The sequence below is a fragment of the Schistocerca nitens genome, chromosome 2 (genome assembly GCF_023898315.1).
Source record: "Schistocerca nitens isolate TAMUIC-IGC-003100 chromosome 2, iqSchNite1.1, whole genome shotgun sequence".
NCBI lineage: Eukaryota > Metazoa > Arthropoda > Insecta > Orthoptera > Acrididae > Schistocerca > Schistocerca nitens.
The window spans coordinates 1,111,723,158-1,111,795,246 of record NC_064615.1 but is presented as its reverse complement, the minus strand read 5'-3'; the positions used below and the strand labels follow the sequence as shown (position 1 = coordinate 1,111,795,246).

At 42.3% G+C, this 72,089-nt stretch overlaps 1 protein-coding gene across 1 annotated transcript; it reads left to right on the top strand.

Annotated features, from left to right (window-relative positions):
- Nucleotides 1–30,333: 30,333 nt before the first annotated feature.
- Nucleotides 30,334–67,532, top strand: LOC126235583 (dehydrogenase/reductase SDR family member 11-like). Its single transcript, XM_049944299.1, has 5 exons — nucleotides 30,334–30,465; nucleotides 54,741–54,903; nucleotides 59,164–59,293; nucleotides 65,804–65,933; nucleotides 67,452–67,532. Exons 1-5 carry the CDS (start codon nucleotides 30,334–30,336, stop codon nucleotides 67,530–67,532), a joined length of 636 nt encoding a protein of 211 aa, XP_049800256.1.
- Nucleotides 67,533–72,089: the final 4,557 nt, after the last annotated feature.

The following is a 72,089-nucleotide window of genomic DNA, read 5'->3' as shown; positions in this document are numbered from 1 at the left end:
TTAAACCTAACCAACTTAAGGACATTATACACATCCATGCCCGAGGCAGGATTCGAACCTGCGACCATCGCAGTCCCGCGGTTCCAGACTGAAGCGCCTAGAACCGCTCGGGCACACCGGCCGGTTGCACACAGATGTGTGTTCCTTAAATGATATTTTATGTAGCAGGCTTATTCTCCAACCTAGAGAGGCTTCCAGTCTTTATGTTCTTAACGAATTTTCAAATTCGTCTCATTCGTCAGTAGTATAGAGATCACAGTGGGACGATGGCAGCAGACTGAATTTACCTTCTGCGGGCACGCGCTCCATCGACTATACTAACCAAGAACGACACACGACCTGTCCTCACAACTGTACTTCCACCAGTGCCTCATTTCCCAACTTCCAAACTTCACAGAAAGGCAAAGGTCTCGTACTCGAGTTCCAGTCCGGCGTATCCCGGCCTTCATATTTCACCACGTGTTTATTGTATATATCTATTCACATTTGCTTCACATATTCTAAACCTTCATTGTACGTACAATTTTTCTCCTTTCAAGCGCCAGGATGCCTTAGCAGTAGCCGTATTACCGTGCCACAGTTTTGTCTAGTGTTTTCCATTAAAATCTTACCTCACGTTTTCATTCTTGTAGCTCTTAGTTCTCTGCCTTATTTGATGTCTTAATTTATAAGAGCCATCTGTAGCACCATACTGCACATCTCTTAAACGATACAGTTATGGACTGCATATGTTGTATAAAATCTGTTTCAGTATTGTAAGTCAAGTGTTTAGAAAGTTCGAATCTGGTAGAAAAATATGCAACCCACTCTTCCAGATTTATGGCCGCTTGAAAAAGAGGAGGGTGTCACAAGTGCCTTCTGTCTTTGAGATATTTCCCTGCCAGTGGACCCCAGAATCAGCCAGTCACATCAGTAATGGAGATAATAGTGTGGACTGTACGCTGAAGGACGGCCATGCAGAGGTAAGTCAATATCAGTACAGCCGTGTGAAGTAAACTCGAAGAAAGGGTAAGAAAGAACGAGAGCGAAGAATGACCAAATAAAGTAGCAAATTGTATGGTTTGCAGCATCTGTTACTCTGCCGGATAACTCTATCATTTGTACATGAAGGACTAAATAAGAATTGCATTTGATTACAATCCAATATTAGTATCGTGCACTGGTTACAAGAACCTAAGGTAATTCTAAGGTGCAAAGGAGCAATAGTACTTGTGCACTAAGCTTCGTCTGTAAAACTGTCAGGGTTTCGGAATATATCACTCGTCTCATACGCAATAGTGTTCTTCCGCACTCCACCAAATGAAAAACGAAGGTTAACAGTGACTCAGTGCACCAAAATCTGGCAAGAGCATTCGACGTGCTGCCTCAGTCTCCAGTAGGCAAGATATGGACATAGGGAGTGTTAGTTTGGATACCTGTGCATAAAACTAAGCACTTCTGTACATAGGTAAAAGCGCATACCATCAGTTTAAAAAGAAGACGAAAGATGACTATAATGTGCGTGCAGAAATTTCAGGAAGTAGTACGTATCCACTGTAGAAAAATGTACACAAGGGCACAACGATATAACGTATGTTACAGTTCCAGTGCCTGTGAGGCTTACCAAGAGCTCATGCAGGAGAAAGTTTAGAAACTTGAAGAATAGTTGATAAGAAAATAAATAACCGGAACAGAGAACACAGACGTGTTAGAGAAGGTATTAGAGCGTGGGGATTCTTAAACAAAAGATAACAGTGCTGTCGTAGAGACCCCCTGTAATGTTCCAGAATCGAAATTCGAGGTTGATTAGGCGGTGTGAAGGAACACAAAACGTAAATTCAAATGACGATGGTAAGAATAAGCACTCTCACTTGCAATTCCCTGCGTATTTAATTGTGTACTGGCACTTCAAATTTATTTGATGTTGTGTCATACGTTAACTGTTTGTTGATGCCTTAGCACTAGTAGCAACAAACTACACATAATTTACTAAGTGTGCTCCATAACCATCTTCCTTTGTCTTTTCCTCTTGTATCTCTTAGTTCTCTACCTTATTCGATATCTTAACTTTCAGCACACATCAATAGCACCGTACCAAAATTGTTTTAAAACTACAATTACGGGCTACTTATTGAATATATAGTCTGTTTAATTATTACAATTAAGATATCTAAACCTTTATATCTGCTGTATACATGACGTCTTGTCTAAATTAGTGATGGTAAAAATAAAACTCCCCCAGGTTCGTCTATTTGGGCGCTTCAAGGTGATAAATGTGGACGAAGAAATTCCTTCGTCTGTTTCCCACGATTTCAAGCTTCCTGTAGAACCTCGCAACCGCCGGAAGAGACGAGAGAAGAAACAGGAGAATCCAATTGATGTAAGTCAATATTATTACTACCATGATAAATAACCAGGAGGGAACGGCCAGACAGCGTGAGAGGGAAGAATTCACAGATAGTATTTCATATGGTATGCACTGCGGAATCCGCCACTCTGCCAGGTAATACACTGAAAAGCCAAAGAAATTGCTACACCTGCCTGATATCATGTAGGGCCCCTGCAAAGCACCCAGAGTACCGCAACACGACGTGGCACGGACTCGAGTAACGACTGACGTAGTGTTGGAGGGAACTGACAGCATGAATCCTGCAGGCCTGTATATAAATCAGTAAGAGTTCGAGGGGATGTACAAGACATTGTAAGTCTCAATAATGATCATGTCTGTCTCCAGCTGCACACGCCTCACACCATTACTGAGCCTCCACCAATCCCCTGCTGACATGCAGGGTCCATGGATTCATGAGGTTGTCACCATACCCGTACACGTCCATCCGCCCGATACAGTTTAAACATAGAGACTCGTCCTTCCAGGAAATATGTTTCCACTCGTCAACAGTCCAATGTCGGTGTTGACGCAGCCAGGCGAGGCTTAAAGCTTTCTGTAGTGCACTCACCAAGGATATCCTCTTTTGCATGGTCTAATCGTTTTACGTTATGACACTATCCCACTGTATACGCGATGGTCTGATTCTTTTTTTCTAACGTGCCCATATTTTCGCAATTTTAACATACATTAAAAACACCGTATTTCACGTTTATTACAACCTACAGTTAAGCCTTAGTTACTTAATATGTAATCCATTTATGAATGCTGAGACAGACGTCTAAAGATTTCTGTCCTTTAGACACATGCTATTCTAGCTCAGTCACTAATGAATAATAAACTCGAACCTCCCACAGGTCAATTTTTCTTGGGACTTCGGTGAGGAAGAGATGGCTGAAGAGAATCCACGTTTTGAGGACGACACTTCCGAACTGAGTGCTCAACCTGAAATTTTACCGCAGAAACCAGAGGCAGAGTTGTTCGATGCGCCGCAGGAGGGCCGTACTGAGGTAAGTCAGTAGCATTACTACCATGAATACTTAGTAGGGAGAAATGGCCTGACAGGGTTACAGCGGAGAAAAGCCAATTACACTTCTGTCTGCATGCATTGCAGAATCACCCTCTCTGCGAAATTTGTTTATTTATTTCGAATGACTCATGCTCCTGACATTCCTACATGACAGCAAAATGCAGTGGAAAATCAAGTTTACATGAAGGACTGTACAAGGGATTCATTTTATTACAATTAAGTAATACTATGGTCCATTGGTTACAAGCTGTTAAGGTAAACTTCAGATCGAACTCAATACTACTGTTGAGATACAGTAAGCTTCAGTTCTAAAATTGCCATGAGTTCGGAATGCCACTAGCGTGACACATGTCGGTCTAAAAGGACTTGGGATGCACCGATTATAGACGACAGCTTTGGAGAGTCGCAGCTGGTCGAGCTCTACTGCTGGCCAGACACTCATCTGTCCATCGGTGTCGTAAGCTCGAGGCAAACGTGTAGGATTAGAAGCTGGCTTTCAGTTTGCGACGATGGCGTTACACACGCAGTGCAATTTGGAATTGTGGGCCGAGCGAGATTGAAACCGGTTGGCTCATTATTAACCCAACTACGACGAGGATAGTGTCGAGCGATTTATGGAAACGTGGAGCACATAAATCCGCGTGGCAAAAGTGAAATTATCACAGAACACACGTCTTGCGGAAATAAATCCTTGTTTACCTTGTGTTTTAAGAAAGATATAATACTTTACTAAAGCATACGACCGTATCAAAGCTGGACTGTTCTGATGCTTGCCACTAAGCTTAAGTTGACCTGTGGCTGCCAGTAGATTGCGTCCTCAGCCATTTTGTGGGAGAAACAGACGACGTCGGCTACAGGCCTCACTGTACTGTAATTGTAGACCGGAGTTGCACAACTTGTCTCATCAACACACACTAAACAGAGGTATCATTGCGAAGACGTATCAATAGTAAAGGGAAAAGCTGCGATGCAGTTCTGTAATTGTGTGACATTAGGCAGGGGATTTGAACCCAAGAGCTGGAAATGAATGACTATGAACGCCACTAATTAACATGTTGTGTGGCAGTAGGGGATAGATAAAGAAGACAGAAGGAATCACAGCATCTCAATGATTGTAGCCAACTAGATGGTGAACGTGCCACCTAAGACAGATGATGGAAACGGAATGACTATTACACCAAATCAGTATGCGTGGTAACGGGCACGATGGTTCAATCCTTGTAAAAGTTCAACACGATAAATGTGACGACATAAAGATTCCGAATGAACTTATGGAATATTCTATAACATCCATAAAGGCTCTCTACTGGGACTCTTTTATCTACCTTCTAACATAGTTCACACCTAATTGCTCCAGCTAAACTTTCGTGGCGTCTGTTTTGCCTTATTGTGATACCGTCGCCGGTTGTTCTAATGCTGACGCTCACGTGATCTTTTAATTACGTTCTTGATGAAAACGATCTGGATAAGTAGACTGTAAGAGTATAAAAATTGTAAGAGCATACGAGCAGTGGGCAGAGACCACATGGAATCAATGGCACAAGCCGTAAGGAAAGGGCGAATGACGGGTGGCCGAGGCATTTTCGGTACAGGTTCTGACAGACGTACCACGAGAACTGAAACAGTGCCATCCCATCTGTTCGTCCACACCGGTATCTATCGGATTTGATGCCGAAGTTATAGATAATTACTATAGTATTACGACGTCTTTGTTGGATAGCAATTCATAAAAAGAAATATGACAAGAATTTTGATTTGTACAGTCAGTAGTAGGCTGCCTTCGAGGCTAAATTATTTAAATGAAACAGTGTTTTGGATCACCTTCCGTCGCAGGCTGAGCTACATCTTATGGGGCAAACTCTATATCTACATATATACTCCGCTCGCCACCATGCGGTGTGTGGCGGAGGGCACTACTCGCGCTATAGTCATATTTACCCCCCACCATCACACACACACACTTTTCCACTCGCGATTCGCACGAGGGAAAATCGACTGTCTGAACGCCTCAGTACGAGCTGTAAATTCCCTTATCTTTGAATGGTGATCATTGCGGGATTTGAAAGTTGGTCGTAATAATATATTATCTACATCCTCGGCGAAGATAGGATTTTTGGAATTTAGTGAGCAGCCCCTTCCCTTTAGCTCGTCGTCTATCTGCAAGTGTGTCCCACTTCAAACGTCATAACCATGTAATCAGAAGACGACGAATGTGCGAAATACGACTTACATAGTAGTATTTACCAAAAGACTGCGCTTCTTAGTCACAAAAGAGGATTACCTCTGACCACTTTTTACTTCAGATACTTAATCAGAGTAAATGAATAATTTAGAAGGAAATGGAAATTTGTGCAAACTGTGTTAGGGGTTCCGCTGGTCCTGTTATAAAACATAGACGAGATGCATCCAATGGAAAAGAACACATGCTCTTTCACCCATCATCCTTTCCCGTATCTAGACAAAGTTTTCTAATGACCTCGTCAACGATGGTACGTTACGTCTTAATCAGCATACTCCCGTCATTGCGGCTGCCACTGCACATACGTTCTACATGTTATGTTGCCTCGCCACAGCTGTGCTGTTAGGGATACGTCGGATAATATCTGTTTGAAATTTACTACTGTGTGGTTGATGATGTTGCACTGGTTATCTGAAATCCTAAGAAAGTCGAATGCTTTATTGAATTACTCGATCTGGGACAGATTCTATACGGCTAAAGACGCTCCTCACACTTATTGGCTGGGATGATTTGACCGAAGAGAGTGACGCACATAAATGCGCGCAAAATAGTTCCACGTGATAACACAGTAATAATTCTAGATATAAAAGTGTTACCACTGCATGAATACAAATGTGTGATACGTAACGAAACAGAAAACATTGATGAGGAATATATTGCTCAAGACGACGAATACTAGTAATGCATTAGGAAGAAATTCTATTTATTGGAGGTTAAAAATTTGAAATCATACGTATAACAGACATCAGTAGAAGAACAACATCTGTTGGGGGGGGGGGGGGGGGGAGCGGCTGTAACGTTATTGGAGTGAATTAAAACATGAAGCTTTAACAACTTCAGAGCATTCATACGTTTATTGTAAATGAAATTAATTATCTGGACAACTGACAAATATACTGCATTTAATTCCCAACGATATCACGATTATTGGATGTATTACTTTACTACATGAATCAGAGTAGTAATAAAAAACATATATATCGACGTTTTTTTCAGCAAGCTCCCTTGTTTAGAGTTGACTGCATGTTTTGCTACGTAGTTGCTGTACGTCTGAATGTGTCCTATTGTAAGTAGCAAACAAAAACCATCAAAAACATTACATGCCATATAGACCATAGACAATGTCTGAAGTTTTTAGATCATCATTCTCTTGGCAAGTTTCATTCTTCTGCGTGATCATTTTGTGTCATGGTGTGCACGAAGCACTGCATGGGCAATAACCTGCCTGTTATGTTCGAACCTGAACATATCTTAACAATTCTTACTTTCAAGCGCCCGATTAACTATTCCTCTTGCCTTACCAGTATTCACGTTAGCCTTTCTGATCAGTCTGCCCCATAAAAATGTTCCCCCGCCATTAAATTCATGTAGCTGTTAGTTCTCTACCTCTATCTTACTTTTTAACAGACATCTGTAGCACTGTTCTTCAGCTTTATTACAACCTACACATAGAGATGTCGTATAACCCATTTCAGAAAGTTAAGTCAGTGTGTAAGGTTCTCTGTAGGTTAGACGCTTGCCTTTACAGCACAGTCAGTGATGATGAAGTCAAACCATCCACAGGTCCGCGTCATTGGGCGTTTCGACGTGACCAATGTGCTAGAAGATATTCCACGGCTCGAGGACGACGCCTGTAAACTGACTGTGAACGCCGAGTCTATTAGCAAGAAAGCAGAGGTGGAATTCGTTGATGTTCCGAAGGAGGATCCCGCTGACGTAAGTTAGTGTTATTAGTACATTGACTGTATCGTTTACATGAAGGACTAAACGAGAGATTCACTATATTACAATCCTATAGTACACTTTAAGACAAAAGAAAGACGCACCACAAACGAATTATCAGAATGGGAAGGATATCGGTAGACATGATGCACAGGTGAAGACAAACAAATGATTAGGCTTTCAAAAAAATTGCATGATCTTAACAAACTGAGCAAGTCAGAAATGCGTTGGTACACATCTGGAGCTTCCCCTAGCGCTTGGTGGCCTCGGCATTGATTGACATGATTGTTGGATGTCCTCTTGAGTGACATCGTGCCACATTCTGTCCAATTGCGGCGTTAGATGGTCAACATCCTCAGTTGGCTGCAGGTTCCCTTCCACAATGTTCCAGACGTTTTAAATTGGAAAGAGATCCGGTGACTTTGCTGCTGAAGTTAAAGTTTAAAATAACGAAGACAATCAGCAGAAACTCTCGCCCTGTGCGGAAAAGCATTATCTTGCCGAAATTTAATCCGATGATTGTTTGTCATAAAGGGCAATAGAACGGGGTGCAGAATACCTTCGACGCACCGCAGTGCTGTAAGATTGCCACGGATCACAACCAACCGAGTTCTACTAAGAAAAGAAAAGGCGCACCAAGCAGTATTTCTGGTTGTCGGTCCATACGTCGGGAAACATTCAAATTGGTATCTCATCGATGTCTGGGGCGTATATACTAGTTTTCAGCTAGGTATCTCTCTGACTCGAGTAGAATTGTCTTCAGCGAAGAAGATCTCTTCGAGTTGAGCACCGATGACCAGAGAAGACGTGTCTCGAGAAGCCCCTGACTCCCGCCCGCCATACTGTCTGACAACCAGGAGTGACGGTCTGGGGCGCCACTCCTTTTCACAACTGGAACCACGTGGATTTCATTCGCGGCACCTCTACAGCACAGCAGTACGTAGAAGATATTCCACGAAACGCTTTGTTGCTACCAAGGGCTTATATTTCAGCAAAACTAGTGTTTATACTGCCTCCCTCCTTGCTTGTCAGATCCTACCATGGCCGTCAAGTCCATAATTTAATTGGAACAGATTCCCTCGTACCCTGATGCCCAGCACAATATCACATATTTCCTTATTTACTTTAAGTTACGTTGAGTGTCCAGAAACCGCAAAATGCACTGAATAAGCAAATGTGCACTAGGGGAAGGAGAGGAAATGGATAATTTTGGAGGACTCGTAACAGCTGAAATCAAACGATGCTTATAACTGACACACAGTTCTTCATTCAATAACAGTAAACCACCGAGTTGGGTAATTCCCAGTTACAAGACTGCTCCGAAGCATTTGAACTATCCATTTTAGACTAACCTCAACAAATTCAGAACAGACAATTCGATAACAGTAACAACACCCACATTAGACTGACTTACAAGCAAGGAATTACATTGAAAGCACAACTTAATTAATAACCTGCCAGAAATCGTATCAGTCTGTATCTAGTTAAAGTCCCGTTGCTAATAGAGAGATCTTCAGCGGTATCCCATTGAACATTGTGCGATAGACGAAGACTCCTGCTTGTAAACAATTTACTTCTCTTTCATATTTTTTAACGGTTAGCAGCCGTACTGTATTCTCTGAAGGCTGGACTTCTTAGTATCAATTTAACCCTTCTCTGACGTTAACAGGCCGTTGTGCTCCTGTCCTGGATTTGATTATACTCTGCTGCTACAACTCGAAAGCTTTTATCATTGCTCGTGGAACTCGTACATGAGGCCATCTTTGGCGATTGACTGTGCTCAAGCAGTTTAATGCTGTTTTGTTCAACCAACTAGCCTATCATGACTTCATTAACTTCATTATGTACGTCTCTGGCTCTAGACCATCAGGGTTATTTGAAAATGAGTCTTAAGGATCTCTTTCATATGACTTGAAAAGATTTTATATTTGTCTGGTGTAATGTGCCCCAAAACGAACTTCTGTATATCATGGCCTTAATCGTGAGTGCCTTATAATGTCTTATTTTTGTATTGACTTTCACGTTTTCGCTGTCTAGTGAGGATTGTAGGGCATCAATTTGTCTGATCGTCTTCTCTTTCTTAACTTTTATGTGTAACTTGAATATAAATTTATTGTCTAAAAATACACCTAGGTATTTGACGTGTTTGGTCCCCTGTATCTGTCTGTTATTGATTTGTAGCCTGCCCCTCAGGTCTGGTCTTCTTGTGGAGAACAGGGCTAAGCGTTCTTATCAGCACTTAGACGCACCATGTTATATTATGTCCGGTACTCTGTGACAGTTAGATTGCCTCTAAAGGCGGCCTATGGCTGCATTCACTCTGCCTCAACATCGTTTGCTAAACACCCCAGCTTACTAGTTTATAAATTGTAACAGACCGGAGAGGACATGTAAAAGTGTCTTATTTATTAGCTATCAGCTGTTATAAATATCGTTAAAGCTTCTTTTTCTTTTTTCTCTTCTTTGCACTACCGGGGTAATAACAAGAATGGTATTCCGTATTAACTCTTTGTTCGTCACAGTTTCTGGGTATACTTTGCTACTATTATTTATGAAAGTCCTACGTGATTACTGATTGTGTCACAACTATAGCCATGCTGTTTGCCTAGGTGGACGCTGCTGATAAGGAGAAACCTCGTAAAGAAGTGGAGGAGGGGGCAGCCGAGGATCTCAGCAGCCATGCTTCGGTTGCTGCTTCCAGCAACTGAAGAAAAGATTTATTTGTTCCAATAGTTCTTGTTTGTTTCGAGTTTTTTGTTCTCTTCGAGTTACTTGTTCAGTTTTGTTCCTTGTTCTTGTGTTCGAGTTGATTTTTGTTCACTTTTGAATTTTCATTACCATTCTCTGGCACATTTATAAACAAAAAATAAATCTTTTGTTTTTCGTCAACTGTTGTCTAGTTCTTTAAGTGTGTTACTCTAAAATTATAGTTCACGAACATACTTCCTAAGAAGTTCATTTTCCTGTATTTAATAGCAATCAATAATAGACGCTTTGCATTCTGGAAACATATCAGAGATATTTATAATAAAACAACACTTCTAGCTGCAAACGAATGCCAAACACGTAAGCCCCACGTCCACAGCACCAAATACAATGTCACCTCACGGTTGGGCCATTTTATGTAATCTTATAGACGTGGGTATAGTACACTTCTCATTTCGTAGACAGCCAGATGCCATTCAGAGAAATAGTATTCAGAGAAATAATATACAACATCGATTCGACTTCTACTTCAGGCGAATGTGAAAATGGAAAGGTATATATATATATATATATATATATATATATATATATATATATATATATATATATATATATATATATATATATATATATATATCCTTGCTGCCACAGGATACATTATTTGTAATTGATCACCAAATGCAGCTGTATTACCACCAACCACTACGATGTGCGTACAAGACAGTCTAAGGCACTTGAAAACCTCAGTACAGTGTCATAAATAGGGTAAACATGTACCTCCGACAGTTTCGCATATTTTAGCTTAGTTTACAATACCACATTCACTTCACAATGACACACTTCATATGATGCTGAGAAGCTCAATTTACTTTTATACTATTTAGAGTGGGTTCGATGAGTGTGTGTAATGAGGTGTAACACCATATCTCCAATGACTATGGGTAAAATCATGGCCTGGAAATTTGTCCACACTTGTGAACAACTTATATGGGGGTATATACCAGCCATAAGATGTTTAAGAGTCCGTTGGATAAAACATTGATGGAACTTTGCCAACAACTCTCATAATCTACTTTCTCCTACAAGGTTTACTTCTATATAGCAGATGCGTACATATCTGAAGACTGCGCGTTCGTACCGATATAAATCGGCGCCTTCAGTCTCATCTTTGGGAGATTTGTAATATATTTTCTGTGATGATCCTTACGCCTTCAAAGAGTACCGTACCTTTCTACTCGTAGTTTGTCTAGGAATATTGTATACATGCTCTACACGAATTTCTCACCTACGACTTCCGTTGATACGCGGGGTAGCTACTTCAGGAAAGGCAGATTAGAACAAATTAAACTGTTAATAAATGGCAAGCTCTCAGGGAAGAGGTTTGTCTCCCATTATTTTCAGCTATGGATAGCTGTATGGTTCAGTGTGCATAATACATACGCGTTAATGTAAGAGTACAATTCTTATCCCCTATAGACATGGAAAGTGTTGGCTCATTAACGTCAGTTTGATTAATTGTGCTGCATCTTGCCAAGCTCATACCAAAATTGTGATTTTATCCTGTGTTTGCAGCTATGGATATCACCTAGTGCAGAACCGGGTCATAGGTCGGCACAAAATTATTTTAGCTCTGTTAATCCTGGCTCTGCTTGATCTTTGTTATTCGTTGGTACGCCAGCTGCACTGATCTCACCTTATTCATAACTTTGAGCGAGGTCATTTTCGTAAACCTGTTCTGCTATCTTCACCCTACAGATACAGCATCAATTGAATGCGATCAGAACCTTCGGAGTAAAGCTAATGTCGCTTGGCATATATGACATCCGAAAACTGGCCACCTAATAGAGCCTAATAGAGAGATGCAAAGGCCAACGCCACTTGAACAGATATGTTTCGTCCGAACTGTGGTGGAACGTATGAATGGACCATAGCAGAGCGCTAAGTTCACAGAAGTATCTCTGTCGCTGAAATAAAAGTAGAAACTAAAATTCGTCTACAGAATGCAATGAACGTTCTTTGAACTATTGGTTTGTTGCTAGACTAATGACAGGTCTCACTTTTGCTACTCGAAATACACGGAATGCATACAGTGAATGTAAAAACTATTTCGATACCAACATATTCCTGATGCGAAACTAATTCAGCAGGCAAACTACTAATCTAGCAATAACACAGACTACATAGCTATGTGCTGTAAGAATAATTTTCCTGGTGGAATGGAAGACAGAAATAAATACGATACATAAGATAAAATTGTAAGGAGTCGTCCGTTTCGTCGGTCCGCAAGTGTTTCAAAGCACAAGAAAAAGTACGGTAATTAAATGCTTTCTTAAATTAGTCGTCGATTCAATTTGAATGCCATTCTCGAGTAACTCTACGAATAACAAGCGCTTCTGACACTTCGCAATGTATAACTAACCAGAGTAAATAAATAAAAGAACAAATATCACAAGAAATCAGTCTCTGTCTCACAGTAAATCATTAATGACCTACTTCAGAAAAAAAACCAATAGCTGCAATTATGTCATGAGACTGACTATTTGTCTTACAGTGAAATGTACTTCAGCAACCAACTAAAGAGAAAGTGCCAGCAATTATCCAATATATTGCAACCGAAATAAAGCCTTCTGTTATGAATCATAATAAAACACCTTATGTTCAGACAACCACGCAAAGAGAATGACAAACATTACAAGCAAATCCTGGTTGTTGTATGCGCGAAATTTTAATGAAACGCAATGCATCAAAAAATCAATAGATTCCAATACTTGGTGATGCGTATGATGTTTACAGGAACAAACTGAAACGACATTTGAAACTCTGGCAGTGAATGTGAGTATAGTGAGGTAGCAAACAGTTATCGTGCCAGACATCCCTTACAGAAATCATCAAATAGATTCATCTTGTGTAAAAGATATCCAAGAAGTAAGGCACTGCGTAAAGAAATATTTGCCAGTCAGTTGGGTATGTATGTATTTTCTGTTTGCTTTATATCTCCTCTGTTAACTACAAATACCCGCTGATTGCTTCTTTCCTTATTCCGTGGTGATACTGTAATGGACATTTTCTCCGCCAAATAACGATGTGCATTTTCAGTGATTCATTAAATACTATGTATCGATAATGTGATATGAGTTGTACCACTAGTTTTTTTGTTATTTTGTATTTAAGTGCAAATGAAAATGAAGTATTTTAGATATTCTAATGTTACAAGCACTTTGGACTGTATGCAGTTTACAAGTATAGAGATCGCTTTCGTCTAGCAGGAATACTTTTATCTGTGCAAAATTTTGATAAGGAGGAATCGAAAAATGATAGGGGTCAGGCGATGATGGGGCTCGGTAACCTAATGACGAACAGACAGGACAAGAAATTCAACCTGTGAGAAATAGTGATAGTTTCGAGGAAAGTGAGGGAGTTTCTTTGTGACGAAAGTCACAAGATTTTATGTAGAGCATAGAATTATCGTAACGAGTATAAGAATGCAGTTTGGCCATGCAGAGACAAGCAGAGTTTTAAGGATAGACACCGATTTTATCGTTATAAACGAAGAAGAGCATATGCAAGACAAGAAGATTTCAAGCAAAAAGATAGAAAGAAAAAATATCAAAAAAGGCGATAGAAGACTGTAAAATTTGACAGTGAATAAATGCATGAGAAAAGAAAAATCAAGCCATCAGAAGTATGAGAAGAACTAGCAGTCATCTCAGAACGCTAGTGTACAGTGAATTTGCTGAGGCTGAGTACACTGAATAGTTATCAGCTTTATTTTGATTGAGGGAAGACTATGAACGGCAATAGTTATGTGGATGGTGTTGTTAAAAGTGACTGTTTAGCGGCCTACCATGTTTATAGAATTTGGTCTGAGAATTGACTGTCTATTAAAAAATTACCTGTAATGAGGACCAAAGCAAACATTATTTGAAGAGTGTTTCTCAACACATATGTATATTGTGCAGACGTTAATTATAATTAGTGACATTTAAAAGACTTTGAAAGTTAGGGCATTTTATCCAAAAGAACAATTGTTGAGCTCATATATTTTTATATTCACTGAAACAAAGATTTTTCTTGCAATTAAATGTTGTTTTCATGCTATTAGAGACTGTATGATTTCTGTATAGTCAATATTTTTCTTGTACTTTAAATTGCAACAGATGGTGTTGGTTAATTATAATTAGAGACATTTAAAACACTTTGAAGGTTAGGGAATTTTATCCAAAAGAACAATTGTTGAGCTGATATATTTTTATATTCACTGAAACAAAGATCTGTCTTGCAATTAAATGTTGTTTTCATGTTATTAGAGACTGTATGATTTCTGTATGGTGACGATTCTCAGACCCCGACATTAAAAACGTGCAGTGTGCTTTATGTTTGATGTTTGAAATAGTCAGTTTGTCAGAAAAGCTTCAGGACAGGGTTTTTAAAGAATAGAAAACTGCGCTTGGCAAGTCATGATCCTAGCTCCGAACTAAGTAGTCCCCTTGGCCACCTACTAACGGTTACTAACGTTGCTGGAGGTTTTGGAAGCAAGCAGGGAAATTTTCAATTGTGGTGCTTGTAAGTTCATTTCTCACAGCTCATAGGACGTCTGCGATATCTTGATGCAACCTTCCATTCATTCACCTCTTCATTCGCGGAATCAAGGAAAAAATTTGAAGGCGAGAGATCGGGCGATTATGGTGGACGTGGGATGTCAATAATAGAATGACTGAACAGATACTCGATAACAGATGAAGCAGTAAGGGGTCTTGCGTTGTCGTGAAGTATGAAGCAGTCTTGTGAATGCCGCAAATTAGGGCGGCGATGTCGAATTGCTTGTCGCAAACCTTTCAAGACTTCGATGTAAGCAGTTTTGTTCAGTGCTTGACCTGTAGGAACATACTAGAGGCGAACTAATCCTTTAGTATCAAAGAATGCGTTCAACATTGTTCTCGAAGATTGTCGTTTCCTACCGGTAGCACCAAACTTAATCACTAACAATAATTTTTGACAGAAATGTGGAATGACTCTATCCAGTACTTCAGCAGAATCTCTTCGTCTTCCCCCTTTCTGTTCGTCTGTTAATGTTTGAGGGACGAGTTTGCAGTAATTTTCCGTTTGCCTAAATCTTCAAATGAAATCTCAAGACACATCAAGATTCAAACTGAGTTCTCCTGATGTCCCACGCACAGCTGCAAGTCGCTTGGAATAAAAGCCTTACACGCTCCTCGTTTGCATCGCTATGTGCTGTAGACGGGCCACCAGATCGTGTTGATTCGAATCTCTGTTTTCACGAAACCCTTTGTTTTCTTGAAAGTGCCTCGCTTGCATTTATTGCCCAGTTTCACTAGAGGTTTTCCAGAGCTTGATGGAGAACTTCACACTCACTCTTTGCTCATGATCAGTATCCAATGTGTTAGCGTAAATAATGTACCAAAAACCCAAACAGTGTGTTGCTAAGAACACCACTGTCACATTGTTAGTTTGTACGGTAACATGCCGAGGCCATTTCACGAGTGAACACATGCCAGGTAACATAAAAACAACATTTGTCGTTTTTAGTATTGCAAACTCAGAAACAAAATAACCTTGTCCTAGAACTTTTCTGACAAAGGGAGAGATTTAAAATATTTACCGCTGGTTAACTTTTCCTTTTACTGAAATCAGATTGAATGTTCTTAGGATCTAGCTTTCCTCTGATTAGTAAGATATAGGTAGTAGTTGTGCGTTAATACACAATATGAATATCCCTCTGTGGCGAGCTTGTAATACCACAAAACGTGTAATCAGATTCATGCAGCTGCCCTCTCAAAATAAGTAGCTTAATAACACAAAAAAGTGATATTTCTGAATATTCATCATGGGCAACTAGTTCTGAATGAAACATAAACTGAATTGACCACAAGAGTATTTACTTTGATACTTCCACTCAAGACTTTGAAAAAGGCTTGTTTAGCAACTAACGCATGTTGACTCACAAAAACTGTGCTTCATTTAACTTAATCTCCCATTGGTATGGATTTGAAATAAAACACATAAGATTTATTACTTGGGCTATTGTTGTCCCTCATATACACAAAATTCCCCATAATGACATCATCTAAAGTAACATGAATCGCAAGTTGTCCATAGCACACCCCTACAAAAATCAGTTTTTCAACGGATATTAGAAGATCATGTCAGGTACAGCTTATTCGGTGAATGAAATACCGACATGCTAAAGCCGACCGCAAGACAAAAAGATTTCACAAACAGAACGCAAGCTATTTCAAAGAATCGTATTCACTGAGAGTCATTCTGCCCTGAGCTAGACAGATTTGCACTAGCCAACATGGCTCGCCCACTGCTAGCATTTCGTAGTGCGTAATGGTTAGATTTGCCCAGGGGATTTTTGTTCTTAATAACTTAATAAAGTGTCCGACACCTACAAACTATTGCTGATTCACACACACACGTGTTTCAATGTGTCATATATATTCTCGGCATGTGTAAATGCAGGCACTTTCAGCAACACATTATTTCACGCTATAAGACAGAACATCCTATCCGTATCATAGTCATGGGCAGATGAATAAGAAGCCTTCATTATTGTTCTGCTTTTATATAGCCAATGACTTTGGGCCTGATTACCTCGTTGGTTGGGGCAGTTTTGCGCTTGTTAACCTTATTATGTACACTATCACAGCAGATCACATAACGAAAGTCAATCAGTGGGTTCAAAGGTGAGAGAAAAAATCCCTTGCAGATAACTGAGATGAAACAAACCGAATCTATAGAATTTGGAAAATATCCAAATATAATGAATAACTTTCATCAGACGGTCTTAAAGCGGGAGAGCAGGCTTCAAACCTTTTTGTAAAGTAAATAGAAGAACACATTCCAAGCTGATCGCTTTTCACAACGTCTACTGCTAGGAAGTTGTTCTTATTCGCAAGTACAATCAGAATTAAAATCTTTCACTAGACACTAAATAGCAGAAAATTTCTTTGATAAATAGTCTTGATAAATTTCAACATGTTCGTCCTGAAATTATCATCAATGTCTGTGAGGGTAATTGTATTCTATAATATTGATTAATAACATCAGTAATAATTTTATACGTGTAACACAGATCTACTAAAATGTGAGAAGTTCCCAGGAATGATACCTGAAAGATGTTACCCATATCGATGACATGATTGTAATATGATATAATTTATTTACAATAAGCAGTAGAAATTGTGTAAAATACTTAGATTGAGAAAGCTCTCACATAAGAAGCAAATGTAAATCCTCACAAAAATGAAAATGTACATGACTTAGTCAAAACTATTGCGTCACTGTTGTCGTGATGTAAGTGAACATCTACAGCTAATATGTGACAGTAATACAAAATACAAAAATATGATATTAAATAGTGTAAAATGTTAACTCAAGACCTCGCTGTGGATGAGATGTAAATGAAATGTACATAGCTAGCATATCAACAGAATTACTCTAAGAAGCTGAAGCTTAAGGTTACTCTCAATAGCTAACTTTCAGGTATGCAATTTACGTGTACTATCTTAACTACTTTAAAAATCTGAGCACCCATCTCATTCATGCTCTTCTTTGGGGTAGAATTGTATATACCAAACAACAGAAGATTATTGTTTTGGCAACTTCATCATGGTCGCATGAAGGACACATTAAATGTGTAAAATCACTAAGTCGATGGAGATAATATATATGTAGAAAAGAGCAAACAAATCTTAATACTCGAGACCCGATTATTTATCACACCAACGACATTATTGCAAAGGCTTATGAAGTGGCTTCCAGTATAGCCTAGTGATACAAAAAATTTACCTCAGATGGCATGTGCAGTTACTCAGGTAATGCTGTAATTACCAAGGCTCAGTACGTGAGAGCATTAATGAATCAAGATGGTCCACAATGATAGAGAATTGGTCGTTGTCCTGTTCAATTACTGTAGATGAAGTTACAAGTGTCATGCAACACATAACAGTTCGTCATCTGTGAAACATAGAAGGATAAGAAATGAGCTTGTATTTATAAACTTGAAGTAGCAGACACACACATTATTCGTTAGTGTAACAAGGGATGGCTAATCTTTTAGTGGCTCCAGAATTACCTTCCATGCCGTTTGGTGGCTTTAGGAGTATGATGTAGATGTATGACGTGTGCTCAAAGACAGCACGCTAATCGCTACATTTGGCGCTTCAAGTATATGAAAAGTATTTAAGTATATACTACATTGACAATATTTTGTTTCATTACTACCAGGGTTGTGTACTTCTGCTTAACTACAAAATTTGTACTTAATTTAATTGATGAAAGGTGCGAATCAGAAATAACGATTGTAGATTTCTGTTGACCTTTATTATTGTTGTTGTATCTCGGGAAGACAAATGTTTTACGTTGGAAGGGTGCAGTAACTTTGTTATGTTCTGCAGAGTGTCTCTTTTCTGCTTGCGTTTTCTTAGATTTTTTTATCATACTAGGGGCAAAGTTCACACTGGAAACTGATATGACTTTTATTCTCAGTTTTATTACGCTCAATATTCAGCATATTACGTACCTTTACCCACCCTTCCTAAACGTGGATGATTGCTTGGTTGTGTGAACGTCTGTGTAAATACGAACGCACGCACATCGATAAATTTAGATGGTCCTCTACGGTCCCGTCTTGGACCTTGGAATGGCCGTTGGATGTTTTCCCAGGGGCTACGTTGTGTCGGCAGTCTAGCGGGTGCGAGCGGAGGGGGCAAGCTCGGTCTGCTTGTTCATTCTTAACGAGTGGCTTCGCGGTTGGTTCCTTGAAGATCACTGCAAGAAAAACGATTGCTTCAATTTTTGATGCTTACGAAATACTGAAATGAGGAATCAGGTGCTGTGTTTGCTGTCTCCTGATTGGAGGAGACGCTCGGTAGCACTGCAAAATCGGTTTGTCGACTGGTCAGTTCGCCACTTCCAAGTTTTTATCTGTCTCTTTCCTCGGAGTTGCTACAGACTGAAAGTTGTTCAGAGTCAGCACACGCTGTTCAGGATCTGTTTAGTGTGACTGCCACTGCTGTGCTCACTAGAAATGTGATTTTAGTTGTCAGATAGTAAGTATTACCATGTTAGGAAGTATCTACGATTTTTAATTCATATGCCAGAAGCACTTTTTGGACACTTCATGAGTGATAAATATCTGGTCGTTTAACTCGATTCAGTTAGGGAAGGCCTTGTTCCTCATCCAGTCATGATTTACTTCTTGCATCGCGATCCTTATTACGTTTCCTGATGTCTTTCGATTTTCGGCTTCAAGCCAGTTTTCACAGCACGTCTGTCCTAAGGTGGTGACCTTGTCGTCTGCTCTCTTTAAGTGCCTGGATTTTTGTGTGACTTGGCTGTCCATTTTGAATTTTTCACTTAACCTAATCCTTACGGAATACTGTTGACTAAAATTGTTAAAGCAAGCACCCCTCAAGTATCGATAGTGAAAGGACTTTTTACATTGTAAGTGTTTACAGGAGTTGAGTATTTCATTCTGTTTCGTGAATAAATGTAAGTTGGAGTCAACTACTAAGCCATACTTCTCCCTAACGTGCATTCCAGCACAGCATCCAATATTCCTGTGCTCATTAACCCAAACTGCCCTGTAATTAAAATCTATGAGAAGACATATATTTAAATTTTATCCCTCATCGTCCGATCTCAAGTTTGAGTTGGAATTCCCACTGCACAATTAAATAAAAACAAAAAAGAAAGAAATTACGACCAAATTCAATTAAGATATCGTGTGACTTCAGCCAGTTTGGCGCAGTGGGTGTCGGAGAGTGATAGACATTTGTGGGGTCCTGCCCATTCGTCTCGTATAGAATGCCTAAAGGATGCTGCGTTCTCGGAATGCTGTATAACAAATCAAGCAAAATCACATTAATAGTTTTTATTACAAATAAGAAGAAAGACAAAACTTAACTTCTATATATAACAAGTGGTCGCAAGCGATGGGCGACATGCAAATAAGTGTCCCTTGCTACATACAGTGTTATTACAAGCAATTGATATGGATGACACGTCACTGCTACTGTAGCACTCTCTGCCGTGCCGTGCTGATGCTGTCCGAATACTGAACGGCCGAGGCAGGCAGGAGGGGCGCTTATATTCTCCTCTTGTAGAGGCCGCTGCTGTCGTGGTACGGTCCTAATCAGTGCACCACTCATGGGGGTATATGGAGGGGAGATGCCATGACGTCACAAACGTGAAGCCGACAGAAACCGAGCTCCACCATTGCAGTTTGGTCAGAAGACTCGTTTCCGATTGTGCTACTGTCTAGAGCTGCTGATGGTTTTTTCATTTTAAAATGCCGGTTTGCGTTGTTTACGGGTGTAATAACCGTTGGAATAGTGCTACCAAGTTAAAAGGAATCACGTTCCATTCGTAAGTGGCCCCGTTCGTAAAATATTGTCGTTTATATTCGTGAGATGTGCGGCCTTGTTTACGTTTTGTGAAACTGTTTTCTTCTTATTTTATTTCAGATTTCCGATCAATGAAGCTCGTAGGGCTCTGTGGGTTCATATGCTTATTTTTCTTGACAAAGCACAAACGATGTTTGTATTTACAAATGAAATTTTGTATAAGTGTGTAAACGAGTAAGAAATATCTCCGGTATGTAAACTAGCATAGCTTTCGGGTTCTGCTTTCAGTTTACATCGACACAAATACAGTAAAAGGTGATTTGAGTTTGAAAAGAGCTTTGTACACTGTTATTTTTCATCATTCGAAGTTCGTATCCAAAAGAAACACTTAAGTTAACGAGACCAAATCAGTTGTATTGCTGGGGCAAAAACACATTAAAAACAAAACGAAAACACCTGAAAAAGCTATTCTGACGTTGTGTTATGCATTGTAACACTCATCATCTGAAATTATTTCGCAGACATAACGTTAAATATGAAGAACACGCAATTCTAACAAGAGCTCTGTCACTGTTTCGACCAATCAAACATGGTGGCCCACCGGCTTCAAACAGACGTACAGCAGACGGCCATAGTGCCATCTCCCCTCCTTATACCTCCATGGCACCACTGGCCGACGTCGTTTCACCGCCTTCTCTTCTCTAGAGTTCTTCAGCTTCGTTCCAGCGCTTGTGGTTACGCCAGAACAACATTGTGCAAAAGGAAACATAGAACTTCGAAAATGTCCACGTTATATGCTGAAACCTCGTCCCACAGTATACTCAGTTATCAAAGTTTAGACGTATCAGTATTTTTTAAGCAATAGGCATGTTTTAACCTAGACGAATCTAATTAAGGTTAGTTGAAACAATTCCTGGTCTCAGCACAGCATAGAAAGACCAGTTCCTTCACAAAGGTTTGATAAGAATAGAAGATGGAGAACGTGCGTAGTGAATGAAATGCCGACTTGCTTATCCTGATGGCCAATTGAACGCAGTTTATAAACGGAAACTGCAAAACTGAACTGTAATTGCGGATAGGCACTCTCCCATAGCATTCTGTGTCTGACCCAGATACACGTCGACAACCCAGCATTTCTCGCCATACATTTAGTAAACAAAAAATGGTCATCTCTGACACAGAGTGGCCATATAAGAGGACCTTTAATTTCACACAAGTACTTCACACATACAAACCCGCTACCGCTTTCATATATTGCTTACTCTGTGGCGTGCTGTATTGTGGTTTCATTGCTTGGTTTCATTGCTAGCAAGATTACAATAAAATAAGTTACTTACTACTAATGGAATATGAAGTTTTATTTAATAACAGCTTTTCCCGGCTGATGATCGTTATTTTGTTAAACAAATCTTCAAATGGGAACGTGTAGCAATGTTGTTTGTCAAGCAGTGTAAATGGCACGAAGTTCACGCACAAAAGTAATCATATATATATCAGCAAACAAGCTAAATGTATGACACGTAATCTGAACTAAACAAAATTAATGATTTTCAATAATTTTCAGTGGTATTCCATAATTGGCTCTTGATTAGTTGTAGATCGTTTATCCAATTTAACGCTACTGTTGTTCGAGGTGGCAACACTTTTCTCTAAGCAAAATGAACAATTTTATCGCACAGTACCTCACGCACACAACACTAATGTATTTTTTCGTGTCAAAATATTTCATAAAAGTTTTTAAAAAATAATCAAGCTTCATACATCAGCTTATACGAATTTGTATCACATAAGATGCTGTTTTCTTTCATAGAAGTTCACAATATTGAGAGATTATTCACAGTCTAACTGGAATTTATTACCTCAGATTAGGTTCTGGGCCACCAATACAGAATTATTATCGCTATTATGTGCAACAACATTTATGTCTGTGTAGAAAGACAATTAAAAACTACCGCTGAAATATTTGACTAAGATGGCGGCTAACGTAAGACAATGAGTTATCAATTCTCCTCCAACCCCTGTTTGACTACTAACGAATAACATATATTAAATCTTTTTGTACCTTCAGTATATGCATTAACATTTGAAAATATTTCTTAGTGTTAATCGCTTATTATGCAGCATTTGCCAATAAACCACACTGTAGATCAGTAGCTCCAATGGATGCGCTCCTTTGTACCTGATCAGAAAACTTAACATTTACATATGATGAGAATCAAAATGAAATAAAATTTCAATCAAAGAAGATTTATTCCGCTGACACATAAACTCTATTTATCAAATATTAAATTAGCGACATAATACAGTTTTTACAGACCTCTGTGTTACCAGGCATCAATCACATCCTATCAGTACAACAGCTTGAAAAAGAAGAAGGTTTGTTCTAGAAGCACCATAGAAAACAAAAGATTGAGACTTCCATTACCTTTTTCCATAAGTATTATCTGAGATATAGTTTCTTACAAAATATTAAATTATGTCATTGACAATAATTATTTATTATTTTACTAGCGATGAAGTCCTTTTTATTAGTATCACGAGAATGTTCGTTCACTTTCCACACACAATGCTGTCGTGAATATTATTACGAATAAAATGTAAGCGTGAATATTACTACTCTCAGAGTGTTCTCATCATGTACGAGGGGCGGTCAATAAGTAATGAAAGGCATTTTTTGCTCCACCATCTAGGTTAAAAAATGCATATTTTATTGTGAGACATCATGGCATATTCCTACTTCACCCCCCCCCCCCAATTTCATGGAATTCCGACAGGTGGTGGCGCTATACGCTGCCTTCAAAATGGCGCCTGTAACCGAGGTGCGTTACAAGCAGACAGCTGTCACAATCAGACGCCATGCTGCACAACTGTGTGTCTCTGTTGGTAGTGCTGACTCACTCAAAATCGTGTGCTGACATTTCGCACCTTCCGGATACCATCTGTTTGACAAATGAAGAACGCACTCTGCGGGAAAAAGTACCCGGGTGATGGTGAGCTTACTGATACAGCAAGACGATGGCTTAGACGTTGGCCAGTAGAATGCTACCATGCGAGACTACAGGCCCTCCCAGTAAAGTGGCATAAGGCTCTCACACTGAACGGAGATGATGTTGAAAAGTAGGATTTTGTAGGCAAAGCCTGTGGGGAATAGTATGGAGTATTTGAATCCATAATACGCTCTCAGGAAAAAAAAATGGTTGTGTTACTTACTGAACGCCCCTCACGTATATACAGTCAGTCTCAAATGTTCAAATGTGTATGAAATCTTATGGGACTTAACTACTAAGGTCATCAGTTCCAAAGCTTACACACTACTTAACCTAAATTATCCTAAGGACAAACACACACACCCATGCCCGAGGGAGGACTCGAACCTCGGTCGGGACCAGCCGCACAGTTGTCGGTCTCAACGGTACACCATTTTACACCGTAAGAAAGGACACCTTTCTCTGTCACAGTCTCGAACAGAAAAGAAAGAAGACGCAGGCTCTGTTTTCCTTCGGAATTTGTAAAAGCATACCTAACGTCTCAGCTCTCTTTCCCTTAGTTGGCTTGGGTTATTCACATCCTAAAGAGCTCAAGCAGAGAAACTACCGTAACAGACGCTGCAGTGAAAGTTTATGAGTGGGTTCTGCGATAACAACAGACGTTCGTCGCGAGTAAGCGACACGTAAGTAACTGAATGTTAGCAATGCGCAAATATAACAAGCAAATTTCATTTTGATAAGACACGCCAAAAGGAATCGAAGAATGCCAGTTTCGAAATGGAGGAAATGTGGAGAGTTAAAAGTACAGTAGAAGACTAGGGCTAGAGTACAGTAATCAGGTTCAAATTGATGAAAATTGTGGTTAAAATTTATGTAAATTGCGGTAGTTACTCAGAGCTGAAGAGCTTTTACACATAACAGACTAGTGCAGAGGACTGCACGAAGCAGTCTTCGACTGATCTCCACAGCGACACAGAAACGTGTAACGCTAAATTATTTACAGATGGTAATCAGCTGGAAAGCCGATAATTGAGAAAAGTATTCTTCGCAAAATCTAGCAAAATAAACGCTGAATTCTTTGTTTTCTCTGTTGTCCTCAGTACTTGAAGCAAATTTTTGGATAACCGTCACCCCTAATTTGGTATTTTGGCTTACTTCCTGTTGCATTGGATTTCAATGCAAGACCATCCACGGATGATGATGTAAGAACTGTGGTTCTGAACCTCATCTGATCTGTGCGATCTAAAATTTCTTGTCATATCTTTTGATATGTTCTCTCACTGAAAGATGTATTATTTTTGTCGCCGATACATGAAATGTGATAGTTTTCATGTTTCTCCCGAGATTGTCCTATGTTGTGAGGATGTAACTTCGAAGGTCTTTCTTGAGACAGGATGACAATGACTGTTTCCTATTTTGGACAAATAGAAATACTGTCCATGCTTTTTAATGACTTTCCTGTCTTTTTTGATCAGTTTGTGGGTGTGGCTTCCGTAGCCGAAAATATCATACTTGTTAAAATATTCTGGGTTATTACTGGGGTTGTTAGCTGAAGTTTTGTGAAGAAACCCAACTTTAAAATGGAGAAACACGCATATATCAGCTGTTACGAAATGTTCTGCGATCAGGAGAGCATCACATTCTGTTTGGTAAAACTCTTGGCCTGGAAGTCACGCGCCTGTATTGTCATACGATATGCAGGGACACGATAGAGGTTATTAAACATACCTATAGTTTAATGGGATGAAGCTGATTGTGAAACTAAAAGGCATCTTTATTCCCCTGCTAAAGAAGATGAGTACTGTTCTTCTTTCATGGGGCGATAAATCATAACGAATGCAGTAATCGACAATGGCCGATTACGGTTGAACTTTGAAAACATGTGGCAGCATATTTCTGCCGGGGACCACGCAGAAACGAACTTTTATTGTAGTCAGTAATGAGCCAGTAGCTTGCATTTCTTCGAATTATACGTAGAAGAGATAATTAATATAGAAGTATATTGAAGGACGTCTGGAGCGATTGGATGCAATGTTGTGGATTTAATCGGTCCGCGTAACTGCTACAATCACCAGTGAGTATACGACGAGTATGACCAAAAGAAATGTGAACAACTGACACAAACAGTCTGTTAGATAGACTATTACGCGCAACAGCCGCGGAATACACTTAACTGCGACATAATGCTGTCACAATCACGCAGAAAACTCTTTTTTTGTACAACTTACATTTTCAACGTAATGTGAACGATGCGCAGATGCTGTTCGTGGTCAAATAGAACGGCGTACCCTGCCGCCTTGGCTGGGATCTGGATTTATGTTCACGCATGCATTTTTCGCGGTGTTCCCTTCTTTTTACTCAACTCCCATACAACAGCACACACTCACACTAATATCCCACCCGTATTGAGATAAGTGTCAAAGGCTTGCAGTGAAGACAAATGCAAATTGCAGTTGAAGATGACAGTCTCCATTTTACTGGAATGTGTAAACATAAAAAAGTGAAAACAAAAGGAAAAATGGAAGATTGTGTTTAACGCCCCGTCGATATCGAGATCATTAGAGACGGAGCACAAGCGGGCATTCTGTTAAGGGTGTGGAAGGAAATCGGCCGTGCCCTTTTTGAGGGAACCATCCCGTCATTTCCCTGGAGCGATTTAGGGAAATCACGGAAACCCAAATCGGGATGGTATTTATTACTTCTCACGCCATTAAGTTCTAATTTCTCTGAATCATCGAATCTGTAAATTAGTTATCGCCAAGGGTATCTTTTACGATAATATATGTTTATACTTATTACCTTGTTCTTTCATTTTATTATTTTATCGTAAAGCCCAACTCTGAATGACACAGATTTCATAGTCTTTATTTTCATGACTACAGACGATCCAGTCCCATTTATGTGAGCCGGCCGAAGTGGCCGTGCGGTTAAAGGCGCTGCAGTCTGGAACCGCAAGACCGCTACGGTCGCAGGTTCGAATCCTGCCTCGGGCATGGATGTTTGTGATGTCCTTAGGTTAGTTAGGTTTAACTAGTTCTAACTTCTAGGGAACTAATGACCTTAGCAGTTGAGTCCCGTAGTGCTCAGAGCCATTTGAACCATTGAACCATTTATGTGACCACCTGTCAAAACGCTCAACAACCACCTTTTGTAACGTAACGCATACTTGCAGGTAGAAAGTCAGTGAGGCTCTGGAAGGTACCGACAAGGACGTGGCGTGGCCAGCTGTTCTATGTACTTTGCTTGTGTCACAGAGTGATGGACTTCGGGCAAGTGAGAGACTGTTTGTTTACTCTTAGGACAGTATATCTTTGACATGTTGTATTGTATGTTCTGTGACTATGTAATAAAGTGCTGTTAGACTGCTAATCTCTGCTCTATTGTGATTCACGACATAAAAATTTGAAGTGGGGAAAGAAACGCGCAAGTCATATATCACTCTTGTCACACGTGCTGCCACACGAGCTGTACACCTCGTACTCTGTACAGACTTGTCAACGGACAAGTTTCTTATGGCACTTCAGCGATTCGCCGGAAGACGCGGGCTACCCCACACGATATATACAGATAACGCGAAAACATTCCAATCTACGAATTTGGGACTAGCCCAACTTTGGAAGCTACTAACCACCACAAAAACTTATCAGTTCCTCGCCCACCACGGTATTACTTGGAAATTCATTGTCTCCCGGGTTTCGGCACCAAATTTTTATGTCGTGAATCACAGTAGAGCAGCGATTAGCAGTCTAACCACACTTTATTACATAGTCACAGAACATACAATACAACATGTCAAACATACACTGTCCTCTGAGTAAACAAACAGTCTCTCACTTGCCCGAAGTCCATCACTCTGTGACAGCTTGAGAATGAACGGCGTGACAGCCCGATCGACGTGGTCCCACAGAATTTGACTGATCTTAAATAGGGGGAGTTTGCTGATTAGAGGAGTACTCACCCTGGTGTTCCAATTTCACGTGTACACTGCGAGCTGTGTGATGCTTTGCATTGTCCTGCTGGTAGATGCAGTGGTGTAGAGGAAAAGCAAACTGCATGTAGGAGTGACCATGTCCTCAGGGATAGATGCATACTTGTGTTGATCGATTTCACGTTCGAGAATAATGTCACCCTTGGAATGCCACCAAAATGTACTCCTGAACTTGATGCTGGCTCCTCCAGCTTAGAACCTTCCGACGAACGTTGTAGGGCCGTACGCGCCAACGGCAGTCTGTACGATGAAGCAGAAAACGTGATCCACCTGGAAAGGCCTCCTGTCGGCGCTCAGTGGACCTTCAGTTGCGGTTCTGGAGTGGGAATTCCAGCCTCCGTCGGCGATGAACAGCAGTCGCCATGGGTGCAGGAAGGAGGCGCCTGCTGCGGAGGCGCATAAAGCAGCAACATTCACTGAACGGGCGTTGAGGAGACACACACACATTTATAGCCTAACGAAGGAGACGTAATAAGGTTTTTTGCAAACGTAAACATTAAAAATAGTGTGCATTTGATTTGAAAGTTGAAAATGTGACAGTAAGAATCAGTAACAGGTCCTCTAGCTTCATCAGCTATCGACGCAAATACAGTAAAAGATTATTTAACTGCGTTACGAAAGCATCCTATTCATGTCATAGGCTTCTCTCTTTGGTTACTTTGAATGAAGAGACAAAGGGCAATTTATATTTAAGACGGAAAATCAAGTGCGCCTTTAAGGGAAAAAAAAGGTTTGAAAATGCCTCCCTGACACGATGTTTCTAGCATAAGAATTATAATATTTACTATTTAACACAACTGTCATGAGCACGTGACAGGAAAGACGAACAGGTGCACGTTGCCTAAACCTGCATTATAGAGAAATAGGAAACGACTAGGATGAAGAAGAAGACGAAACAGAAGAAGAAGAAACGTATTCAGAGATTAGTTTTAAAAGATCCACTTTTTAGTGTCCCATAGCAAATGGTAGAGATTCAAGTATATTGGGAATTGTCTTTGTTTATGGTGTTACATGAAATGTGGGGTGTAGAAACGAAAGGTGAATACGAGAGATGAACTGCTTGGTGGCATCATTGAAGCTGCTGCTCTCATTAGGAAACGTACAGAAGCACTCACACAACCAACAGCACATGTCCTACCTAGAGTGCGCATATCCAATGAAGCTGACGGTGGGATATTCTAGAATTTATTGTCAACTGTAAAACACTTGTAATGTGACATGCACAAGAGGGCTTAAGGTGAATCTGTTACAAAAAATGATATTTTTCAATTGACACTTTGTAAAATACGTTGTAACATTTACTTCCTGTTATACATCTGTACATGTGTACACCCGATATTTTATTGAACAGCACTGAAGCTGAATATGAAGCTATACTATCTCGGAAACTATTCCAGAATATGTCCATATGAATATTTCGCCTTCAAATGATCGTTCTTCTGATATACCTGAAAAGTCAACATACCTGCCCAGAAACCCTATACCCAAAGGGTTTGCAGTTTAATTTTTTTCGTGTTTACACATTTAGTACTTGGTTGTGTGGACCAATGCCTGAAGCTATTTGAAGAAATAATAATATGAGGGACGTTCAGTGTGTAATGCAACAGATATTTCTGAAGGCAGGTTGGTTTGATTTACCATTCCAGTGCAGGATATTGTTTCCCTCTCTTTTGGATACGAAACTCTATTTTTCAGCATAATCTCGGTCCGATGAGACGGCCTTACGCCTCCCTACCACGCTGACCTGTATGCCCGCACGGTACCACCTGCTGGTCCACGTCGGAGCCAACGTCTTGTAGCATCATCCACGTGCTGCTTCCCGCGGAGTCCATTTCTCTTTCGACCAGAGACATGGAACTCGGAAAGTGCGAGATCCAGGCTGTAGGGTGAATGACGAAGAACAATCCAGTGAACTATTTTGAGCTCCTGTTGGATGTGCAGACTTGTGTGAGGTGTTCTGTTGTTATGGAGAAGGAGACAGTCGTTTACATTTTTGTGGCAACACACTGAAGTCGTTCCTTCAGTGTCATGAGGGCACCAGGGTAAACTTCAGAGTTGATCGTTGCACCATGAGAGGGTATATCAAAGTGTCCACACTACGAACAGAGGTGTCCAGCTCTGCAGCGAGGTGGCTGTCTGTGATCTATCGATCACCTCGAATGAAAATGTCGACACGTTCCAACACTGCAGGAGTCACAGCCGTGTGCAACGAACCGGAGCGCCTGAGATCGGTCAGGTTTGCACGACTCTGTTGCAGTGATCACAGACACCCTCCTACGCCTCCGCAGACATTCTGCAAGAGCTTATGAATATCTGCGATACTCTGGTTTTCCACCAAAAGAAACGTATTGACAGCGCTCTGCTTTGAACGCACCTGCATTACAGAGGGCTACATATAGCGCCACCACAGATCGGAACTTCATGAAACTACAGAAGCTGAAGCGGGGTATTCCACGATGTCCCCCAGCAAAGTCTTCATGTTTTCAACAGAAACGGACAGAGAAAAAAATGTGTTACATTAATTATTGAACGCCCCTCGTAGAACGATACCTTTATTTCGAATGTGGAGCTTACTCCACCGACGTTATGTAGCTTTACAAAACCGTCGTCAGCAAACAATTTGTTTGGAACAAATGCTGCTATTTATTTATTTACATACAACTGCGGTCAACCGATTGTCGTTATGAATGAAACAAAGTTCCAGGCTCTGAAAGCTACTCGTTACAGATGAAGCCTAAAGGACACAAATGCGTCTGTCCGTAGCGTTCCACTGAAGTCGTCCATCGGACACACAGATCTGTTTGCGCGCCAGCGGAGAGGAATATGGACTGCGATATGGCGATAACGAGCTGCCCTTGCCGGAGCTACGCGGGCCGCCTGTCCTCTGGAGGCGAACAGCCGCTGAGGCGCGCCACTTGCTGTCAGGATGGAGCGGTACGCAGGTCGCGTCGCCCTGGTGACGGGCGCCAACTCCGGCATCGGCGCCGCCACCGCGCGGGCGCTGCTCAGGAGGGGGCTCGAGGTCGTCGGCCTCGACAAGAGGATCGACAGGGTCCAGGTAGTTAACTAACCACCAGCCTCGGTACAGCATCTGAAAATCGGACTGGTTCGAAAACTGCGCCAGTATTTCTGTTCGAAGTGTTATTTAGCTAACTGAAACAGAAATAGCGTGGGTTTCAGTGCCATAGAGAAATGAATGTGATGTATTAAGAGTAAGGTATTACTTTTTTCTATTTTTAGCTCAGTCACTTTTTTATGACACAATCCTAACTGGTTTTCAGCCTTCATAGGTCATCCTCAAATGCTACTTTTTTTGGGTCATCAGTCTTCTGACTGGTTTGATGCGGCCCGCCACGAATTCCTCCCCTGTGCCAAACTCTTCATCTCAGAGTAGCACTTACAACCTACGTCCCCAATTATTTTCTGAATGTATTCCAATCTCTGTCCTCCTTTGCAGTTTGTCTCCTCTACATCTCCGTCTGGTACCACGGAAGTCATTCTCTGATGTCTTAAACTAATGTCCTATCGTCCTGTCCCTTCTGCATGTGAAAGTTTTCCACATATCCCTTTCCTCTCCGATTCTGTGCAAAAATTCGTCTTCATTACCTTACCATTCAACCTAATTTTCAACATTCATCCGTAGCTCCACATCTCAAATGCTTCGATTCTCTTCGGTTCCGGGTTTCCCACAGCCCATGCTTCGCTACCACACAATGTTGTGCTCCAAATGTACTTTCTGAGAAATTCCTTCAACAGATTAAGGCCCTTTTTACCGGTGCTAGTCTGCTTTTGATGTCCACCTTGTCCTGTCCGACACTAGTTATGTTGTTGCCTAGGAAGAGGAATCCATTAACTTCATCTACTTCGTGACCATAGGTCCTGATGTTAGGTATCTCGCTGTTCTCATTTCTGCTACTTCTCATTACATTCGTCTTTCTACGATTTACTCTCAAACCATATTCTGTACTAATTAGACTATTAATTCAGTTCAGAAGATCATGTAGTTCATCTTCACTTCCACTCAAGATAGTAATGTCATCAGCAAATCTTGTCATTGATATCCTTTCACTTTGTCTTTTAATTCCACTCCTGAACCTTTCTTTTATTTCCATCATTGCTTCCTCAATGTACAGATTGAAGAGTAGGGGCGAAAGGCTACAGCCTTCTTAATACGAGCCCTTCGTTCTTGATCGCCCACTGTTATTATTCCCTCCTGGATCTTGTACGTATTGTATATTAACCGTCCCTCCATATAGCTTACCCCTATTTTTCTCAGAATTACGAACATCTTGCACCATTTTATTTTCTCGAACGCTTTTTCCAGGTCGACAAATCCTATGAACGTATCTAGATTTTTCTTTAGTCTTGCATCCATTTCCAACCGACATGTCAGGATTGCCTGTCTGGTGCCTTTACCTTTTTCTAAAGCCATGAGCTGTTAAGCTGATTGTGCGATAATTCTCGAACTTGTCAGCTCTTGCAGTCTTCGGAACTGTGTGGATGATATTCTTCGGAAAGTCAAATGGTATGTCGTCAGACTACTCATACATTCTACACACCAACCTGAATAGTCGTTTTGTTGCCAGTTCCGCCAAGGATTTTAGAAATTCTCTTGGAATGATATCTATCCGTTCCGCCTTATTTGATCTTAAGTCCTCCAAAGCTCTCGTGAATTCTGATTTTAATCTCTTCTAAATCCACTGGTGTTTCATTTTCTACCACAACAGATATACCCTCCCCTTCATAGAGGCCTTCAATGTACTCTTTCCAACTATCTTCTCACTCGTCTGCATTTAACAGTGGAATTCCCGTTGCACCCTCAATCTTACCACTCTTGCTATTAATTTCACCGTAGGCTGTTTTGAATTTCCTGCTGCCTCAGTCCTTCCGACCATCATTTCTTTTTCGATTTCTTCACGTTTTTCATGCAGCCATTTCGTCTTAGCTTCATTCCTCAGCAATTTGTATTTCCTGAATTTCCCTGCACACTACACTTCCTATTTGTTTCATTCCTCTGCAACTTGTATTTCTTTATTCCTGAATTTCCCTGAACACTCCTGTACTTCTTTCTTTCACCGATCAACTGAAGTTGTGTTTTTTCGGAGTTATTTCTTTTGAACCAATGTTTTTCTATCCAACTTCTATCATTGCTCTTATTAGAGATGTTCATTGCTCGTCAACTGTACTGCCTACTGAGCTATTCCTTATTGTTGTATCTACAGCCATAGAGAACTTAGCGTATCTTGTCATTCCTCATTACTCTCGTATCCCACTTCTTTGCTTATTGATTCTGCCTGACTAATCTCTTACACTTCAGCCTACTCTTGATCACCACTGCATTCTGATCTGAGTCTATATCAACTCAGTCGAGTATCTGATTTCAGAATCTCTGCATGTCTATGATTTAATCGAACTGAATATTCCCGTATCACTCAGACTTCTCCAAGAAAACTTCCACCTCTTGTGATTCTTGAACAGAGTATTTACTATTACTAGCTGAAACTTATAACAGAACTAAATCAATCTTTCTAGTCTCTCATTCCTTGTCCCGCGCCCTTATTCTCCTTCCCTTAGAACTGTATTCCAGTCCCCGATTACTATTATATTTTCATCTCCCTATTCATACTGTATTACCCGCTCAATATCCTTATATACTTTCTCTGTCTCTAAATATTCAGTCTGCGACGTCGGCATTTATACCTGAACTATCGTTGGTGTTGGTTTGCTGTCGATTCTCATACAAACAACTCTATCAGGGAAATGTTCACAGTAACACACTCTCTTCCCTTCGTTCAATTTGAAATGAATCCTACTCCCGTTTCACCATTTGTCGCTGCTGTCGATATTACCCTATACTCATCTAATCATAAATCCTAGTCTTCTTTCCATTTCTCTTCACTGAACTCTACTATGTCTATAGAGAGCCTTTGAATTTCTCTCCTCAGATTTTCTAGCTTCCCGACCACGTTCAGGCTCCTGACAAACCCACGTCCCGACTCGTAGGACGCTATCCTTTCGTTGGTTATTTAACCTTTTTCTCATGGTCACCTCCCCTTTGGCAGTCCACTCCCAGAGATTCGAATGGGGGACTGTTCCGGAATCTTTTGTCAATGGAGAGATCATCATGAAAATTTTTCAGTTACAGGCTACATATCTTCTGGATACACGTTATGTGTCTTTAATGCAGTGATTTCCATTGCCTTCTGCATTGTTGATTGCGTTTACTTAAACTTATGGGCTGACTTTTTTCTGGTTCATAAACATTTTATCTTTATCTGTTATTACTTTTATATTGTAATTTCATGTACTGACACGTTCCCTGACCTTGGACGTTTGATATTGTTGTTTCTTCCGCCCTTAGGGGCAGTTTCCTAAACCGAGGACAAGAGAGTGGCCTTAACCTCCGTCCGCTGCATCGCCCCCTTTGACAAGGCCGTTGGCAGAAAGAGGGTGATTCTTATGTCGGAAGTCTTCGCCCGCCTATGATGGTTATTAATCAATATTTAAGTAGTTTCGTGTTTCGAACTTGGGACCGAAGACGTCAATCAAATCAATAATCAAAGACGATACCCCTCGACCACTTGTGCATCACCAATGCTGCTATGGACAATACGAAAGGTTACAGTAAGACCTGAAACAAGTGCTATTTTTTTCATCTGGTTTACCTGTGAGCTTATTAATGTGCTATAACAATGTATATGAGCGGCATTTGATGGACAAGTGCTCGTCACCGTCTCCACAAACAGGATGTTGTTTCTTCCAAAATGTATTAACAGTTCTTGCTACTAACAAGTGAGTCCGACTGTAGGACTGTAACACTGTAAGCACTATTGTCTGAACTTGTCATGTTCTCAGAGATTCAAAACACACTATCTAATGTCGGCAAGCAAACAAACCAAGACTTACCTTAATGTTGCGTTTGGCTTCTATATTCACACTAGCGAAATCCTTCAATAGAGTCCAGATTTTCATTACCGGAATGACAGCGTCGACCTCCGTGGATTCTCATTTTTTTTCACGAAGCATCTTGGTGATGCCCGCGTGTTGCTCGAGCCTGTAGTAACAAATCACGCAGACCGTCTTTGAGTTGCTCCGACATCTTCCTTTAGTCCGAACTTTTGGAGACCCAAATTACTGGAGCACTACTCAAGAATGGGTCGCACAAGTGTTCTATTCGCGATCTCCTCCATATCTGAGCCAAAGTTTCATCAGAATTCTTCCAACAAATTTAAATCGATAATTCGCCTTCCCTACTGCCGACACTACTTGCTCCTTTCATTTCATGTAGCTTTGCAATGTTACACGTAGACATATAGAGCGTAACGGGTGTAATTTATTTTTGTGGTGTCACCGCCAGACACCACACTTGCTAGGTGGTAGCTTAAATCGGCCGCGGTCCATTAGTACATGTCGGACCCGCGTGTCGCCACTGTGTGATCGCAGACCGAGCGCCACCACACGGCAGGTCTCGAGAGACGTAAGAGAACTCGCCCCAGTTGTACGACGACGTTGCTAGCGACTATACTGACGAAGCCTTTGCTCTCATTTGCCGAGAGACAGTTAGAATAGCCTTCAGCTAAGTTAATGGCTACGACTTAGCAAGGCGCCAATTGTCACAGTGCATGTATCTTACGAGTCTCATTTGTATAGTCAAGAGAGATGTACCAAAGGAAGCATTAAAAGTTAAGTATATTCCAAAGCTACGTATTTTCTTTATAGCAGTCATAACGTATCCTGTTCCAGACTTGACGCCAGTCGGCGTGTGTGTACGCGTGCCTTTCGGCTCCCTTCTCAGTGTGGCGTAGCTAGCTTGTTACGCCACAACAATTTTATTTTTATTTACACGTCAAGTTCCATAGGACCAAGGTCATGGAACGTGTCAGTACTTGAAATTACAACATAGAGGTAATAACAGATAAAAATCAAAACTTTATGAACCAGAAAAATGTCAGCCCATAAGTTAAAGTAGACGCGATCAACAATTCAACCAGAATGAGTTTAATTTTTAAAGGAATTCCTCGACAGAGTAGAAGGGGTGACCCATGAGGAAACTCTTTAGTTTTGATTTGAATGCGCGTGTATTAGTGCAAAGATTTTTTAATTCGAGTGGTAGCTTATTGAAAATGGATGCAGCAGTATACTGCACACCTTTCTGCACAGGAGTCAAGGAAGTCCGATCCATATATATATATATATATATATATATATATATATATATATATATATATATATATATATATCGTGATCAGGGGTCGACAAGGGGATCGTGAACTTACACCACTTATTGCCCGAACTCCCCGTTTCTGAGCCAAAAATATCATTTTAGAATGGGAAGAGTTACCCCAAAATATAATACCATACGACATAAGCAAATGAATATAAGCAAAGTAGACTAATTTTCTTGTCGAACGATCACTCACTTCAGATACCGTTCGAATAGTAAAAATGGCAGTATTAAGTCTCTGAACAAGATCCTGAACGTGGGCTTTCCATCACAGTGTACTATCTATCTGAACACCTAGAAATCTGAACTGCCCAGTTTCACTAATCATATGCCCATTCTGTGAAATTAAAACGTCGGGTTTTGTTGAATTGTGTGTTAGAAACTGTAAAAGCTGAGTCTTACTGTGATATAGCGTTAGCTTATTTTCTACAAGCCATGAACCTAGGTCATGGACTGCACTATATGAAACCGAGCCAATGTTGCACATAACATACTTTACTACCAAGCTAGTGTCATCAGCAAACAGAAATGTTTTAGAGTTACCCCTAATGCCAGAGGGCATATCATTTATATAAATAAGGAATAGGAGTGGCCCCAACACTGATCGCTGGGGCACCCCCCACTTGACTGTACCCCACTCAAACCCCACATCACAGCCATTCTCAACATTGTGAATAATAATCTTTTGCTGTTTATTGCTAAAGTAAGAGGTGAAACAAGTGTGAGCTACTCCCAATATTACGTAATGGGCCAACGTCTGCAGCAATATTTTGTGATCAACACAATCAAACGCCTTAGTTAAATCAAAAAAATATGCCTAGCGTTCGAAACCTTTTGTTTAACTCATCCAGTACCTCACAGAGAAAGAAAATATTGCAAATTGTGAAATTATTTAAGTGGAGCTCCGATACACCAATAATCTACAAGCAGTTCGCTAACTTTGTCTCTAATACCTCTTATATTTTGATGAAATATACTAATTCCTTCTCTATTTGGAAACATGACGTCCTCTGAAGGTGAGCCCTTAGTTAGAGGGACTTGCTTTAAGTAAGATCAGATATTTCTACTGGTTGCTGAGGACAGCGTACTGAACAATATTACTTCTTTATTTATGTCACTGCAGACTAAAAGTCATAGTCAGTACAAGTCATATATCTTTTAGTTGGTTAGTACCTCCAAGTACATAAGGCAAGAGAAAGCACTGAATGACCGTCTTTCCCCCGGGCAGCAGGTCAGGTGTGAGGCGTGGACGTGTGGACGCAAAACGCTTAGTGCATACTGACAGCCATAGTCCTCTTAGTGGTGCAGCATTGTCATGCAGAAAGCCTCAGGTCGTAAAGCTTCTGATGTGTTTGCGGGAAGACTGTTACACGCAGAGAAACAACAACCAGCACGCTGATGTGTGTACACTTCAAGGTCCCACGTGTAACAATATCCGCAACTACACCTGTTACAGCCCGTATAATCGTCACGTCTGTGTCCTTCAGCACAACACTACCAATGTACCGAACAGTACAGGAGTGTTTTTCCTACTCATCCGCATTAACTGACACCTTTCTACATTTGCATCAAGCTGTCATTCATCATACCAAATTGAAATTATCTCCGACTCATCCTGTAGCCTCTAACACACTCTACGAAAACACTGTCCATTACACTGCAGTATAGTCAGCAAACCGTTGCCTTACCCATCACATCGTTTATCCATATCTGGAGAATAAGACAGGTTTCATCACTCGTCCCTGGCATACTCGAGATAATAACCTCGTCTCATTTGCACTCTGGAACAACGAACTACGTACTGTTCCATATGGTAGGACCTTCTTTAAACCACAATAGAGCGCTGTGTGGCAATGTGTGGAATTCATTCTGGAAATCTAAAAAAATTGAATTTGCCTGTTGCCCTTCATCAATGGTTCGCAGGTTTTCATACAAGAAAAGGACAAGCATTTTTCACGAGCGGTGCATTCTAAATCTGTGCTGATTTGTGGACAGAAACTTTTGTGTCCAAAGGAGATTTATTATTTTCCTCGATAACGTTAGGGATCCGTTCATATACTCCTCTTACACGCACGAGTCACCTGCGCTTTTTTCCACTCAGTTGAGACTTCACTCTGAGCCGGAGATTATGCAAGCTAGGTAACGGGTTCAGTGCCAAAGAGTACTCCCCGTAACACCGAATACTGCATTCCATACGGACCCGGCGACTGATTTCTTTTCAGTTTTTTCAGATGCTTTTCTATATCAGAGATGACTATAACTATGTTTCTCGTACTGGGGTATGTGTGGCGGTCAAACGACGATGTCTGTACTATATTCCTACGTGAATGATTTTTTAAACGCTAAATTTAAAATTACTGTTCCTATTACTGTCTTCTGTTGTCACACCAGACTGGACTGTTCGATGAGTTACTGGATAGAAGCCTTTGACTCAGTTACTAATTTTATGCACTGCCAGAATTTTCTCCAGGCCTCGTCAAGATCTGCTAACGTATGGAGGTGAATTTGTGTTAGTCTGCTAAGTGACATGTGACACTAACTGGTAGCTGGGGTCTTCGCAGTACATGCTCAGCGAATGTGGGGTCATCATTCTGCGACCTCCTGTTGATTTCATGTTCTGCCAGCCAAGCTGCTATCCCTTTGCTTGATTGCTATCCCTCTGCCTGACTGGCCAATATAGAACTTATCATACTAAGGACAAGTAATTTTTTACATCCCACTTTACCTGTCCTAGCTATGGTACTGTACACCGCTCCTGCAGTCAATGCAAAGAACACCAGAGCGAATAGAACCGGGGTTGAATTTTCGGTTCTTGTTTACGATGAAAGGTGTTATCTACCAGCACAGGGCTGTAGCTATTGATTGTGGCAAGAAATTTGTGCCTCAGCCTAGATGAGAAACTTCCTTTCCAGTTTTACGATATTGCAGTGCCTGTGTTGATAAGAAGAACGATGCAATGTGCTTCCGGACATACATGCATGTCAGGCATTGTGTTATGAAACACACAAAATTTATTCGAATTTGCGAGTGCGAAGAAACATCAGCTTAATAAGGGAATGATGACAGTGAAAATTTGTGCCGACCCGACATTCGAACCTTTACTTCCAGCTTTACATGAGCATTCACGTTAATCGCTTTGGCTATCCGTGAAGGACTCGTGGCCTGACCTAAACTTCCGTATGTCTTCGTTCCTGCAACAGAACCTGTACTCGTACACACATTATGTAATTCCCGTGCAGCGGAGGAAAGTTTAATTGAATGTTGCTGTCCAGCATTGGCAGATAAATTTGATATTGCAGTGCCTGTCGTGATAAGAAGGAGGATACACTGTCCTTCCGGATATGCATGCATACAATTCTGAACCTCATGGATAGGGAGTAGCAGCCGTCCATATTCCCTCCCCACACACACACCCAAGCAGTTTCAGCGTTCAATTTGAGGGCAGGGAACTATTTTTGCAATGTCTTCCTGACGTCCAGAAAGAAGTTTAGTCTGCAACAGAGTACGTGCTGATCTGAAACGCCCTGGCTATTAATGCTTTGTACCAGACTAGTACTCGAACCAAGAACCTTCGTGCTACACTGGTAAGTGCTCTAATAACTGAGCTATTCAGTCGCAGGTCGCAACTCACGCCCGTCCTACAAACCTGTACTTTTATCGTAGATTCCACACTTCATAGAACTCCTGCATGCCTTCTTGTAGAACCATAACGCCTGGAAAAAAGAATATTGTAGAAAAATGACTTACCCACAGCCTGAATAATTGATCTTGGAATCAATGTAACACTTCGGGAGAGTGTGTGTGCTTAAACATTACGTCATATTAGAACTGTGTCTGCACACTGGAGTGGGCTTGTAACTAGGGAGGGGACAAATGTGTCAACATCCTACTAAAATTTGGGATGTTGTTAGAAGAGATAACCAGCCCCCCCCCCCCCCCAGGTGTCTCAGCGATCGCTCCATGTCTGCAGCCAGACGTGGCATTCCAGACAGGAATTTCCAGATGTGGAGGCGTCCAGGGACGAGTGGAATGGTAGGAATTTGGATTTTAGCAATATCTCTAGTGCCAACATTTGTCAGTGATTGATACTGAATTTTCTCAAATATCCACGTCAAAATCGGTGAATACCCACAATGAATATGATCACAAATGCTGCCCGAAACATTAGTATTAGTATTAGTTCGCTCTTCACCCGCCTACAGGGCGGCATGATTTTATCTCGCCTGACTGGTTTCAGAGGCTTAGCGACGGCTTGCGCCTTAAGCCAGGAATGTAATTTCGTTCCCGTCACTGGCTACCTCTGCCAAACACCTGACTTCTGTTGACGGCTTGGGCTCTGGAAATTTCCATATCTATACCATTGTTATGAGTGGACATAATTTTCCACATAAAACCTTTCCTGCCCCTTACACCAATCGGTGCAATGAAAAATTATGTCCACACACACAGGCTAGGTGTCTCGATTCTCCTCATTCTTAGAAACTTACTTGATTTGAAGTGTCCTAGCCAGTGAGGGTCGAGAATGGACTGTAGGTATTTTCATTCAGCCCTTCTGGGAAGTGCTGCATCTCCTCCACGACTCTCTCAAACAAGTGCTGTAAAACACAGGCCTCCGGCAATATGTGATGATCAAAAGTGTGACAAAAGGGTTAGAAAGGCATCACCAGTATGTGTTGGTGTACTGTAATAAACGTCGCAGTCGATAGTGCCACAAAGAACATGTCAGGATCTGCATAGGGGAGCTAATGAGAGGACGTTCTGTGATCCATTTTGCTACAGCTATATTGCCCGCCCTGTTTGTACACTATAGCAGATCCAGTTGAACCCCAGCATTGCTGTACTGTGTAGCTGTTTACGAATTGAGTCTATCATCTCCATATGTCGGCTATACTCTTCAGTGCATTGAAATTACAATTACCGATGTCAAATCAATCCTCCCCTTAAAACTACACATATGTAATTTTCTTACGTGAATAGTAGTCTGATCACTTCCCACAAACGTCTGGTGATATGTTGGAATATAAGCTACAGTAACTTTACGTTCAAGCAGCACTATCATTTATAGGTGTATAGCGACAGTAAAAACTATATGTCCACACTCGCACCAGTTGGGCGTCGTTCTGCCCAATAGCAGACTCCCTCTCCCCTCCCACCGCCCCACGCCATATTGTCATTATGACATATCTGTCAAGGAATAAAGGATGTAATTACAATTAAAAGCTTCCACAACTTTTTTATTTTCTAGATTTCACCACTTCCACGAAACCCTTTCGTATTTTTTATACTTGTATATCCATCTATCACAGTGGCGTCTTACACGTTCGGACCGCCATGTTAGAGTTTGTGGTAGTGGATTTCAGCTTTATATCATGTTTAAACGCATAACTATCGTACACCTAACACCAAGATCATAAAAATTTCTTGCCTAAGACATCACTGTGAGAGCAATGTATTAGAGTACGTCCATTCGGCGTTAAGTTTCAAGAGTCGAGTAAACGGGTAGAGAAACGTTTGCATACCATAATGTTATCGTAAACTTTTCGGAATTTAATTTCCTATTGCTAAAACCGTACCAGTTTAACATTTTGGAGGCGGAACACCTCGAGACGGACTTGATTTAGCTGGCAAAAATAAGTTTGTTTAGAAAAAAAAGCACCTGTTACAGCGTCATACAAAGATTTTGTTCGTTACATGTGCAAGAATACCATTACTTCGATCAAGGTTGAAATTATACGAAGCATACTGGACGCTGGGTTCGTTTTTCTTCTCAACAAACTAATTTTTGCCAGCTGCATCGGATCTGCCTCGGGGTGTACCGCCTCCAAAATGTTAAACAGGTGCAGTCTTTAGCAAGAGAAAGTGTGCTTAGAGCCGATACCAAACACTTTTCCGACCTCAGCGAAGTTCAGTTTGGATTCCGCAGAAATATTGGAACACGTGAGGCAATACTGACCCTACGACTTATCTTAGAAGCTAGATTAAGGAAAGGCAAACCTACGTTTCTAGCATTTGTAGACTTAGAGAAAGCTTTTGACGACGCTGACTGGCATACTCTCTTTCAAATTCTGAACGTGGCAGGGGTAAAATCCAGGGAGTGATTGGCTATTTACACTTTGTACAGAAAACAGATGGCAGTTGTAAGAGTCGAGGGACACGAAAGGGAAGCAGTGGTTGGGAAGGGAGTGAGACAGGGTTGTAGCCTCTCCCCGATGTTATTCAATCTGTATATTGAGCAAGCAGTGAAGGAAACAAAAGAAAAATTTGGAGTAGGTATTAAAATACATGGAGAAGAAATAAAAACTTTGAGGTTCGCCGATGACATTGTAATGCTGTCAGAGACAGCAAAGGACTAGGAAGAGTAGTTGAACGGAATGGATAGTGTCTTGAAAGGATGATATAAGAGGAACATCAACAAAAGCAAAACGAGGATAATGGAATGTAATCGAATTAAGTCGGGTGATGCTGAGGGAATTAAATTAGGAAATGAGACACTGATGATGGTCGAAGTAGAGAGGATATAAATGTAGACTGGCAATGGCAAGAAAAGCGATTCTGAAGAAGAGAAATTTGTTAACATCGAGTATAGATTGAAGTGTCAGGAAGTCGTTTCTGAAAGTATTTGTATGGAGCGTAGCCTTGTATGGAAGTGAAACATGGACGATAAATAGTTTGGATAAGAAGAGAATAGAAGCTTTTGAAATGTGGTGCTACAGAAGAATGCTGAGGATTAGATGGGTAGATCACATAACTAATGAGGAGGTATTGAATAGGATTGGGGAGACGAGAAGTTTGTGGCACAACTTGACTAGAAGAAGGAATCGGTTGGTAGGACATGTTCTGAGGCATCAAGGGATCACAAATTTAGCATTGGCGGGCAGCGTGGAAGGTAAACATTGTAGAGGGAGACCAAGAGATGAATACACTAAGCAGATTCAGAAGGATGTAGGCTGCAGTAGTTACTGGGAGATGATGAAGCTTGCACAGGATAGAGTAGCATGGAGAGCTGCATCAAACCAGTCTCAGGACTGAAGACCACAACAACAACAACACATGTAAACATTTCTCTACCGGTTTACTTGGCCCTTCAAAATTAACCCCGAATGGACGTACTGTAGTATATAGCGCTCGCAATGATGTCTTAGACGAGAAATATGTATGATCTGCATGTTAGGTCTACTATGGTTATGTGTTTAAACATGATATAAGGTTCAAATACACTAACACGAACTCCAAGATGACGGTCCGAATACCTAAGACGCCATAATGCTGGCTTGATTTACAAGTAACAAAAGTATGAAACGGTTTCATGGAAGTGGCAAATTGAAATCAGCGTTTGGTGTCATTGATCGGGAGGCCCCTTGCGTAGCAGGTCCAGTCGCCTTGGTGCAGGTCTCATTACATTCGACGCCACATTGGGCGACCTGTGCGGCGGTTGGGGATGAAATGATGATGAAGACAACACAACACGAAGTCCCTGAGCGGAGAAAATCTCCGACCCAGACGAGAATCGAACCCAAGCCCGTAGAACGGCAAGCCGTCACGCTGACCACTCAGCTATCGGGGCGGACATGGAAGTGCCGAAAACGAGGAAATACGAGGTGCATTCAAATGAAACCTGGTCATTGCGTCTACCTCTGCCTTACACGGAAGGTGGCACTATGTAACTGCGGGTACGGTGGCGCTATCTACTGGTAGAGAGACTGACGCATGGTCACCGTTTGATGTTGCATAGTGCCAGCGTGGTTGCTCGCCTAAGAGAAGGTGCTCACACAAGTTATCGTCCACTACCGAAATGTATCGACGGATGAAGGCTGTGTCGGGTGAGTGCAGCCTGAGTCGTTCAAGTGTCGTGGAGTGGCGCAAACGATTCCTTGAGTGGCGCCAGTCACTGGAAGGCGATGCACGTCCTGGACAGACTCATCGTGTCATCACACCGGAAACGGTTGCGGAAGTGAATGCTTTAGTCTTGGACAACCGCAGAATCACCGTGGACGAGATCTATCGGTTACTGCGTATTAGCGTGGGCGATGCACCATAATGCACCATAATGCATCAACCCTTGAACTTTCAAAAAATTTGTGCGCAGTGGGTTCCCCACCAACTGACCGCCAAACAGCGCAGTGCTGGAATGGCGCTGTCTTTGAGTCATCTGTAACGTTATCATAAGGAGAAATACGGCTTTCTGTCACGTACTGTCACAGGTGACGATACATGGTGTCACCACTTTGAACCGGAAAGCAAGTGTCAGAGCGAGCACCTCCGAAGAAATCAAAGGCCGTGCACACCACTTCTGGTAAGGTCATGACGTCCTTTTGTGATCGCAAGAGCCAACTGCTTGTCGAGTTCGTGGAAAGGGCAACCACCATCAATGCGCAGCGTTATCGAGTCACTTTATAGAACCTTGGACGAACAATTTAGTCGAAACGAAGAGCATTTATTGGTTCAAATGGCTGTAAGCACTAAGGGACTTAACATCTGAGGTCATCAGTCCCCTAGACTTAGAACTACTTAAACATAACTAACCTAAGGACATCACACACATCCATGCCAGAGGCAGGACTCTAACCTGCGACCGTAGCAGCAGCGCGGTTCAGGACTGAAGCGCCCAGAACCGCTCGGCCACAACGGTCAGCGAGGCATGTTGACCAATGTCTTTTATCCTCCTGCATGATAATGCCTGCCCACACACGGCCAGTGCGGTGAAGGCGACATTGCAGCAGCGTGGGAAACGCTGGATCATCCATCTTGCAGCCCCGAACTTTCACGCGTGACTTTCATGTGTTTGGACCTCTAAAACAAGCCATTCGCCGACATCGATTCGCAACGGACGACGAAGAACATAACTGGGTCCAGGGATGGATCCGACAGCTTCTTCGAGGATGGAAACGAATGGGATAAATGTGCCAACGGATTTGGCGACTATTTTTGAGTATGTGTGCTGTGTATAACTAAATTTTTGAGTTAATAAAATAGTTGCCTTCAGTTTACACTAGAGATGGGGTTTAATTTGAATGCCCGGGATAAAAAAGGTGTGAGGGCTTATTCAATTGTAATGAGGCCCTTTATTCCACAAAAATTATATGATAACGACGATGTGGTGATAGGGCGGAGGGGGGGGGGGGGTTCTCCTGTGCAGTGCAAAATGCCACCCGGCTGGTGCGAGCGTGGACATCCCATAATTTTTTCGGAGCTACACACAGGTAAACTACAATAACAGATGTGTATGTTTTAGAATGTAAGAGTACTGTGGTCAGCGTTCCGACACGTCCAACAAAAGTAACTAAGTCTGGTTGTAAGGGAGGTATAGAATAGAAGTGTAAAATTTCCATTTCACTGCTTTAATTGCCATAAAGGGGATGAAAGCTTTTATGTGGAAAATTATGAGAATGGTACAGATATTGATAATTCCAGAGCCAAAGCCGTCGACAGGAGCCATTTCCAATAATATGTCCATTGTCAAATGGCATCTTAATATTTAATTGTAATTACACTGATAAATATGTGGCTGGTCTCTTAGGACGACTCTGCCTGAAGTCTGGGTGTTTGGCAGAAGTAGCCGGTGGTTAGAATGAATTGGCATTTCTGGATTAAGGTGCAAATCATCACTAAGCCTCATGAACCAGTCAACTGGGGTACCCCGTGTCGCCCTCTAGGTGGGTGGATAGCCAACTAATACTCAGTATGTGTTGGGCAGCCTAAATGATCACATTCATTGTGAGTATTCTCCCATTTTTAGGTTCATATTTGCGAAGATTCAATATCAATCACTAACAAGCGTTGGCGCTGGAGCTATTGATAAAATCCAAATTCCTGCCATTCCAATCATCCCCGACGCCTCCACAGCTGGGCATTCCTGTCTGGTGGGCCGAGTCAGGCTGCTGACATGGCGCGGTCGCTGTGACGTGCCTACACGGCGGCAACCAGTGCTGCGCGGTTTCTGGCCTGGCGCGCTGCATGTGGACTTCCCGAAGTGAGAGCGTCGGATTTGCTACTGTTCCAGCGATGTCCGACCCCTAACTGTCGTAAGTACTACTGCAGAATGGAACACGGTTTAACTATGTGATATATACTGCTCCTCAGTAGCGTCCAGTGGACCATGTCTTGCAGTGGAAAGATGGTATTCGTTGTTGTTACTGTACTGCCACATGGTAGACCGTTCCTTCTCCTTCTTCGTCTCGCTGTAGCTGAGAAAACCAACTTAGGGTTTGTCTAGCGCTTCAAAAACCCAACCACATCATCAAATTCCCGATTGAAAAAATGATTGTTCCTGATAGTGGTATTATGAGCATACATACCAACTAAACCCCTCCGCACATTGTTTAAGAACATATCATGCAATTCAGCAGAAATTTGAAATTTTCAGCTACCTCTAATGTAGTGGATTTCTTACCAAATGACCCAACTGTCCCTGTATCCACCAACAGGAGGCAAGTGAATAAAACTCCAGAAGGGATTGGAAACTGGGCACTTATGGGGTCGAATCGCACCAAATGTAGCATTCCTAGTATCCATCAATCGGTTACAAGATAAAACTGGCCGCACACGAATGGTATTGATTTAATTAATTAATAAATCAATCCAGCAGAGTAAGGGACTACTTCCAAGACATCCACAGCTGGGTGCTTTCCAGGTATCCACTAGTTTGTTCAGGAGAAAGAAGGAATTAGAGGGATAAGTGCGGCACACAACACACACTACCAACTTTTTCTCAAATGCCTTTGTTCCATCTGTTACCGGTTTCCATAGCTATGGAAGTGAGAGAACAAGTGGATATAGCGACTACCACCGCCAGGTAGGTGAGAGGGCCATAGAGGGATGGACGGGATGAGGTGTGGTCTGTGTGTGTTTGCACTCGTTAGTTCACACAAACAGGAAGTAATTACTTGAGACAGATGGAGAGAGACGAGGGGGGGGGGGGGGACAGGAGGGAGAGAGAGGCAAGAATTGAGTCTGGTTTCAATTCTGAGAGGAATATCACTGCCTGATTCTTTGTTTGCGGAAGATTAGTGCTATCTCACAGTTGCGACGGTCCCTGGGATGCACTGTGCGGTGAGATTGGTCCGGCAGTCAGTCACATGATCGAGAGCTCTTTCACCAGACATGTGCAGTACAGTCTGCCCCTACGTGTGATGAGTGTTTCATGACGGTATTCAATGTGTGACCACACAAAGAAAGCGCCACAATTGTTTAAAAATTGCATACTGCATTGTCATCCAGAAACTGCTTAAAGAACCAGTATTACATACACTATAACCAATTTCCTGACAAACCTTGTAAATGAATAAATAACTTTATTACACATAATGTAGTGTTGGCAGAAGAGACAACACTGTGTTGCTAGAGGAGGCCGAAATGCACGCGTTTAAATACACGCAGACCGGCGTGAGGTCTGGAACAGGACAATGTCTTGAGAATTGCAATAAAGTACGAAAATCTTGTAATACTTAACTTTAATCCATAATCGGTGTACATCGCTCTTGTATAGATATAATCTCCATTTCAATATACACTAGTAATGGCGCCTTGCTAGGTCGTAGCAATTGACGTAGCTGAAGGCTATGGTAACTATCGTCTCGGCAAATGAGAGCGTATTTGTCACTGTAGCTTTGCTAGCAAAGTCGGCTGTACAACTGAGGCGAGTGCAGGACGTCTCTCTAGACCTGCCATGTGGTGGCGCTCGGTCTGCAATCCTGAGAGTGGCGACACGCGGGTCCGACGTATACTAATGGACCGCGGCCGATTTAAAGGCTACCACCTAGCAAGTGTGGTGTCTGGCGGTGACACCACACATAATCCCTTCCCTGCCATAAAATTTTTTTAAAAATGTTCGATACACCCCAAACGATTTCCTGTCAAGTAGAAATCAACTGAGTCTTTTTCCCCCAATTCCAGATTGGGGGAGGCGAGGGGATCTGGAGGAGGCAACAGTGGCTCGTAGTTTTCCCAGAGGAGGAGAGGTTAATTAATTGTTCAGTTTAATTTATTAATGCATTAGTTAGATATCGAAAGTGTGTTTGTATCGCTGAGGGGATTTCCTGGAGGGGTGGAGGACGAGGAGTGGGAGGTGTGAGGGATTTCTCAGAAGAATGAGTTACCCTCAGGGAGTCATAAATCAACCTCCAGGGCGTCATAAATCAATTAACAGAACAATAGGGAAGGGTGGGGAACGGGGGAGAGATTACATGAAAAACCAACTACCAGAACAATAGGCTTAGGTTATAAATAATTCAACTGTCACAATTTAATTAATTTGCACATGTATCTGATATCGTATGTGCTCCAGAACGAAAGTTGTCCTACCACTGAAGCTCTATACTCAATTCCCACAAGAATGTGGAGCAGAGGAGTTGCCGGCACACGCACTGGAAGATGTGGTATGCATTACCGAAAGCATAATGGAAAAGATAAGAGGAAAAATTAAAATCATCGAATCTTCTTGCCTAGAAAAACTGCAGAAGGGAACGGAGCTGATAGTTGAAACTGCAAAACAAGTATTTTACAGGAAGAAAATTTGGTATGTATTAGAATTCCAGAAAATACTTCTCTATATTTGTCAAGGTACTGGCTGGATAAAGAAATAGATGATGCAGATGCAGGTCTAAGTTATAAGCTAAAAATTAAATTGGGCATTATTAAAACTGCACCTAACAAAAATAAGGAATGAGTTATTTTCTACGTGTGAACGTATATGCAAACGTTACTACATAGTTTGTACAAAGACATTTACTAATCGCTAACCCACCAAGAATCCTAAGACATTTCCTATATACATTGATCTATGTTCTTGTATTTCGGATAGGGGAAGTGGATGGTTGGATGATCTTGAAAGTAGTTGTAATTACGGAGTTGAAAGCGTAGCGACCCCCTTTTCTTACCTATATGAAATGTGTAAAATCGCGAAACCTAGAAATATTACGAAAATTGACTGAGAGTACACAAAATTAGAGAAAAATTACCATGAAACGTGCACAGACCGAAATCAATAAAACTGTGTGTCCTGAACGAAAGTGGATTGATGCTTCATATAAACACCTTAATAGTGGAAAGAGGGGGCATTCTAGAGAGGTGGTCTCAAGGTGAAACGGTCATAGCATCCTGCACATGAGCAGTACAACCTAACATTGATTGGACCATGACTTCACTGTGGAAGAAGAACGTTACAAGGAGAAGTGGTAAACTGCGATAAGACTGTTACATCTTCTCTGGCTACTGATAGTTTTGTTTATTACTTCGTAAAATGTCGCTCTTTCTTAGTATGCATTTTCAGCTGCCGACAATCATTTTATAGGACTGTTAGGAATATGCTACAATTTACAAACCGCAATCGGGCTTGAACTTCGTAAAAAGCAGGTATCATATATCTCTGGAAACCTATGTAATATTTGTGTTACAAAAATCCGTTGTTTTGTTTTATGACCTTACGGTTTAACCACCGTAGTTTATAGGAGAGATATATGCAGGAACAAAGTATCTCTTGCGCTGGAAATACATTTCATACTTGGAATATTAACAGCGTTACATTCCACATGACTAATAGGTTGGAAACGTGAACTCTAAGAATAGTCGACTTGTGATTCTGTTAAATGTTCAGCAATTACGCGAAGTGCCCCAGCATGATGTGGAAACAAGAGTGAGCTGTGCGATTACTGCAACTTGAATTACTGAATCGATGATTTCCCTCCAAACCGAAACATCTTATCGGTAGAGTCTACGTGATCAGTATACTGTAACCTTTGTCGAGAACTGACAACTAATGAGGTGACCTACGGCTATATCATGCAAAACAGTGCAAGAACATGGAGAGCCAATGAGTCAGAGGCAGTATTAAGAAATACTGTATTTGTTTTTTTCTTGGTTACCAATATTTTCTAACCATGTTCGCAAATCACTATCTCTTTGTCGACGGTCTCAAGATCATTAATTTTCTTGATGTCAGCAGCGCCAAAGGGTTTCTCTCACGTGATTGTTGTGAAACTAGTTCTTCGGTCCAGTTATCTCATGATGGATTTAATATTATTTTACAAGATTGCTTGTTCTTGCTGTCGATAATGTAAATGAACATTTCCTGGTTTGTGCTAGCTGTATGGAAGTACTCCCTTTCTGCTAAAGTATAGTTGAGCTGCATCCGTGTAATTCAATTTAGGCTAAAATTGAATGACTTTACGACCGGCGCGTCCAATTCTGGCACCATGTGCAAGCATACAGGTATCAGGCTAACTGGACAACCGTTCGTTACTTTCGTCTATGTGTACTAGCAGCTACGTTTTATTTGAATTTCACCTAACCTAATAATTTTGCTCGCCCAAGCACGAGGAGAGTTTCTGTCCCAACTTTGCGATGTATATTCCATTTACTGTTTAACGGCGTTTCTAGTGTAATGTGAAAGTTATTTGAAGCTCTCGCTCCGGCAGATGACAACTACCTCCTCAAGAACCTTGTAACCTCCGAACGTAAAATAATTCACCGCAACCTCTCAACAGAAAATGTTAACATAGATAATATTCACGTTAAGTGTAACCTCCCCACAAAATAAATTGAAATTAAATAATTATTATGGATAGCGATTCTAATTTTTGTATGACCTCAGAACAAAATTGGTTCCCATTTATAATCTCCGTGCACAAATGCATTCACATTTAATGTACCCACAAAATTCTTTTCTCATGTAATGTAAGCTCGAAACAGAATAATTCCTAAACCTCGTAATAAAAAAAAAAATTCAGTAACCTGGTAAATTTTAGGACGACAGCAGTGCTGCGTCATGGCCCTGTAAGATCATTCTGAATAAAAAAACAAAAAATTCTTACCTCAATAAAAACGGCGAATATATCTGCTCTCACCTAAAAAATTTTCGGCACAGCTCCGTGCAATGCTGCCCTATACATTTGTGATTCGTGAAAGAATGATCATGCATTGGATAAATTCTTTAAATTGAAATGAATGCTTTTAAAAAAAACTACTTTATATTACAAAAATTATTATTAGGGCATTTTTAAAACATTTGGAAGACAGTTCACATACATTACTAGATATGCGCGAGGCTGCATTTTACCTTATACAATAATACTCAGGCTCCGGACTCCCGACCAGAGCAGACTCCAGACAAGCGCAAACAACCTCAGACTAGCGACTAGCAACAACTAACTGCTACAGTTACACAGTTCATACTACAGTCAACACTGCTCTCTGGTCAGCGATTCTCATATCGCAGGCAGCGCATACCTCTTACAACCTCACGTCCCATATTTGATATTACATCAGTTTCAGTTATTGGGTTTTCAGATTACGAATTTTTACCTGGAGATCTTGGGGAATTTCGATTCACAGTCAAAAAAATGTATTCCACATGCCCTCTCTTCCCTCTTGGCCGCTTCTGGTCTTTGGTGGACACTGGGGTAACTGTACGAGTCTCCGCAGCTCGTGGATTCTTCAGGTAAGCCCTGCACCGAACTGACGAAGTTTCTGCTTTAGACAGTCTACTTGGCTCCAGTTCATAGCAACATGCTCGGGCTGTACATAGTCTCTTACTGTACGTTCGTGGTATACATATCTCCAATATGAATATACCTGAACTGGGGTAATTTGATGTCAAGCAATAGATATTCCAGTTCGCGTTCGTTATTCAGTACAAGATAATGAAGTCAGAAAAGCGGCTATATATACAAGCGACTTGAGACTCAACCATGTCCAAATGACACTGCTTTTGGGAAGCCTGGCAAAAAGTTGTTCACAGGTGGCTCGACGACATGAGGCATCCTTGCAGAAGCTGTGTAGTTTAGAACGATAAATATGAGCCTCTTCTCTTTGCGACCCACAGAAAAATCCGTGCTACCACCTATGTTACTTGCTTTCTGACAGATCATACAATATGAAACATGTCGACAGACTCTTGATATCTACCGATTCCATTAATACCCTCTTTCCCGCTGCTTGGAGAAAAAACTGCGAACTATCTAGCGCAGGACGTCCTAAGACGTCTTGCTACGTCGCAAGAACTCCATAAATCGAAGTTTCGGTGAATATCGCGCTGCTCAGATTGCCCGTCAGGAGCAACACACTTCGATATTCCTTCTTCAAATGGTTCAATTGGCTCTAATCACTATGGGACTTAACAACTAAGGACATCAGTCCCCTAGACTTAGAGCTACTTAAACCTAACTAACCTAAGGACAGCACACACATCCATGCCCGAGGCAGGATTCGAACCTGCGACCGTAGCAGCCGCGCGGCGCCGGATTGAAGCGCCTAGAACCGCTCGACCACAACGGCCAGCGTTCCTTCTTCATCATGACAATCACCAACTGCATTTAGCTGAGACAACGGCAGAATCGTCAACGTTTTGTTGCGACTTCAGCTTCAAAGAAACTGGGTACCGAACTGTCAAACACCACATATCTCATCAGTTCGGCTTCCCCACCATTCTAGACTGAGGGGGAAGAAAATTTTCACCATTAATAGGTTAAGAGCACTCACTTGGATTCCAATAAAATTAATATAGTTAAAATCCTATGCAAATTGTGATTACTGTTCAGATGAAGAGGTGATCCTATACACTGACGGAAATCTCACTACCAAGAAGGAGTTTTGTGACGTAAACGAAAGATGGTAGGCGTGTGTCTTCATTTGAAATATGATGTCGATTCAGATTTTGCCCCTGTCACTTAAGATTTGCGCTAGTAGTTCCACTGTGACAACGCAAAACGGGTTGGCTTCAAATACATGCTGTAACGGTCGTAATGGTTAGTTACCTTTGAGATTCGACGTGGTGAGTTGATGTTAGTCAACGTTGCCCCTACAGCGATAAAGACGCCATTACCAACACCTCACTGAGTTTGAACGAGGTCCTGCAGTAGGACTACGAGGAGCTGGAGGTTCTTTCTGCAATCCTACAGAAGGACTTGCAGGGATATAGCCACAGTACATGACTGCTGGGAGCGGTGGTCACGGGAATGTACTGTCGCAAGAAGACTGTGCTCCGGACGGCCACGTGGCAGTACCGAGAGGGAACACCATCTGTTTCGGCGTATGGCTCCGAGACATCGCACTCCATCTTTAGTAGTCATTTGAGCAGCAGTTTGAACCATGATGACACAACAAACCGTTACAAATGGATTACCTCAAGGACAGCTCCGAGCCAAACATTCTGTAGCGTGAATTCCACTGACCCCAAACTACCGCCGTTTGCGACTTCAATGGTATCAAGCGAGAGCTCTTTGGAGGGCTGAGTGGAGTTCTGTTGTGTTTTCTGATGATAGTTGGTTCTGCCTTAGTGCGTTGGTAAGAACGAGTCCTGTTGATGGCCTGGAACCATCCTGTCTGACCTATACTTGGAGTTACGGTGTGGGGTGCCATTTCGTACGACTGCAGGAGCCCTCTCGTGGTTAGCACACACACCCTGGCTGCAAATTTGTACGCAAGTCTGGTGATTCGACTTGTTGTGCCGCCATTCATGAATAACAGACCAGGGTTGTTTTCCAACAGGATAATGCTCACCCACAAACCACTGTTGTACTATTACGTGCTCTGCAAAGACTCGACATGTTGCCTTGTCCTACTCGATCAGCAAATCTATCTCCAGTCGAGCACATATGGAACGTCATCGAACAACAACTCCAGAGGCACTCACCAACAGGATTAACCGTCGCTGTATTGACCGACCAAGTGCAATAGGCATGGAACTCCTTCCCACAAACTGACCTCCGGCACCTGTGCAAGACAATGGATGCGAGTTTGCATGCTTGCATTCGACAGTCTAGTGGTTTCACGGGTTATTAATGTACAAAAATTTCACATTTAGAATGGATTATCTCGCGCCAACGTTAACCTATGACCTAGTTATGTTAATCACTTAAATATGTTAACTAGACAAATGTATTCCGTAAATTTCATGACTGTACATTAATCTTATTTTGATATTGCGATTTTTCACATCAGTGTAGTTGTAAACAGTAGACGTAGCTAGATTGGGCTAACTAGTTTTCATTGTTCGACAGTAAAGGTGATAGTGTCATGAAATTTAGTCCATATTTATTAGCGCGTTCCTCAATGAAGAACCCAGTGCTACTCCCGTTGCTACTTCGCTCTATGTCTGTTTTTGTGTAATGGCTGTGTCTGTCTTCCTTTTATAATGCTTTCACAATGAACAGAACAAATTCAGGAATTGCACGTGATACTGATATGTTGCTATATTGTTATATTCTGTAATAAGTTGTCCATACGTCTTCCTGTTATGGAAGATTATGAATAGATTCCTGAAAGTGAGTCGTTATGTTGCGACATCAACTTCAAAGTACCCGGGTCCGAACTATCTAACAGTACATACCACATCACCCTTGCTTCCCCACAGTTCTAGTCTAAAGCGGAAGATTTTCACAAAAGGTTAAGAGCAGGCCACATGGCTTCCAATAGAACGGCACACCTGACATATTCGATATCCTATCTGAAAAATGGTTCAAATGAATCTGAGCACTATGGGACTTAACGTCTGAGGTCATCAGTCCGCTAGAACTTAGAACTACTTAAACCTAACTAACCTAAGGACATCACACACATCCATGCCTGAGGCAGGATTCGAACCTGCGACCGTAGCGGTAGCACGGATCTTGAATGAAACGCCTAGAACTGCTCGGTCACAGCGGCCGGCGTGAGATCCTATCTGAATTGTGGTTACTGTTCATTTGAAGAGCTGATCTTTTAGTTTCTGATTTACTGAATAAAGTACAACAACGAGCAGAACACCGACTGAAGTCCTAAAAATTTTTTATTTGTCAGAGAAGAATTCTGAAAACGTAAGTTTTTGGTTGTTACCTGTTATGTGCTTTAATTCGATTAGTCAGAGGTAAAAGCTGAACTTTGAATGACTATGTTAAGTTTCTTTACATATATGATCAAGTTAAGTGAGACTACGTGTCTTCACGAATTCCAAGGTTCTAGGGAGAGACACAAAAATATTATCATCCTTCGTGGCAACAGCTTCTTTGTTTATGGAATTACGACACTCACGTGTGTAGGATTGCAGTTTGTTAAATGGAAAACTTGATCTATCTCGTAATGATCTTTCTTCTTCTCTCCCTTGCAGATTCGACAAATCTGTCGTTTATTTCTTGCAGGCTCGAGAACTGAAGGACGCTCCGGGTACGCTCTATCCGTTGCAATGTGACGTCAGCTGCGAGGAGAATGTTCTGCGCGCCTTCAAATGGATCAAAGAGAATTTAGGAGGGGTCGATGTTCTTATCAACAGCGCCGGCGTTTGCAGAGAAAACCTTCCAACAAGTAAGTGAGCCACAGTTCGTCTCCATTCAAGTAAGAATCTTGAGACGTCATGAAGCTGCAAAGAATCTGGAAAGAGATTTATGGTTTATATGGACAGGTGGTAAATTACGCACAGAATCGGTGATGTAAATGTTCGTGTACGCTTACTGTTTCTCCATGGCCACGGCTGGATGTCTTGTTTATCTCGTGTGATATGTTTGAGACCCAGAGCAAGGATCGGGATTAATTTAAGGAAACATGTAGATGTGTGGGCCAACTTCGTGCGCCATTTATGATTCCCCTAAAAAAAAAATTAATAACAATTCTATCATAAGCCAACTAACAGTTCTAACAGTTACCAAGAATCTTGTTAAGTTAACACAGATAATTCAGGTTTTTAAAGTAATATCGCAATGCATAATGACATTTGCACTGTACGTAAAATTACAAGTGGTACTCTAAGAACATGTCAACCGTGCAACATCGTGATGGCCCGATTACAAAGCCGCGTGGAGTGGCCGCGCGGTTTGAGGCGTCATGTCACGGAGTGCGCGGCCCCTCCTGCCGGAGGTTCGAGTCCTCCCTCGGGCATGGGTGTTTGTGTTGTTCATAGTATAAGTTAGTTTAAGTAGTGTGTAAGTCTAGGGACCGATCACCTAAGCGCTTTGGTTCCTTAGGGATTCACACACACCGATTACAAACAACTGTCGAAAGAAACGGGCGGCAGGGCTGCGCCCGGTCGTCTAACAGAACAGCTGTGGGCTAACCCCATAACAGGACTTGAGTTTAAGTTCAACAAACGTCAAACAAAGGGCGTCAAAATGCGTACATCCCCACTGCAACAGTAAGCTCCAGGCCTACTCCGAGGCAAACATTGGACACAGGTACATATAATGTTGGTGTCCGAAGTCTACTAGTCACCTCACACTAGGTGGTACAAAATCATGTTAAATCTTCCTTTTACTAACAATAATGGGGAGCGTAAGGCAAACGACAACACTCTGATGTCAAAGACATTGTTATTCTGCTCCCATATAGACAAGAAAAGGACAAGGTGGCCAAACGCAATCGTCGTGTAAAAACCGTGCAAACTGTAATACTTCACCGATTGGCTACAAGGCTGTTACACACAAATCAAGCACTGAATAAGCTACTGGGTCCCTAAAACAAAATATACTACTGGCCCCCTAAAACACTATTAAAATGATATTCACAATTAAACGCATATTTTTTTTAAAGAAATCAAGAAACTCTCTGCTCAGTTTGCCCAAAGCCTTTCATCACACTCCCACAAGGATCTTACAATAACAGAAACACTGACAAAAGTACTTTCTCAAAATCACTGAAGGCAAAACCCAAGTCCTAACACAGCAAAAACCCCGCCACGGCATGATACCAAAAGAATGGCAAATAAACTCCTCAGCTTGAGTAAAATTCTTCAGGTTATCAGACCGCACCGTCATAATTTAAAATGCGCCAACGTTTCGGCCAGCGTTGCAGCTAGCCTTCATCAGGGCCTTACGTTAACTGCTAAATGAACACACTTGATTCCTTAAATAGCTGCACGAGAAAACCGTGTCGTTACTTGATTGGCTGTAAAGGGAGGAGGAGGAGGGGTGAAAGGTATGCTTTATTGGTGTTTCCTTTATTATCTGTCATTGGTTGAAATAGCTGTTTTCTATTGGTCTTTATATTAATCCACCCCATTGGAGGAGACGGACGAATAGCGAACAGGTGATGGCTGTGACGTCACACTGTTTCCATGCTGTCCAGAAACCGGCTGCGGCATGCCATTGCTTTGTGTGCTCGCGACCACTACTGCGGCTCTCCGCGTGTCTGCATGGGCCGCCACGGCTCTGCCGCCGCTCCGTAGCCCTGCTATTGCAGGCAGCCAAGACCTCGGAAGCTTGTACCCGTCCTCTCTATTCATGTTGGCGGGTCTTTTGGCTATTTCTATCGCCTCTCTAATCTTTCTTTGAAAGTGAGAGGCTGTTTCGCCAGGACGCGGGCTTCTTGAAAAAATATTGGTTTCCCGCACTCGTCTCGGTGTTCCGCCACTGCTGACTTAGTGTGTTGTTTCAGGCGGATATATCTTTCATGTTCCGAGAGCCTTGTGCTAATCGGACGTCCCGTCTCACCTATGTAGACTAATCCACACGCACAACCAATTTCATACACGCCAGCTGTGTGTAGTTTGTCAACTGCATCCTTGGTAGAACCGAGCATGTCTGATATTTTGTTTCTGCTTCGGAAAATTGGTTTGATGACGGCTTTTCGTACAATTTTGCCAATACGTTCGGTGACCCCTTGTACATATGGTAACACAGCAATGCTCTGTGCCTCCTTCTCCTCTTCCCTATTAGTCTTCTCCCTTGTCGACATGGTGCTGTCTATCATCTGCTTCACATAGCCATTAGTTCCGAAGATGGACCTGAGGCGTTCAAGTTCTGTCTTCAATGTTCTTCGTCGCTTATCCTGTACGCTCTCTTCGTTAGCGTGTGCAGGGCGGACTTCTTCTGCGTGGGGTGATGGTGGGAGGATGCGTGAAGGTACCTGTCCGTATTGGTTGGTTTCCTGTACACTTTGTGGCCAAGTTTACCATCAGGTTTTCGATAAACTTCCACGTCGAGAAAAGGCAGCACCCCATTCTTCTCTGTTTCCATTGTAAACTGAATTTTCCTATGCTGTTGGTTAAGGTGCTTGTGGAAGTTCTGTAACTCCTCTTCTCCGTGGGGCCAGATGACGAAAGTATCATCGACATAGCGAAGCCAACAATTTGGACGTAATGGTGCGGACTGGAGGGCTGTTTCCTCAAATGCCTCCATGAAAATTTCTGCTGCGATAGGCGATAGGGGTGAGCCCATAGCTACACCGTCAATTTGTTCATAAAATTGACCTCTCCACTTGAAATAGGTGGTCGTCAGACAGTGGCGCACAAGCTCACATATATCAGGTGCCACGCGTTCTTCTAGGATGTTCACAGTATCTGACACTGGGACATTCGTGAATAGGGATTTGACGTCGAAACTAACCATCAGATCTTGGTCCGTAACACGCATTTCCTTTAGAGAGACACGAAGTGAGTGGAATCCTTAACGTAGGACTTGGTTTGATGCACTAGGTGTCGGAGCCTAGGTGCCAGTTCTTTCGCTAGGTAGTAGGTCGGCGAATTTATACTGTTTACTATGGGCCTTAAGGGGAAGTCGGTTTTGTATACCTTCGGTACACCATATATCCTTGGTGCCTGTGTCACTTGCGGGATGAATCTTCTGGCCTTGTCGAAGTTGATTCTAGAGTGCTTGAGGAGTGCCTGCGTCGTTTTGATTACCTTGGCCGTCGGATCTCCCTAAAGTTTCTTGTAGATAGGTTCTGCGAGAATATCTTCCATTCGTTTGTTGTAATCAGTTGTGTCCAAGACTACAGTGGCGTTGCCCTTATCTGCCTGTACCACTACTAACTGGGGGTTGTCCCTGAGTTCCTTGATGGAATGGTATTCCTCAGCGTTGATGCTTTGCTTCGGTGGTTTTGCTTTATTCAGAACTCTGACCGTTTCCTGACGGATCTTCTCCGCCTCGGCCTGTGGCAGATGACGTACCGAAGCCTCTACGGATTCTATGATATCTTCTTTTGGAACTTGCTTAGGTGCGACTGCGAAATTCATTCCCTTGGCCAGAATTGGCACAGAGCATTGCTGTGTTACCATATGTACAAGGGGTCACCGAACGTATTGGCAAAATTCTACGAAAAGCAGATGTCAAACCAATTTTCCGAAGCAGAAACAAAATATCAGACATGCTCGGTTCTACCAAGGATGCAGTTGACAAACTACACACAGCTGGCGTGTATGAAATTGGTTGTGCGTGTGGATTAGTCTACATAGGTGAGACGGGACGTCCGATTAGCACAAGGCTCTCGGAACATGAAAGATATATCCGCCTGAAACAACACACTAAGTCAGCAGTGGCGGAACACCGAGACGAGTGCGGGAAACCAATATTTTTTCAAGAAGCCCGCGTCCTGGCGAAACAGCCTCTCACTTTCAAAAGAAAGATTAGAGAGGTGATAGAAATAGCCAAAAGACTTCTCGCGACGAGGATTACAGAATAAGCTTAAACGACGATGCTCTGTCACTACACTGTTCTGAGTAGTTTCATTGAATACAGGATCAGTAACTTTAATAGCATAAGCATTTCGTATGATGTGTCAGTTCACACGGTTTCACTGCCGCCCTCGTCCTTCGCTTTATTGCTGACTGATGATGGCGGCATGCTGTGTTCCCAGCTGGACAGACAGCCGAGTGGCGGCACACACTGGACGTCAACGTCCTGGGGCTGTCCGTCTGCACGAGGGAGGCCGTCCAGAGCATGCTGGACAGGGGAGTCGACGACGGCTTCGTCATCCACATATGCAGGTAGACCTCGAAGCGTTCATAGCGATATATCTTCGTCTTGTGAGACTGTATAGAGGTATTCTTAAACATAGAGCCAATCAGCATTTAGCTTCCAATAAACGTCGACATCAGGTACCGCGTGAGAATCGTTGTCTCTGGTACCTCAAAACCGCCCTAAGCTTGAATTCTGCACCGACACCTGCGATAGCTCTGACATGAAGAACATTTCATGAGATACCTTAGGCAGGAACTAATAAGTTCCTTGACAGTTCTTGGATTACAGTACTCCTCTTCATCATGTAGCAAATACATGTTGCAATGTAAAGTGAGATCGGTTCAGAATTCTCCAGTGCCGTACTGTTTATTGCGATTCTCAAGGAATAATCCACATAGATTACTTGGGAAAACGTAGACCCGAACCTGAAACCTATTATTCTCCATTCCTCGATCGTTTGAAACTTGTGTTGGCTGAAGAAAACCTAGGTTGGCACACGAAAAAGTACTCTTTCAGCAGTATAATGTTCCATCCCACATATCAGCGATAATGGTGTGAAATGGGCTTTGAACTGCTTCCTCATTCGCCTTGTACACCAAGCTCAGCTCCAAGTTACTTTTTCCTGTTCCCTAACTTGAAATTTTGGCTTGCTGGTAAGGAATTTTCAACAAATGAAAAACTGACAGCTGCAGTCAACGAGTATTTCGCAGATTCTGACAGAACCTCTTTCTGTTGATGGGATGACAAAGATGGAAGATCGCTGGACCAAGTGTGTGTCCCTCATAGGAGACAATGTCAACAAGTAAGATGAGTTGTTTACCAAGCAAACTTTTTTCCTTGATTTTTTACTACACTTAGTAAACCAACTTTCTATTACCACACAGCTTAAATTATATTGTTGCATTACGCCCGAGTTGACGCTAGCTCTTAGGTTACAGATATTTGTGTTCTAGTACTTTTCCATTTATTTTTTATTTTTTTTTAGAGCTATCGTAACTATTTCGGTTTTACACGTTCACCAGATTCTCAGAGCAGAAAAATGAACATCTTTAAATATACTTTTTTCAGGATATGTAGATTATCTACCCAGCTATAAAACTAGAAATGATTTTTCGCGATATAAAAATCGAATCTTGGTTTGATAAACCACAAGCAATGTCATCTTGTAAATATACTCTTCCAAATATTCGTACAGGGTTATACACGTGCGTGATACTTTTCCTGTTAGGCTTAACATTACACCGCATTTAGCTTTCTTTATTACAACGCTAGCTACTTTGTTTACAATTCGGACAGTACAGTTACAGGTGATGATATCACTGTGTACTGTCATTGAAGAATAATAGAATGATTTCTGTTTCCCGAATACCGGGTTCTCGAAGTACTGGTACATATTTATAGCTACCGAAATAACAAACACTACTCACTTTTTACAAACAGTGTAGTTTTTATCTGGGTTAAGGTAACACTTGAAGATTTGGAGTTGGTGTTTTACTTTTAGAGTTTATAGTCTTGGTTTTCACTTAACTATTGACACCATTGTTAATCATTACTGTTAATCCGCTGCTGTTACTGTTGGTGGTAGTGTGTGTGTGTGTGTGTGTGTGTGTGTGTGTGTGTGTGTGTGTGTGTGAGTGTGCGAGAGTGACGGTCGGTAATCTCCTGTCTATGACAGCCGACCTCGTCAGACTTTAGTTTTATCTGCATTTGATGCAAAGTTTAACAACTGCGCAATTTACAAAATATTCATTACGATTATGTTTTGTTGTTGTCGGGCGTTTTCCCTGCTCAATTTCCAATCAACGTCTCATGTTTAGAAAAGGGCTAGAAGTTCTTGTATTTTTGCGTGTTTATTAACGAACATGAAAGCTGACTCTTATCTCCACAGTCTACACTGGTGTTCAAAATTAAAGCAACAAACCATTATTTTCCGTTCCTGTGTCTGATTCACGATATAATCATACAAAATGTCAACAGATGTCCGTACAATCGTTATCTGCATGAAAGATAGCATTCCGGTCAACGGACAAGCACGCCAACGATGACGTCAGTGCACCCATCAAACGAGATAGTATTTGTCGAGTTGTCCAACAACCACGGTCGTGGTGTACACTGTCACAGACGGTGCAATGTTGCACAGAGATGTCGCCTATCAGACTCTTTGCAGTGGAGAGCCGTAAAAAGAATGGAAGCAGGACAGTCACAAGCTAATGTACCCCGGTGGCTTAATGTGAATCGTGCTGTTGTTTACAGAGATCGAAACTGCATCCCGATGTCCGCAGCTCGTGGTGTTGCGGTAGCGTTCTCGCTTCTCGCGCACGGGGTCCGGGGTTCGATTCCCGGCGGGGTCAGGGATTTTTCTCTGCCTCGTGATGACTGGGTGTTGTGTGTTCATCATCATTTCATCATCATTGACTCGCAAGTCGCCGAAGTGGCGTCAACTAAAAAGGACTTGCATGGGGCCTCCCGGCCAACAATGCCATACGATCATTTCATTTCATTTGTATCCCGATGACCAGGACATGGCCGACCACGTGTAATATCAGAAAGAGAGAACCATTATTTGGCTGTAAGAGCACGACGGACCGCCTTAGTAGTGCATGGCAGCTGGCGTCTGAGATCGCAGCACCCGCGAGGCAAACGCTGTGTGGAAGGCTACAGCAGAGAGGCCTTTACTGTCTGAGATCTGCTGTATGTGTACCTCTGACGCGTCTTCTTAGAAGGGCCATCAACATGCCACAGTGGGCCAATGTTATTTTCACAAAAAAAAAATGGCTCTGAGCACTATGGGACTCAACTGCTGAGGTCATTAGTCCCCTAGAACTTAGAACTAGTTAAACCTAACTAACCTAAGGACATCACAAACATCCATGCCCGAGGCAGGATTCGAACCTGCGACCGTAGCGGTCTTGCGGTTCCAGACTGCAGCGCCTTTAACCGCACGGCCACTTCGGCCGGCTTTATTTTCACAGATGAGTCCCGTTTTGGTCTGGAGAGTGATTATCGACGCAGACGCATCTGGAGGGAGCGTAGAGCACATTTTCGGAGCCCAAACATTGAGGAAAGAGAGTGGTATCGAGGAGGATTCCTAATGATGTGGGCAGGGATTACGCTGACTACTCGAACACCGCTTCATAAAATTGTACGAGTGAACAGGCAATGTTTATCAGATGTCAGTTATCGCGCCGAGATCTTGCGACCACATGTGCGGTTCTTGAGAGGTGCTGTGGGCCCATACTTCGTACTGATGGACGGTACTGCTCGACTTTTGGAGCACGGGTGGCTGATATTCTTTTAGAAGCGGATGATACTGCTCACTCCCCAGATTTGAATCCTATGGAACACGTCTGGGATGTGCTAGGAAGACAGGTTGTATCACGTCAGCATCCACCAACCACCCTTGAAAACTTCCGAACAGCTCTGCAGGAAAAATTGGCGTTATTGCCTCAACATGAGACTGATGACATCACTCACAGCATCACCACTCTTAGTCAGACATATATTGCTGCCAGAGGTGGTAACACCCCATGTTAAGTGCATTAACCAGTTGTCGGAATGTGTGTGAAAATGCATTAAGTCAGAAAAAACGAAGAACATCTTTGTCTACCGTTGTAAATGGTGCAGTTGTTTGCCTTCTGTTTTTTTTACGTTGGTTCTACTTTACTGCCACCTGTTTATATTGTTTTGTTGCAAAATTAACGCAATCTTGCACTATTTGCGTTTGTTGCTTGAATTTTGGGCACCGGTATAGATAAGACGTTTGATTGTCAGAAGAAAATATTTGCATTATATCAGGTTTTCCCGATTGAAGGAATCGTTACAACGGGCCTAATTTCACTTCCCTTTAAAAGACGGATTCTGTGAAAGTTATGTAGCATTCTGCTACGATGTAGAATTCTCGTGCATCTAAGGAAACAGGAAAATTCGCATTACGCGAGACGGTGTGGTGGATAAAAAAGGCGGAGGTGTGGATTTTAAACCCCCGTCCAGCGATCCCCATAAAAATTTCCTGTGGTTTCTTTGTTTATTTTAAGGCCCAAGCCAGAATAACTCCTTCAATGTCACCACCGTTCATTTCCTAACATGATCATTGTTAAACTGAACTAGTTTTTGTCCTAGTAACCCCGATATCGACTGAGCATTAAAACTTCTTCGCTTAGACCTGAGTAAGTGCATGACAGATGGTTTCAAGTCCGCAACATAGGGAAGACTTTAATGCGAGGCACCGTTTCTGTCCTGTGTAGGACCATTTAGCAAAAAAGAAAAAAAAACTCATGGTATACTTTTTTGTGTTCACTCGAACTATAGAAACGAAGGCGCTCAATTATTGTTACCTACAGATCTTCATAACCTACTCTCTGTAGAGCTCCATGCATTTTGCTATATCTGTCTACTAACGCATCATGTGCCAAAACCACTGCCTAGTAGTGATAAATACTGTGACTTGCTCACTGTTACGACCAACAACATGCTGCAGAGTTGAAACTAACATTAGTAATATTCATCAACGAAAAACTCCACGGAGGAACTAAATGTACAGCACATCTGGTGTATCAGTTCCTGCACAGGTCGAATCTATCAAACATTCTCCTCACACGTAACCCTCTGTTTCGTTCCAATGGTTGGTAGGGAGGAACCTGGAACTTATTCAGTATCACACTGAAGTTTAGTATTTTAAGGGTACAGTATAATGATAATTACAGACTTGTGTTCATAAGGGTCCTGTTACTTCAGTGCCAATAGTACCCCTTCTAACTGCGTGTGATTATGTGTGATAGCAGTAAATGACGTGATGGCAATGGTGTGGTATCGCCGAATAAGTGAATTAAATTAGCCTTGCCAATGACAGTCCCCAACTGCGGTAGTCCCCAAGCTGTGACGATACTCCTCTCTAAATTGACCAAGATCGGTGACTGGAGTCTAATTCTAGGAAGAGTAGAACAACCGGGCACTGATAATACTTTTATTATAAAAACAACTATCAAAGATATAATGCAAAGTGAACATTCATTGAGACGGAACGTTAACTCCAACTCAATAACCTAAATTTGAGATTGTCAAAACGTTCATGACGTGACTCGGAATCGCGTCCTCGCTTATACGACAGAAACACTTAAGCGGCTGATACTGATTAACATGGAAGTTACGAAAGCCTCTACCCTTACTGGCACTGACAATGAACGGCTCTGCGATCAAAGAAATGGAACTTAACACACGTACTGTTAAAAGAGTTCCTATGTGCCGATTCGTGGTGCGTGTATTGCCGAATTCAATTCTGTGAAGAACAATTCTGCAGCGATTATCTGGGAACTGCTGCCAGTGGTCGCAGAGACAAAGTGTGTTGCGTAGCTGAAGATTCTGACTACACAGAGGACGTGAAATGGCGTCTGCAACCTCCTGAGGTCGAGGCCACTTGTGTAATGACGAATTAAGAATTCGACTTACTTATAAAACAGGATCAGAGACTTTTTTGAAGTGTGAGCTCGTAAAGAAGCACTTTGTAATGCCTCCGCCTCCACGCACAAGCACAGGTTCGTATCTCTGTCCATAGAGAGACGAATGATGCAGTTCCTAGTGGCAACGTCTGCACATTCGAATCTAATGCTCAGACAGTTTTCTGACACCTCGCCAGCCATGTCTCAAAACGCTATCCACCTAAGTTTATCGCTCACCAGAGAGCTCTCAAAATCGCTGTCTAGCCAAATATGTCCCACCGACACCACCAAGAGACGCCCTCCGCCAGAAGCGTCCAGTTTAGAGTAAATCTCGCGTCGTTAGTGTGAATTCTCCTTACAGCCAATCACAGCCCCCAGTACAAATGGAGTATCTTCCACTCTACACATCATGAAGCTATCACGCAACCTCTTTCACCTCATGTTCAGGTCAATAGAAACTTCTAGAAAATATTATGATACCTCCACCATCTGCAATTGAACTACCCGAATACGTTAACGTGTCTTTTGGCAGAAATGCGGCTTGGCACTTCGCATAAGAACTTCTTTCGGACGTTAGCATTCATTTGCGGCAGGCATCCCACGTACATTCCTTATGCTAAAAAAGACTGCTCATGGCACCTGTAAGATTCTATCTCTACACTCTCATACTTTCAGCATCATCTCGACTAAGCCTCCTTGGCGACCACAGGTCAATCACGAGAAGTCCTTTCCCACCGGCCTCACGACGAGGCGACTATCTTGGGCTGTAAACTACCAGCATTCTGCTTTTAGATCCAGGAAACTGGCTTCCCACAGCCCTTCTTCCATGTCGATCACTGTGACCGTGAAGTTGCACTTTCACCTGTCTGTCAGAAAATTAGAGTCTCAGCTTGCATCTCCACAGAAATGTCAGTATGAGGCTACCAAGTATCAACCAAGAAACGGCTAAGAATTCGCTAGCTTTCGCTCCCCGAAGTAAATGAAATACGAATTGTGAAAATTATTCATGTTTGGTGGTTAAATCTTGCCGTCTTACACAGTATACAATTTGCATCCATATAGTACAGGCAGTACAAGTTTGTTTCTTTTTCTTGCTTCCAGTATAGCTGGTCACATCATGCCATTCGATCCACTGTACTCGATGTACTACGCCAGCAAGCATGCTGTCAGGGCTCTGCTTGAAGGACTGCGGAAGGACCTGGTTGCCAGGAACAGCAAGATACGGTGTGGGGTAAGTTTCAAATGCATTACGTTGTTACATTTCAAAGTCTCCGAGCAAGACTGGTGTTTCTTAATTTTGCGGTTACGTAAATATACTATTCAATCATAGAAAATTTTCCAACCCGGTAAATATACAGTTCAAACAAGTATATATAAATTGCAGGAAAGGAAATGGAGTGAAGTTAAAAGCACATTATAAGTATCCAGGCTTCGTGATAGAATAATATGAGTCTTGGAGGACAGTAAATTTGGGAACTTTATTACGAATACTTCGACAGTTTACACATAAAATTGTGACAGTCGAAATGGCTCTACTCTGAAGTCAGTTTGACCTCCCTGTCTGTAGATCGACTGACGAGTGTTCATCAGAGAACCTCAGACTACCGCCTTGCTAAACAAAAACCTCATGTGCTCTCCACGAGTACTCTGCTGTCCGAGTAGCTGCTTCCTTTGTGTAGCGCACCCCTGACCTGCCTGTCAAGGAGTGTCCTACAAATCCCCACACGATAAAGCACGTCCAGAAATCTGCACCCAAGGTCGTCACAGAGTCGACGAAAAATTTGGTTGAGATCCCTCAATCGGCTCCAAACCAAAGAACACCGACCAGCACTGGGAACGATGTTGCAAACTGCGAACTCTCCTTGCACCCCTCACACGAGTCCAGCAGTTTTCACCTCCCCTGCCAGATGGCAGTACGAACTGAGGATCACTTCAGGATCCATGCGACAGGAGTCGCTGGTGCCGACGTGAGCCACAACTTGCAGTCGACTGGAACACGCGTGCTCTGTAGCCACAGGCGAGGCCGCCTCTACATCTATTATGAGGACCCTGCAGCAGACATACAGAGTGCACACGGGCTTTCTTTCCAGCCCTGAACGCTACCGGCCTAATGGGCTCCATAACGTGCCTATCACTGGAGCTCCCAATAACCAGTAAACAGCTCCCCCCGTGAGCCTGCTTGGGCACTGCTGAAGGAGCGGCCATCTGTTCACTCACAGGGTGAATGGGCGAGGCCAGGCGGCCAGTCTCCACATCGGCCGTCCACCTCGTGCTATGCGACAGCGTTACTACCTGCCACTGACGATGCTGCGAGGGCGGATCCACCGCGTCGGGTGCACTAGGAGGTATCTTGGAAACAGAGCACATGGGGTAAACAAGTGACACCTGAGGTGTCTAATGCGACATTTCAGACTCGTGATGGGTCACCAATGGTCGCTGCTGCTTTCAAGAGCTACGCAACTGGCTGTTCAGTGAGCAACTATTGCAGTGATGACTGGATGAAATCACATTTACAAAAGCGCGAGATTAACCCTATTAAACATAGAAACGCATGAAATTTACTAAATATACTACGTGGGCGCACTCGTATCACGCACGTCACGTCATTGGAGAAATAATTTTGGATACTTCGTCAGTACGACGATTAAAGTACTAGTGGTCGATTGTTCGTTGCATCCATGGTCCCTTGAAAGCCTCCCTGTGTATCTAAAATCCCAATAGTCCAAAACGTAAATTGATGTGTACACAGGGTCCATGGTCCGGAGTGTATACTAGCATGCTAGCATTCATGACTCTGTTGCTGCAACTGGAAGACCCGCTTGATCTCTAGTTGCAGCAGGCTGGTCACAACAGCCACGGTGCCAAGGCGTCGGTTCTCAGGTTCTCGACCTTTCAAGATACCGAGAAGAGTTTTGTGGACCTCACCTGTGTCTCAGATTGCGTCAGAAGGTCGTATCGTGCATGATACGGCTGTGCTGAGTCAGTTCTCCAATTCGACTGCAGCTGCACGTGATGCAGAAGTGTGATTTGTGATTCCACCTCACGGCAGCTACAGATCTATAATGGTCATTCAGCCATCCCGGATTTACACTACTGGCCATTAAAATTGCTACACCACAATGATGACGTGCTACAGAAACGAAATTTATCCGACAGGAAGAAGATGCTGTGATATGCAAATGATTAGCTTTTCAGAGCATTCACACAAGATTGGCGCCGGTGGCGATACCTACAACGTGCTGACATGAGGAAAGTTTCCAACCGATTTCTCATACACAAACAGCAGTTGACCGGCGTTGCCTGGAGAAACGTCGTTGTGATGATAAGGAGGAGAAACTCGTACCATCACGATTCCGGTTTTGATAAAGGTCGGATTGTAGCCCATCGCGATTGCGGTTTATCGTATCGCGACATTGCTCCTCGCGTTGGTCGACATCCAATGACTGTTAGCAGAATATGGAATTGGTGGGTTCAGGAGGGTAATACGGAACGCCTTGCTGGATCCCAACGGCCTCGTATCACTAGCAGTCGAGAAGACAGGCATCTTATCCTCATGGCTGTAACGGATCGTGCAGCCACGTCTCGATCCCTGAGTCAACAGATGGGGACGTTTGAAAGACAACAACCATCTGCACGACGTTTGCAGCAGCATGGAGTATCAGCTCGGAGACCATGGCTGCGGTTACCCTTGATGCAGCATCACAGAAAGGAGCGCATGCGATGGTGTACTCAACGACGAACCTGGGTGCACGAATGGCAAAACGTCATTTTTTCGGATGAATCCAGGTTCTGTTTACAGCATCATGATGGTCGCATCCGTGATTGGCGACATCGCGGTGAACGCACATTGGAAGCGTGTATTCGTCATCGCTATACTAGCGAATCACGCGGTGTGGTGGTATAGGGTGCACGCCTCGGTCACCTCTTGTTCGCATTGGCGGCATTTTGAACAGTGGACGTTACATTTCAGATGTGTTACGACTCGTGGCACTACCCTTCATTCGATCCCTGCAAAACCCTACATTTCGGCAGGATAATGCACGACCGCATGTTGCAGGTCCTGTACGGGCCTTTCTGGTTAAAGAAAATGTTCGACAGCTGCCCTGGCCAGCACATTCTCCAGATCTCTCACCAATCTGGTCATTGGTGGCCGAGCAACTGGCTCGTCACAATACGCCAGTCACTACTCTTGATGAACTGTGGTATCGTATTGAAGCTGCATGGGCAGCTGTACCTGTACACGCCATCCAAGCTCTGTTTGACTCAATGCCCAGGCGTATCAAGGCCGTTATAAACGGCCAGAAGTGGTTGTTCTAAGTACTGATTCCTCAGGATCTATGCACCCAAATTGCGTGAAAATGTAATCACATGTCAGTTCTAGTATAATATATTTGTCCAATGAATACCCATGTATCATCTGCATTTCGTCTTGGTGTAGCAATTTTAATGGCCAGTAATGTATTTATAGGAGTGGGAGGCAAACTGTGCAAACCGAAAATACGTCCAAATTTCTTTCCAGAATAAATGCCTCAATACATTTCTGCCGAAATTGTGCCGAGAAAAGTGTGGGCGTAATACAGCACGCAGGAGGTTAGATTAACAACATTCAGTGAGTGACCCCACCCTGCTAAGCAGCACGCGGATGGGCGTGGCTTTGGAACAGTGTGTTTTCATTGTGGTGGTGTTTGAAGTACTGGCGTGAAAACGATGATCCAAGGACAGCACACGCTCTGTGGTTCTCCAAATGTATGTTTCTGATTCGTGTAAAGGACACTCACTCTGTGGATACCATCTGGCGACCGAAAAAGGCGATAATTACTGCAAACGATGTGTGAAATATTAAACCTGAGGCAAATATTCTGAATAAAGCAACGAGGGTATCCGTCTGTGCAAAATTTGTTTACAGGACGAGGGAAACGCAATGTTCCATTACGTGGAGACGCTTTTACCTGTGTTAAAGGTGACTGTGCATTCATTTCCTCGAATGTTGCATGTTACTTTTTTGCGAGACGTTAAACTTCACAGTTCACCAAACTGATATGTAACTGTTGTAATGCGCAATAAATGTACTTGTTTCTGTAAGCAAATTCACATATGCAATTCATAACCCTGCACACGAACTAAAATACGCTTTTATATACATCCAGTGAAAACTGGTATACGGAGTGTAGTAGGGAGTGTTGTAGGGACCTGATTTGGAAATCCGTATAAGCAAGCAGTATCTACATCGCCACTAGCATATGGTGTTATTGTTATACAAGCCGGTAGGCTTGCTGAAGGGCTGTATACCCGAACTTTATGACGTATTATACGTAGACAGACATGGTTTGAGATCACTATGTCAGCAGTATTGGCTTGTTGCTGATCATTAACACGGCTGCGGCTCTACCTTCCTACTGCAGTCAAACCGTTTCAGCACATGAGAACTGGGTAACACATGACAATTTACCATCACGCACTTATAGCAGGTTTCGCTCATTGTATTCTAGCACCCAGTCTGTATCTCCTGCTCTTGTACGCTGTGTCTCCAATGCTGCTAGCGTTGGGTCGGAAGCCCCTCTACAGTAGACCATTAACTATTATATTCTGCCCGCCTGCTGTTATAATAAGATTCTCGGACTCCAAAATAATCGGAAGCGTTATTCTCCACAGTACCGTCGTTGGTACGGTCTGTCCGTCGCCATTTGGTACCCTGTCACACAAATCGCGGACTTTACCATTAAATTACACCGTTACGTTATTATTGGCCATCATTTCTTTTTTTTCCGGAATCTGAGATGATGCCGTTAATTTACACACAGCGCACGTATTCTGCCTCGCGAAACTGCACTATAAATCTGCATTAACGGAACCAGCTTGCTTCAGTAGTTCTACAAAGTTGTTACAGGGCAGAGCGTTGTATGTTCGAGGGGACATCTTCCATATAAGCGACACCTAGGGTTGTACTATACCATAACAGTGTTTAATGTGGATGACCTACAAATGTAGAGTGAAAGTTATCTTTTATATATTATACATGTCAAATGAGAAGTCCAGGAGCGGGCAATGTTATTAGTAAGCAGCTTATAGGTTTTACAAAGTGACGACGCACGTGGCTGATCATGGTCGTGTGTTTAATACCTGTGGAACACCGTTCAGGTAATAACTTGATGTCTTTTCAACTACTCTGTCATGGAATACAATGACGTCACGTCGGCAACTATTGGAAATCCCGCACTACTATTGCCGCTGTCATCTCTTTATTTCCCGTGCGGTGTCACTCTGTCATCTTCGTCTCTTCAAACCGGCACCGTCATACTGCTACACTGTGATGTTGAGGTACGTGCCTCTTAATATTTGCAGGTGTTTTGTTTACGCTTTTCTTATTGGAAGTCCTAGTATGAATGATGTGGGAGAGGGCTTGATATTAAGCGTATATTCTAGCTGAGGCATCATCATGGACTGGTAGAACCTCTCGATGTGATCCACTAATTTCTTTTTAGAACACGACGACTTCCACACCTTCCACTACCAGATGCGCAAAACTATAGACCTATATCTCTGACGTCGATCTGTTGTAGAATTTTAGAACATGTTTTTTGCTCGAGTATCATGTCGTTTTTGGAAACCCAGAATCTACTATGTAGGAATCAACATAGATTCCGGAAACAGCGATCGTGTGAGACCCAACTCACTTTATTTGTTCATGAGACCCAGAAAATATTAGATACAGGCTCCCAGGTAGATACTATTTTTCTTGACTTCCGGAAGGCGTTCGATACAGTTCCGTACTGTCACCTGATAAACAAAGTAAAAGCCTACGGAATATCAGACCAGCTGTGTGGCTGGATTGAAGAGTTTATAGCAAACAGAACACAGCATGTTGTTATCAATGGAGAGACGTCTACAGACGTTAAAGTAACCTCTGGCGTGCCACAGGGGAGTGTTATGGGACCATTGCTTTTCACAATATATATAATAAATGACCTAGTAGATAGTGTCGGAAGTTCCATGCGGCTTTTCGCGAATGATGCTGTAGTATACAGAGAAGTTGCAGCATTAGAAAATTGGAGCGAAATGCAGGAAGATCTGCAGCGAATAGGCACTTGGTGCAAGGAGTGGCAACTGTCCCTTAACATAGACAAATGTAATGTATTGCGAATACATAGAAAGAAGGATCCTTTATTGTATGATTATATGATAGCGGAACAAACACTGGTAGCAGTTACTTCTGTAAAATATCTGGGAGTATGCGTGCGGAACGATTTGAAGTGGAATGATCATATAAAATTAAATGTTGGTAAGGCGAGTACCAGGTTGAGATTCATTGGGAGGGTGCTTAGAAAATGCAGTCCATCAACAAAGGAGGTGGCTTACAAAACACTCGTTCGACCTATACTTGAGTATT

Excerpts from the sequence above, each read along its gene's own strand:
- LOC126235583 (XM_049944299.1), top strand. The coding sequence starts at position 30,334 with ATGGAGCGGTACGCAGGTCGCGTCGCCCTGGTGACGGGCGCCAACTCC. Across the intron at positions 30,466-54,740 it reads AGAGGATCGACAGGGTCCAG|GCTCGAGAACTGAAGGACGC; the intron begins GTAGTTAACTAA and ends TATTTCTTGCAG. Across the intron at positions 65,934-67,451 it reads ACAGCAAGATACGGTGTGGG|GGTCCATGGTCCGGAGTGTA; the intron begins GTAAGTTTCAAA and ends ATGTGTACACAG.